Source organism: Marmota marmota, unplaced genomic scaffold (genome assembly GCF_001458135.2).
Source record: "Marmota marmota marmota unplaced genomic scaffold, marMar, whole genome shotgun sequence".
NCBI classification, from domain to species: domain Eukaryota; kingdom Metazoa; phylum Chordata; class Mammalia; order Rodentia; family Sciuridae; genus Marmota; species Marmota marmota.
Genome location: NW_025999925.1, coordinates 13,787,097 through 13,859,185, shown reverse-complemented (window position 1 = coordinate 13,859,185; position 72,089 = coordinate 13,787,097). Strand labels below are relative to the sequence as shown.

The following is a 72,089-nucleotide window of genomic DNA, read 5'->3' as shown; positions in this document are numbered from 1 at the left end:
ATATCTTTTTAATTTTATTTTATTTTTGTAGTTGTAGATGGACAGCAAGCCTTTATTTTGTTTATTTTCATGTGGTGCTGAGGATCAAACCCAATGCCTTACAGATGATAGGCAAGTACTCTGCTACTGAGCTACAGCCCTAACCCCGTGAATGTTTTAAGAATAAATTAAATAAATCATACACATAATTTAACACACTATTTAACTCAGAGTAGTGACAGACACACAAAAAATTAATTTTTGGCTTTACTTTCTCACTAGGTCTTTTTGTTTTTATTGTTTGTTGCTGTTACAGTCTGATAACTAGGTAATTGCTGATTTTCATGACTTTAATAATATTTTACAGCCAGATATGTTTCTAAGAATCTCAGAATTCTTAGCTGATGCTCACCCACCCACACACATGCTTGGAAAATGTGAAATGAATCCTACTCTTATGAAATTTTCTTATGAAGGGAGAGGGAGAACTAAAAAGTAGTCAAATTTGAGGTTGCAGAGAGGAAATGAAGGAGGTGGGAGTAGTCCCTGAAATTCTTGCTTTCCTTAGTACCATGATAAACATTATTAGATCATGTTCTCTTCTCTGAATATCTTATCAGCTATTTTGTTAGTATTTATCAAGTGTCCAGAGGGATGGCTTAATAATTTGTTTGGTCAAGGAAAAAAAAAACCCAGAAAATCATATGCTGGTATAATATTTTAGAGCACAGTATATTGTGGTCCAACTAAGAAATGGAAAAAAAAACTCAGCAACAAAAATCAGTTAAATATATAGGCCTTCAAATCTACTAAAACATAAAGCTTGACACCAGCCCTCGCCTTTCTTTATCTTAAATTCCAAAGTGAAGTTTCATTTAATGTCTGTTACCAGTGGTTTTTGCACAATGTCGGACACATTTTCTAATGATCATTTTTTGTCTTTATTAATTTTACTTTTTAATGAAATTCTCAGTTTCTTTAAAGTCTTAGTATAAACCTACCCAAACTACATTAAAAACAACAAAAGTGGCTTCTCACTGCTGAACAGATAAATTTAATCCAATTTCTCTGACAAGTAAATGTGAAGTATGCAAAGAACCTAACCAGTATTTTGATAAACACTGTTGAAATACAACAAACTATCTTCACAATTTCTTTCTTTATTTTTTGCTATCACAAGGTTTTCTTATAAACAAATAAAAACCACATTAGTCAATACTGAGAAGTCATTCTCTTGTTCATTAACTGGGAATGTTAGACTGAATTTAGGTGCCTTAATTTTAGAAAACTGTTTTGCTAAAGCATGCCTCTAATCCCAGAAGCTCCAGAGGCTGAGGCAGGAGGATCCCGAGTTCAAAGCCAGCCTCAGCAAAAGTGAGGTACTAAGCAACTCAGTGAGACCCTGTCTCTAAATAACATACAAAATAGGGCTGGGGATGTGGCTCAATAGTCGAGTTCCCCTCAGTTCAATCTGCAGTACATCCCCCCTGGAAAAAAAAAAAAAACCTGCCTTGCTAAAATTTCCTTAACCTTTTTTTACCTTCTTCATATGACATTTATTCATACTTTTTACTTCAATTATATAGAAATGAAAATATCTTTTGAGTCATTAGCCCACTTGTATTTCTTAAGGGCTGTATGTACCTCCCCTCCAAAGTTCATATGTTGAAATCCTAAACCCCAGAATCTCAGCATGCAACTATATTTGAAAAAAAAAGGCCTTTAAAAAGCTTTAAAGACCAATAAAATTATGGCATTTGCTGGTAAATGGATGGAGTTAGAGAATATTATGCTAAATGAAATAAGCCAGTCCCCCCAAATCAAAGGTGGAATGTTTTCTCTGATATGAGATTGTTAATTCACAATGTGGGGGGGCACTAAGGAAGAATAGAGTTACTTTATATTAGGTAGAGGGGAGTGAAGGGAGGGAAGGGGATATGAGGATAGGAAGGACAGTATAATGAAACAGACATTATTACCTTATGCACATATATGACTGCATGACCAATGTGATTCTACAACATGTACAATCAGAAAAATGAAAAATTATACCCTGTTTATGTATGATATATCAAAGTGCATAAATGCATTCTGCTGTCATAATATAACTAATTAAAACAAATAAAAAATTATTTAAGGGTTGGGGTTGTGGCTCAGTGGCAGAGTGCTTGCCTCACACATTGGAAGCACTGGGTTCAATCTTCAGCACCACATAAAAATAAATAAACAAAATAAAGATCTTAAAAAATTATTTAAAAAAGTAATTAAGTAATAAATGAAGTCATTAGGTTGGATCCTAAAATAATATGACTGGTGTCCTTATAAGAAGAGGAGATAAGGACACATACCCACAGAGAAAAAAGACCAGATGGAGATAGCTATCTGCAGGCAAAGGAGAGAGGACTCAGAAGAAATAAATCTTGCAGATACTTTACCTTAGACTTCTGGCCTTGAAAATTATAAGAAAATAAACTTCTGTTGTTTAAGCCACCCAAACTATGGTACTTTGTTATGGTAGCCCTAGTAAACTACTACAGTATCTTAAATTTAGTAATACTATTATCTAACAGAGTTAAGGATTTCCAATATAAGTTTTTTCTTTTGTTGACATTCCATTTAATTTTTTAAAAAATATTTTCAAGGTGATTGGCAAACTTTCTGTGGATGCATATGTTAAATACCAACAAGTGTTCTATAATTCAGGTTGAAACATATCAAATTGACTCTTCCCTTTAATTATAGTGAGTTAATTAGATCTCACTGAATAGTTCAATACTAGGATAATTTTTCAATATTGGTTCTAGAATAACATCTTCCATATGCAATCCATCCCTAAGTCTTATTTCTTGTACCACATTTCTCATGAAACATGGTATCTTACTTCCTCATTTTCCTTTCCAACTTTGACTACCACAATTCAGACACTAATGTTTCTACTGGGATTATATAATAACTTCCCTTATGTCTCCCCCACCCCAACTAACTCTCTTTTCCTCCAAAATATTCATTACAGATTCAGAGTCAGAATTATGACATGAAAACCTTTTCATAGCAGATTTCTTCAACAATTCCCATTATTTATAGCATAAGATTTAAACTTTCCTCACAATACATTTCTATATTATTCATGATGATGTGGACCCAGTAGGCTTGTTTTTCTTTGTGTCTCTCCCCAACTTCCAAAGTTCCAACTTTGTGTTACTCATACTGAATTACGTGGAGGTTCTAACATGTTTTTTTCCCCTTTCCCAAATATATTATTCCTATGTCTTTGCATGTGTTTTTCTTACTTCCTGTAAAACTTTCTCCAGTATTCTCTGACAAACTTCTCATCTTTGACTCTTAGCTCAAATAATACTTCATTTCTTGATGAGTTCAAATAGGCCTTCTGTGCTCCTGAAACATACTGTTCACAGCTCCATGACTATTTTTATGCTAGTTCAATGTCTTTCCATATTGATCTCTTTAGTCTTTGTTTCATGCCTTCATATTATGGTGATTCAGTAACTATTTATTGAGTGAATACAAGAATACAAGAACATAAAATTGCTCAAAAGTGTACATGAAAACCCTATATTCGGCACAAAGTCACTACAAAAGTTTCCACACAATACAATTATGTTCATAGGCTTAGTTTCTTCACAGGAATAGTGTTGCAATTGGAAGTTATATATTCTAGAAAAAAGACACAATACTAAGTAAATCATAGTTTTGACCACATGGGAAAAGCAAAAACATGATCATTCTAAACTAATATGGTTAATGAATTATAACATTATGCTACAAGTTCTCTAAGGTAGAGTATATATGTTCTAGATATATTTATCATTTAATATAACTACTGAATCACAAATTTGACATTAATTTTATTAAATCATCTAAAATAGATTTAAGATTCCCAGAACACACACACAATAGCAATGTATTTAAAATCAAAATTTTATAATTTGGGATGGGGTTTTAGCTCAGTGGAAGAGCACTTGCCTAGCATGTGTGAGGCACTGGGTTTGATTCTCAGCACCAAATATAAATAAACAAAATAAAGTCCATCAACAATTAAAAATACTTATAAAAAATCTTATAATTCTATACTTGAAGTAATATCAAGCATTAACAAAACATTTATTGCTAAATGTCATTTTAATTTTTTAACAATAATTTATTTTGGAATTGGTATGGAGTTGACTTGAACCTCTTAGAGAAGTGCCTGAATTTGCATACACAATTGGTAGGGATGTAAATTAGAATACATATTTGAACACAATTTATCTCTATGTTTTAAGATTCTTCAAATTGTTTTTAGGAGGTGGCCTACTATTTTCAATTGTGGGAAATGATCTTAAAAAATAAATCAGACTTTTAAAATAAAGCTTCCTGTACAAACATCACAGCACTATTTAAAATTAAAAAAATAAAAAATCATCAATAAACGTTTGGTTAAGAAGACATGGTTTTGATTCTATACTTAGAAGAACCAAAAATACTTCCAGAAAACTTACAGAATTAATAAATGAATACAGCAAAGCAGCAGGATATAAAATCAACACCCATAAATGAATGCATTCCTATATCAGTGATGAATCCACTGAAAGAGAAGTGAGGAAAACAAACTCATTCACAATAGCCTCAAAAGAAAAAAAGAAAGGCCCCAAACCCAAAACAACAAACAAACAAAACACTTGGGAATCAATCTAATAAAAGAGGTGAAAGACCTCTGCAAGGAAAACTATAAAACATTAAAAAAGAAATTGAAGAAGACCTTAGAGGATGGAAAGATCTCCGGTATTCTTGAATAGGCAGAATTAACATTGCCAAAAGTGCAATATAGATTTAATGCAATTCCTATTAAATCCCCTATGATAGTCTTCATTAGAACTAGAGAAAAAGCAATCGTAAAGTTCATTTGGAAAAATAAGAGACCCTGTGTAGTCAAAGCAATCCTTAGCAAGAAGAGGGAAGAAGGAGCATCACAATACCAGACCTTAAACTATACTACAGAGTCATAGTAACAAAAATTGTATGGTATTGGCACCAAAACACACATAGACTGATGGTACAGAAAAGTACCTCTAGAGCTCAAGAAGTAAAAACAAAAAAAAAAAAAAAGAAATCAATACATGAGATGGACTCACACTAAAAAGCTTCTTTTCAGTAAAGGAAACAATCAATAATGTGAAGAGAATGGGAGAAAATCTTTATCACATGTACTTCAGATAAAGCACTAATCTCCAGGATATATAAAGAACTTGAAAAAATTTAATGCCAAAACAAACAAACAAAAAAGAAAAAGCAAAAACCAAATAACATAATCAATAAATGGGCTAAGGAACTGTACAGACACTTCATAGAAGAAATACAATCAATTAACAAATATCTTAAAAATGTCCAACATCTCTATGAACTAGAGACATGCAAATTAAAACAACACTGAGATTTCATCTGACCCTAGTCAGAATGGCAATCATCAAGAATACAAGCAACAATAAATGTTGGTGAGATTGCAAACTGGTGCAACCATTACGGAAAACAGTATGGAGATTCCCCAGAAACCACTATTTGACCCAGCTATCCCATTCCTCGGTTTATGCCCAAAGGACTTAAAATCAGTATACTATAGTGATGTAGACACATCAGTATTTATAGCAGCGCAATGCATAATAGCTAAACTATGGAACCAACCTAGATGCCCTTCAACTGATGAATGGATTAAAAAATGTTGTATATATGCATAATGTAATATTACTAAGCCTAAGAACAAAATTATGGCATTTGCAGGTAAATGGATGGAGCTGGAGAATGTCATGCTAAGCAAAATAAGCCAATCCCTCAAAAATAAAGGCTAAATGTTTTCTCTGATGTTCAGATACTAATTCACAATAGTAGGGTAGCTAGGGAAGAATAGAGGTGCTTTGGATTAGACAGAGGGGAGTAAAAGAGGGGAGAGGGTACAGAGGTAGGAAGAATAGTAGAATGAATTGGACATTGTTACCCTATGTGCATATATGATTACATGACTTATGTCATTCTACATCTTGTACAACCAGAAGAATGAGAAGTTATACTCCATTTATATATGGTATGTCAAAATCCATTCTACTGTCATGTATAACTAATTAGAACAAATAAAAAAAGACATAGTTTATCTGTTCAAAAGAATATTTAACTGCCTTTAAAAATTTATAATAACATGGTAAAACATTAATGTTATAATATTGAAAAAGCAAGATATAAAAGTTATCAGTTAGAACGCAGTTATATCAAAATAATCTGAAGATAATATCTGGGAGAAAATTAAATTATTAATGGAGATAGTTGCTGAATTGTGAATAGTTTATATGTCCTACTTTTATTTTTATTTTTTATTTTTAGTTGTAGTTGAACACAATACTTTTATTTTACTTATTTATTTTTATGTGGTACTGAGTGCTAGGCAAGTGCTAGGCAAGTGTTCTACCACTGAGTCACAACCCCAGCCTATGTCCTATTTTTATAAGTGGAAATTTATCAATTTTGAAAATTATTATATTGATGTTAGCATTTACTCAGAATTCTATAGGCATAATAAGTAGTTACTTATTGTTGATGGACTTTCTCTTACTGGTTTTTAAAAGTAAGTTCTTTCTATCTTTCCTTGTACTCAGTTTAGTCCAATTTATAATAGCATTTTCTTGTATTGATAACTCTTGGTTTGGGGGTTCATTTTTTTTGGGGGGGAGGGTACTGGGAATTGAACTCAGGGGCAATCAACCACTGAGCCACATCCCCAGCCTCTTTTTTGTATTTTATTTAGAGCACAGGGTCTCACTGAGTTGCTTAGTGCCTCGCTTTTGCTGAGCTGGAAAAATTGAGATTTGAATTTGAGAGTCTCCTGTATCAGCTTCCTGAGCTGCTGGGATTACAGGCATGTACCAAGGCAACCAGCAGCTCTTGGCTTTATTGAGTGTACTTCACCTCACGAAAAGAACTCAGGCCATTTATTATCATTCTAAATAATACTGAATCTGTAAGGGGAATTTTCAATATGCAACTAAAAATATTTTAGAAACTTTCTAAAATAGTACTCGGAGAAGAAAAGATTGAAAATGACCTGCAATATACTGTCCTACACTCGGTTCTCTTCTGATTTTGGAAATGAACATTGAAAGGTCAAGTTTTTACCTTTTAGAGCAGTACTAGCATTCTCATTGAGGTCAGGGACAGTCTATGCCAGCTGTCAGTCCTTTCTTATTTCTTATGTTTAGTATTTCATTCTGGCTTCCCTTGGGATGCTTTTTATTGGTAGGACACAAACTTGTTCACGGTTGAACTCCTTGATCTTGTTTTCATATTTAGTCTTAACTAGGATAGTTCTTATTTTATCACTAAGTATTTAACTATACCATCTCAAAATACATTGATATTTGTCCTTCCAGCATTTCTACTAAAGAATTTTGAGTAAAATGACTTACTAAAAATATCCCATTCTTCTCTGAATCATTTTGAATGATCCTTTCTAAAGGATTCCTCTAATCTGGAACTACTGATTCACAGAGGTTCCCTCTTCCTGTCATTTTGAGTGCCAACCTTAAAGTGCAAAGAAGTTAAACTATTTATTTATAATTTGAAGTTGTTTTAATTCATGAAAAACATGAAAACGAAGATAAATACTTAAATACTGAAATGAGTGATTCCTTTTATTTGTCCCCTAAGTGTTAACTTCAACTATTTGCTTTTAATATCTTCATGGTGCTGAAACAAAACATGTACTTTAGAGGCAGAAAGCCACAGTTTTCTAATCCATGAAACAAAAGATAATCCCTATCCTGGGATCGTTTGTGGATCCAATGTAATTTTATGGTCTGCTGGAACTAGGATGAAACATTGAAAAGTGGCTGAATTCTGGGAGATTGCTTTTCACTTCATTGGTGAAAACACCTAGATGAATGAAGGAGTTCTGGGAAATGAAAAAAATAGAGACAGAATCAGATGGGCAACTGTGACATGATATATTGCTTAGCTACAAAAAAACAGCCAAAAGAATGATGCAAAGACAGAAGAGAAAAATCAAAATTTAGATGGGCAAATTGAATGTGAGGGATGAAGATAAATGAGAAATGGCGAAAGAGGTATAAAAAGTGCTGAGAGAGAAGAGAAAACTGAGCAGGAGTTGATAAAAGAAGAAAAATTTCTACAACACTCAGTAATCACGAGTATGACTCATTTTGTCTGAAGAAAAGGATGAGCAATGGTGAATAGAGATGGTTAGAGAAGTTGATGGAGGATGTGGTCTTTCCTATGATGAGTTTGAGGGAATGCGTAAGACGGCTCTGTTCTTGAAAACGTTCACTTACTTGTCCTCAAGATTCATATTTGATCCCCATCGCCTTTCATACTTCTTACTCACTAGAATAAGTCAAACATTCTTAAATGAATGAGTGTCTTGGATCCTCTAAAAGTAGACTCTAAGGGGAAGATTAAAGTGTAAGAATTTTGGAAGGTTAGGAAGACTCATTAGAAAGAGTAGGGAAATGAGCAAAAAAAGGAGAAAAAATCCAGGAAAAAGGATACCTTAATGAGTAGTTTTCAGGGTCTACCACTGGGGCTCATTTTCTGCTGGGGACCTCAGAGAGGCAATGTTGAATTCCCACTTTTTATTGGGTGAGAGCTGTTGCTGAGGAGAGGAAAAGTCACAGATGAAGTGTTTGTAGAAAGTGTAGTAAAGAGATCTTGAAGATAAATTAGTGCCTTAGTGGTGTTGCCCAGGACTCTGAAGATTTGTATGGCTACCTTTTGTGCTAGAATAAATGTATTTGTATCCTGGAGAACCTGTGAACTTTGTTGCCTTACGGGATATCCCCTCTTCTTCCTTTCCTCTCCTCTTGTTTCCTACTCCTTTTATTTTTTCTTTCAAAAACATTTAATATAATCTTTTTTTTAATATTTATTTTTCAGTTTTTGATGGACACAACATCTTTATTTCATTTTTATGTGGTGCTTAGGATCGAACCCAGCACCCCGCGCATGCCAGACGAGCGCGTTACTGCTTGAGCCACATCCCCAGCCCCATTTAATATAATTTATCACTCCCCCATCATTCTCTTGTAGGATTTCTTTTAAAAATTCAGGTGACAGTGATGTTAAAAAAAAAGAATCTTCCAATTTAGAGGAAATTTGAGTTTTTTCCCCTCTAATTATGATATTTAAAAAAGTTTCTAGGATTTGTGAGCATTCAACCTAATTCCATGGTTTTCTGGCATTAATAGGAGCCTAAGGCAAGTGCAGAAGTCAGAATTTGGCCCAAAATACTCACTCAGAGAAATTAATTGCAGAGCATGTTACATTTACTGGATTGTGAATTTTAGTGTTCTTACTCTTTTCACAAAAATTTAAAAGTAATTACTTTTAAACAGAATTGTATCCTCACAAGAAGTGCCAATTTGTGTTATTTGTCAGTTCAAACTTTGAAGTATTAACAGATTGGAACAGAGCGTTTTATTGCTGCCTGCTCTTTGTCTCCATTTGGCCATGGGAAATGTGGAATACATTCTGTTACCAGGCTCCAGAATTTCAAATTTTATTCACTGGCTATTAAAAACAATTGGAATTTTAAAAAATACCTGTATCATGTGAATAACTTTTTAAAGTATTTTGACTGGATGTTGCCTCAGGAAAAGTTATTAAAAACATTGTTCTGGAAGTCAGTTGCCTAGGCTGGTTCAAGTTAAATGTATTTTTTCTATTTAGTTTTTCTTTTTACCTTTTTCTTTTCTTTTAATACTTGCAAATAAAATAGCATTTGCTAATTGTCAGCATACCACTAAAATAGGACATTTCTCAATAAATTTTCCTTTTTTAGAAATATTTTTTCTTTCTTTTTTTAGTTGTAGATGGGCACAATACATTTATTTTTATTTTTATGTGTTGCTGAGGATCAAACCCAGTGCCTTCCATATACAAGGTGAGCACTCTACCACTGAGCGACAACCCCAGCCCTAATAAATTTTCTTTTTAACAACAGAAAATTTGTTCAATAATTTGATTCAATATGTAATCAGTACATATTTTCTTTATTTTCCTATTTAAATGTTTAAATTTAAGTATTTTTACATAAATATTTCCATTTAAATATTTAAAATTTCCATATTTTGTAAAATTAAATGGTCGTAAGTTTCTCAACTTGAATCCTAAATTAGAGAACCTTATTGTTCTCCATCTTTTTTATAAGTATATTATAATACTTTCTAATTAGCACATAAATCTATAAACCTGTATGATATCAACTTTAGAAGGAGTTAATATACAACTAGTAGTAGAGGTCATTTATACAGTGAGTTTACACAGAGTGTCTGAAAAAGCTTCTGTGGCCATATTAGAGATCAGAACTCCCTATAGCAACATGAAGAAATGTTATTCAATGCATGGTAACTGCTAACACTTTTCTAGGTTTTATATTACACTTATTTAACATATAACTGCTTGCTAATTATAAATAATAGTTGAGTGTTAAAAAATTATTGTTGCAAAGAAGTTATAAGATAGAGAAACTACGGAAAATATTTTGGTGGAGGGTGCGTTTAGAAATAAGAAAAAAAAATTAATGCTAAGACTTCATTAGCCATGACCTTATCTGGGTGTTTCTTTCTAAGTGAAATAAACCCTATGACATCAACCCAAACTGTACATGTACAAAATTAATTAATTAATATTCAGAAAAGACATTGTTTAGAAAGATGTTTTAAATAATTACTTTTTTTCCAAGTTCTATCAATTTTATTGAGTCATTAAATACCTTTTTTTTCCTGAAAACAGTTGTCACATTTACCCAGTTAGAATCATAGAATCATTGAAATTGGAGTCCTTAATTGAGCAGGAAAATATAGATGGCATTTCAAAAATTTCCTCCTTTATAGTTTAGAAGTATATTTTGAATAAACAGATGCCTGCATCCTATAAAAATTTAAATTATTCCCAAAAAGTGATACAATAAAAATTATTTTTCCTATTCTGACTGCTTGTTCCTTAGTTTCCTCCAAGAGACATCTGATATTAATTTCTCGTCTTCCAGAAATATCATGATTTCACAATAATATAAGCAAAACTACATGATCTATTATGTTTAAACAACCATTTATCTTTTCATACCCGTGGATTAACATATTGTACTCACAATGTTACCACTTACTTTTAAATTTCTTTTAGTTGCAGATGGACACAATACCTTTATTTTGTTTATTTATTTTTATGTGGTACTGAGGATTGAACCCAGTGCCTCACATGTGTGAGGCAAGTGCTCTTCCACTGAGCCACAACCCCAGCCCCTTATCACTTACTTCTAAAACAAAATATTTATTAGATACTATTTGATAATAATAAATTATAATTCTAACTCACTTTTATGAAATTTCATCACTTTTAAAAACAACTGTATAGCATTACACTATATGGATATATTTGGCACATTCAGTATCTTGTTAGGCATTTGTTTTCCGGCTTTGCAGCAATGAACATTTTCATCAATCAACATTTTTTTAAACATATATTTTTGTACTAAGGTAGGTGCACAGTTACAGAAAAATTCCTAAATATTTGGTTTCTTATTTTTATTTTTTAAAAACAATTTGATTTGATTTGTAATAAGCAAGTTGCCCTTCATATAGAATTTTATCAAATATTTTAATTTGGAAAAGCAATTTAAATTTTGTTTCTAAACCACTGAGTTGTCAGTTAGCCTAGGTAATTTTAAATTCTTTTTATTTAAATTTATTTATTTTTCCAAAATAAATGTAAAACTCCCTGATGACTATTATAATGTCTTCTTCATTTGGGTGTACCTCACTAACAAAAAGGCCTTCAAAACTCCTCCAACTGGTAAGAGAAGTGTTTGGCACTGCTATTTCTTTATCAAGTATAAATGGATAATTTCAGTGCTACTTTAGTGTTGACTTGCACCTCATATGATTAAGTTACTGTAAAAGACCTTGCCTTTGGGAAGAACTGGAAAATGAATAAATAATGCAAATGATCATATTTCAAATAATCATATTTCACTGGTGGTGTTGCTTTTATATTATTTTATAATTCTATTTTTGAAGACTTCTTTGAATGTCTATGGTAATTTTTATTTTAATAAAATTTTTTGGTTATCTTTTTCTCCTAATTTTTCTTCTCTAGTATTTGTATACTTGTCTTTTCAGATTTTCTTATTTCCTTCCTCTTCAAAAGACATTGTGGAATAAAAAATAAAACACCAACATCTTGTCAGCTATAATTCAAGTCCAAGCAGAGGGGTGGGTGGGCAAATGAGAGGTACTGTAGAAGAAATCTAAAACTATAAATAAAGCTTTGTTTGTTATGGTAGATAGCTCTTTAATGCAGCTAATTGAAACATGAAGACTAGGTTATTACAATAAGCTAAAAATCATTTAAAATCACTAAAAGAGCTGGGCACGGTGGTGCATGCCTTTAATCCCAGCGACTTGGAGGAAGAGACAGGAGGACTGTGAATTCAAAGCCAGTCTCAGCAAAAGTGAGGCACTAAGCAACTCAGTGAGACCCTTTCTCAAAATAAAATACAAAAAAGTTTGGGGATGTGGTTCAATGGTCAAGTGCCCCAAGTGTTCAATACCCAGTACCAAAACAAACAAACAAACAAACAAATAAAAAACAAAAACAAAAATACCCCCCAAAACCCAAATAAACAAAACAAACAAACAAACAAACAAAAACCACTAAAAGGAAATCGAATCTTTCCTTGTATAGATGCAGGCTGAATTATTAGACTTTGAAGATCAAGCTTAGGGATTAATACTAGTGGTGATTAGGACAGTGTGTCATTTTGTGACAATCCTGAACTAGTAGTAGCCTCAGGGTGTCATGAGATGACACACTGGTTCAGTGAAGTGAAATAATCTTTAATGACAACTCTGAATTACTCTGAAAAGTTAGTTTTCTAATGAGAACTAACTATTGAAAAAGCACTTGGCAAAGTAACAACAGATTTCCTTTCCTTTGCAAAGAGTATTTTTTTTTTCTTTCTGCCAGCATTTAACACTCAAGCATTTATATTTAGGATATTATTAGTAGGCATAAAAATAAGAGAGAAAGAGAAACAGTGGGAAAGGTATGACTGAGAATATCATTTAGGCTCTAATGGCTATGCAGGATATGGGTATATTTTTTAAAAATTTGAATGCCATATGTATGGAATTGGGAAAATTTATTTTTGACATAGATATATCAGAATTGGCTCTCTGATCCACAAGCAATTTGAAAATGTTTCCTAAAGAAAAGGCTGTCACATTGTGCTCTGAAACCAATATAAAATGTCTCAGTCTCAATCATAGTTTCCATTCTGCTTTCAGAGACCTGATGAACAATTAACACTCAACAAAACAACCACAACTACTGTTCAAGGACTTTCAGAAAACTTGTATTCATTCAAGAAAAATTTATTGGAGGCTAAGGAAATTTAAATTTAAAGAACAAGACTAGTAAGATCCTCACTGTTTTTCCAATTGCATTCATGTTGGGAGATATAGGTTAATCAAGCATATATATTTATAATGTAATTTCAGATTATGCTTAGTTCTATAGGGAAAATAAAAGTGATGGAACAGAACATGCTTAGTGCGTGGGCATTGAGGAGAGGGTCAACATTAGTCAGTGAAAGCACCCTCAATAAGGACACTTGTGCTAAACCTGAATGATGAGGATTCAGCCACATGATTTGGAGAAAGGGCACTTTACAGAGAAATAGCAAGTACAAAATCCTAAAGATGGGAAAGAATGTGTTATGTTCAAAGAAGAAAACAAACCACATGGTGAGGGCAGAAGAAACAATGGGACCAGAGAAATAAAGAGACCTGATTACCTATAACTTCAAAGTCATGGCTGATTGGATTTTTGTTCTAAGTACAACAAGAAGACATTGGAGCACTAGAAGCAGAGGAATGAAACAATTTTCATGATTCAGAATGATTCTATTTTCAACAGGATGAAGATGAAATTGCAGATGGGCAAACTAAAAGCAGAGAGACCCACCAAAGGTTTTTATTCTAGGGCAGATGTTTAACAGCAGTGTTGGGACTGAGGTGGTGGTACTATAGATGGTAAGGGTGATTGGACTCAGGATTCATTCTGGAGGCAGGGTCTCCTTGATGAGAGGTAGATAGGGGAAGTGAGAGGAAGGAAGGAATCAAGTATTACTCCTAGGATTTGCCCTGGGCAGCTGGTGAGACGGAAGCACACTTACAGAGAAAAGACTGTGGGAGACTAGTTTATGGGAGAGAAACTTAGAAGCTCTATTTTGAGTGTGGGAAGTTTATGGTGCCTATTTGAGGTCTAGGTTGATCTTGACTAAAAGGCTATCCGTAGTCTCAGCAAACTCAAGAGAGCTCTGTGGGTTATCAGCATAATTCTCTCATTCTTGCTTTCCTGAGTATTCTTAATTAGGGGAAACAGAAAAGAATTCACTTATTCATCTGGGAAATAATTAAACATCTATGCTTAAACATTTATACTAGACACTGTTCTAACAGATGTGGAGATGTGGAGAGAGAAATAAACATGATGGAGTTCTATTTGGTATTAACTTTTTTTTTTTTTTTCTTTCAGGTTTAGTTTCAAGAGTGTGGGCGAAAAATGGATGACTCATTTCCGTGCTTTACTAGCTAGTCCAAGGCTGGCAGTCAGTTTGGTCTCTGTTGTCTTTCTCCTCTCTGGTGCTCAGGAGAAACATTCAGAAATAGACTTAGTAGCCTGAATATACAATGTCACCTGCCAAAGCCCTTGAATACAAAAGTAATGAATACAAAATGAATGGTACTATTTATTTTTCCCTCTTGTTCATTATATCCTTTTATTCTTCTATCACCTATTATTTTATAAAGAATCAGAATAAAATAAAGGTCTTTGAGTTTGTGATGATTAATAAAAAGAATTAGATTCAGAAATAACTTAGTTGAAGTCTGTCAAAGAAACACCCAAACATTTCTGAGTAATTGGTTATTGAAGCTTTCCTGGAATTCCATAAAGGGCAAATTGGAAGTTTCTGAATCTGAGGAATTACCTGGTGCTTTTCAATACTGAAATGACAGATTTTTGATGCCACTGACTTAATGTAGGAACATTTCCTGGTTTTCTACTATGGAACATTGAGCCAAAGAGAGAAGCAGAGAAACTATTTATGCTTTGAACTAATTGTGGTCCTAATTAAAATTCAGGCAAACCAAATTTGAGACCATAAAGTCGAGTCAGCCTGACTGCTCAGCCAGCTTCCCTTAATATCCTGCACCCCCTCACCCATCCCTGAAACTGGTTCCTCCAGTTTGCATCTGAATGATGCTATCATCACAGTGAGCTGTGCCAAACTGAGATTACTCTATGCTGTAGTCATAGTCTGGTTTCCTGTCTGGTGAAAAATTATTTCATGGTGGTTAATAGCTCTGGCTTTAGTCAATTAAACTAGGATTTGAATTCTGGCACTGCCATTCATCTGCTGAATGACCTAGGGCAACACACTTATTCTTTCTGTGCCTCAATTTCCTCCTCTATGTTTACATGACAGACTTAAATGAGCGATTGTAGGTAAAGGACTCAGCACAGGGCCTATCATATGGCAGGCATTGTTCATACACCTAAAAGCTACTTAAGGGCAGGTACTATTCTAAGCTCTGGGATAAAGCGAGGACAAGTTAAACTACATCCCTGCCTTCATGGATCTTATAATGAAATCCTTCATAACCTCAATCCCTTTGCTCATTTTGTCTATTTTCAGGATGACATTGGGCAAGTTATGCAGGCAAAAAATGGGTGTTTTATTATGTTCTTCTGTTTGTGTATGTTACAGCCAGAGCAAATATTGCCCACTTCAAGCCCAATCCAGCTTCACGAAGGACGTCTTCATGAGCAGAGGCCCCATGGTAGGGCTCTGCCCAGATCCCAGCCATGCCCGCCCACACTCTCCACTTACTCTGATTCTCACCCCTCCCTTCTCAGTCAGAAAGGCAACTGATAGAGTCTGTGCTACCAGGCTTAGAGCCGTAGCAGAGCTCTCACTGAGAGCTTGGTTGATTTTCCCAAAAATGAATCTTCAGAAGCAATATGCTATGATTTGTGGAATATTTGAGTAGAGGGCTGGGGAGAAGCTGCTGTGTCTGTGTTTATGATGTTGTGTTTGCTTATTAAACATAGATTATAAAATGATTTTCTTCTCCCCTGCCTTTCCATGGTTTCCTACTTTTCTCCATTTCTCTCCCTTTTACCTCCTATCTTTCTCTCTCTTTCTCATGTTTGTGTCATTCACGTTACACAAGATATCATATATTGTGAAGCCAAATTACATACCACATCTTTTGCAAGGTCACTCTCACCATTCCCAGTTGTAAGAAATCTCCCTCCTCTGCACCTTTGTGGACTTTCTCTATAGTGCTATCCATTTAAAGTTACTTAAACCTTATTTGTCTGTATTCATAAACCTTATAATGCACATAGGAATGAACATGAAATAACCCAAGTGGGCAGCTAAGAGCTGAAGCCAGGCCAGGGCCTTTCAGTGGCTAAGACCTGAGGCTTTCCATTGTTTCTCCTTCCCTCCTTGTCTCCACCTTCCTTCCTTTCTTCAAGGTCAAATCAGGTTTAAATACTACACATAGAAATAATCATTGCAATACATAAATTATAATGGAATATAATTGTGTTATTCATATGATTATACAGGTTTTTATTTTTAAAAGTAATTTGTGATACACTATAGGTTTCTGGTAATGGGCTATTAAAGTTTTATGATGAGCAAGATCGTAAGTGTAAACCAGAGACTACACGTGTAAACTAATACATGCAAATGTAACTATTAGAAGTTTATTTGAGGACTTACTGACAAAAGCCAGGGTGAATGGTTCTTTGGCCCCCATGGTACATACTTTGTGGCCCATAGTATCAGGTAAAGATACAACCAGCAATCAAAATATTAGATAAAAATGAGAGAAATCACAGGAGGATGAAAAGATACAGTGATAGAATTCTGAAAAAGGGCTGAGAATATTTTGGGGAATGGAGCTCATATTAGCTCAGATCCTGAACATAGAACTTGGCTGTTTTGGACTTTCATAGAATATATATATATATATATTCTATGAAATATATATATATATATATATATATTTCATAGAATATATATATATATAGAGAGAGAGAGAGAGAGAGAGAGAGAGAAGAGAAACACATGAAGAGACCTAGAAAGATGCTCTCTTACAGGAAAATTGGATTTTTATCAAGATGCAGGAAAAGACTCAAGAGAGAGTACTGATAAGAACAAAGACAAGAGATTTAGCACTTTAACATCTTTGGAGCATCTCTACCCATAATGTCTGTCTCTGAGACCATGTTCCCTACATATCACTAATAAGAGGCTGCCCCAAATAACTGGTAACCCCCTGACCAGAAAGCTTATCTGTTAAGATAAGGAAGATAACAGAAATTTTGCAGAGAAAAGCAGAAACTAGGATCCTGTGGATCTTGAGAGATGAAAGGAGATGTATCAATTCCTTAACTACTTTAGTTCTCATGAATTATTGGTACTTTGCTATGGTTTCAGTAGACATGTATTATTATTTAAAGTTTCCTTGATTTATATTCTACAAGACAGTTCACTTTATTTTATTTTATTATTTTTTTTTGCAATGAAAAGGGTCTTGATGAGTACAAGAACCAATGTGTGTTAAAGCTGGGTTTGTGGCTCAGTGGTAGAGCGCTTGCCTGGCACGTGTGGGGCACTGGGTTCAATCCTCAGCACCGAATAAAATAAATAAATAAAATAAAGGTATAAAAAGAAAGTTGACAGTCTCTTATTGTCCCAGGAACTTAAGCTCTTAGTCATGGATACAGAGAGAATTACATCTATTTCCTCACCCTAATTAATGTTGTTGAAGCTAGTTTTCCATTGACAGTAGGGAGGAGTGCTTGGATACTTATCCATCATTTGGGTTCACTTTGGGTTCAATCTAAGACAGTTCTTGATGAGGCCTGGATATAGATTGGTGGATCTATTCTTTAGAGTAAAGGCCAACCTGCTGAAGTAATGGGATCTTTCAAATACAATGACTTAAATAAGATTAAAGTTTGTCTCTTTTGTGATGATCCTAGTAACAGGTGAGTTCTTCTTAATGTCAGCTGCATTAGCTGTCCTTGTTCATATAGTTACTAGGACTATGATCATGTTCTAACCCACAGGAATGGAGAAAAGTCATGGTGCAGTGTCACCAAAGACTGAAGATAAAACCTGCATCTGTCCTACTACCTACAATCACATCCCGTTGAGCAAGACTCTGTTACTTGACCATATCCGTCTGCAACAAATGCTGGAATATGTACTGTCTAGCTGTGGGGCCACACATATTACAAAACAACATTTGGTATACTGCTATGAAAAGAAAGAAGAGGAAGCAATGACCTTTGGGTTTCAGACACCAGTTAGGAGAATATGTGGAGAGCAGGAGTCTGGATGGAGCACTAGCTCCAGAAAGATTAACACGGTTTGTTTTTTTCTCTTCCTTGAGTATTGACTGGGCTTGAACTTTATATTAATTTGTTCATACACAATTTTAATTTGCTCATTTATTTTTATGTGTATTATTTGTTGTTGAACACTGTATTTCTAATTCATTAAAAGGTGACTACAGGGGCTGGGTCTGGGGCTCACAGGTAGAGTGCGGCCTAGCATGTGTGAAGCACTGGGTTCGATCCTCAGCACCACATAAAAATAAAATAAAGATGTTATGTCCACCTATAACTAAAAAATAAATATTTTCTAAATATCTTCAAAATATGATTACAAATTTAAATTAAATGACATTTTACTTTGATAAAACTAATAGTTTTATTGGTTTTACAGGGGTGTCATGAACTCTCTCTAAAAAAGAAATAGGCTGGTTGCTGATGATCCAGTCCTCTGGATGCACCAGCAAAGAAAGTGTGTTTCACTCTGATAAGCCTCTGTAGATCAGAAATTGCTATTTCAAAGCAGAAAGAAATTCCAGCTAGTGGCTGCAGGTGGGGGATAAGTGTGGAATATGTGAAACAAACTTTTATAAAAAATATTTATGTGATAACTCTGCATGGGGGTCACGGTAGGGCAGGCATCAATCAAGCACAATAAAGACAATCAGACAAACCAAAGCATGTGAAGGACACAAGAACCCTGAGTTGAAAAAAATCAGACCTATTCATTTGTATAAACAGTATATCATATACTACCTTAAAAATCTAACTTTAAGATAGCAAAAATCCTCTTTCTCACATTCGTTTATTTTTTCTAGCTTGGATTTTTGAATAAGGAGAAGAATCACAATGCTCTGTTATGATCCCTTCCTTCAGGGGCTTAAGGTCCCACCGTGTATTTGACAAGTTCACAGGATTGCCAAGCTCCTCTAATCAGACATGGTTTGCTTGAAATAGGACCTGAGAAGAAAGGTTCCTTGTGAGATCGTGGTGCAAAGATTCTCAAGAGGAGGCGGCCACTGGGGAAAAGCAAGTGAGAAACTACTTTAGAAACAATGTCATTTACCCTTCACAACAAATTTGAAAATGGTCTTCTTGGAATCTTTCTGTATTCTAAGATCTGTTGTTGCTCTAACATTTAGAACTTTCTTGCCCTCTTGACCTTGTCTAAGTACACAGTGGTTCTAAACTATTCTCTGACCTTAGCATTTGGCAAAGATATTTAAAAACTATTTCCTTTGTAGAATGTTTCATTAGTCCCAGGCTCAACCTGATGATTACCTGCATTTGAATTTTCACTGGGCTTCTCCTACTCATTAGGCAGAACTTAATTTTATGACCAACTCTGTCCCAGGTTTTCCAAGCCAGGCTTTTACCCTGTTTTTATGAACTTTTGTGGTCCAAATTTATCCAACAGCACTGTGTAGGACAGACCTGAAAAATGGTACAGGAAATAGAAGAGAAAGATCATTAGGAATTTAAGGTAATTTAATGGCAGAGGCAAGAGGTGTGTGTGTGTGTGTGTGTGTGTGTGTGTGTGTGTGTGAGTGTAATGGAGATTGATCCCAGGACCTTGCATATACCAGATAAAGTGCTTCACCACTAAGACACATTCCCAGCCTAGGTGGAGGAGAGTTCTGAGCAAAGTCTTAAAGGATGAGGTTTGTCCACAGCTAATACCTTTGTGATGCTGTGGGGCAAAAACAGCTGACCATTCATGTGACCCACAGAAAACAGAGCTGGAAGTGTTTTGCAGAAAGTGTTGAGCTGACCTATGTCTGAACCTTGGTTCTTGCGCCTTAATAACTGTGTGTATTTTCTGCTTCCAATTTTGGATACCTCCCAGGATAACCACTTTTGAACTTCCTTGTTGACAGGCTTTGAGGGTCTTCAGAATGGTTAGAAGTTTTTAATATGTACCCCTAAGTCTGCTCTTTGGATCATAGCCAGCCCCTGGCTCTTGTTTGTATAACAATTAGTATTAACCCTGTATGCCTTTGAGTTTCATTTTTGCTCAGTCCTAAGTAGGAGTTAGATGAGATGAAGTGTAGGGAAGATGACCTTCTTTCATAGAGGAGACAGAGACATTCCAATACTAATCTTTAAATAGTCTGAAATCTTGTTGGATGAAGTAAAACAAGCACCAAGAGGAGACAAGTACGCAAACAAAAAATGCAAAGTATGAGCCATGAATTGCATTACAGCATTTGGTTTTACCATGTAATGCCTTTTTAAATATATATTGTTAACTAAATTAATTATTAACTAATTTCTGTCCTTTAGAAAGATGCCACACTTTTTAGAGCAAAATATCCATGGTTTAGCCAGCATATGGCGCCCTCTAGGTTAATTTTTCCAACTGTTCAACACATGGACCCTAAAATTCAGTTGAATATTTAGTTTTCAAGTTACTTTTGTTGATGAAAGTTATATCTGGAATTAAAAAATATTTGGCAAATTCATAAGGATCATTTTTATTATTTATTTATTTTGTGGTACTGGGGACTAAAGCCAGGACCTTGCACATGCTAGGCAAGCACTCTATCACTGAACTATATCCCCTGACTATAGAGATTCTCTTAAAACTAAAATTTGACAACTTTTTTTAGCATATGATGTCATGCTCCCTGTGTGTGGAGATGTGGAAATGGAAAACGTCTTTCTGGGAAAAACACTGACACCTGGAAGGCTTCTGTCAACTTCCAACAAAAGCACTGCACAAAACTGCAGATCAGATGCTATGCAAATATATTTCCATTTAGTACACTCTATCAAGTACACTCTACCCTGCTATTTTGATACACCTTGGAAAATAATATTATCCATTTTTAGATATTTTCCTTCTACATGAATCCTTCTCATAAAAAGTTTTTCTCTGATAAACTTGCATAATGATCATTTATTAAAATAGCCATTTTATCTGTGAGATTTCCTCCTTCCAATCTTTACTGTGGTGTGTATCGCTGATGCTGTTTGTTATTTTCATCTTTATTTACCTTCTTGCTTCTTCTCTTGTATTTGACTCTGGACTCCTAGAAGATAGGTTTCATGTTAATTTCTCCCATTTCTTTGTAAGATCTCACTTAAAATTGATGCTCAAAGGAATAAATTGTGTTGCAACATGTTGTTTTAAAAATTTGTACTGTAAGCTCTTTGAGGTCAGAAAACAATAGTTTGTTCAAAATCCCCATCACCTATTATATTCCCAAGTCTGCAGAAGAACTCAATAAATGTCATATAAATCAATGGAAATTGTATCCAAATGGTACATTTCATCTTACATACCTGTTTTTTTAGTGCTTTCAAGAAAAGAAGAGATGTGTTCAGACAAACCAAAGCAACCACCTGGAATAGTCTCATTGTTTTCCTAATCCCAATGGAGATAGCTATATGATGTCGATAATAGATCATAAAGCTACAAAGAAAGATCTGGAACAGGTGTAAAATTTATATTTTACAGGGATAGAGTCTAAAAAGTGATTACATTTTTTTTATACTACTTCAATATTCATGTTTTAGAGACAAGTATAATATAAACAAGCTTGTTAACATTCTCAACTGGAAATATCACATTTAACTTGAAGCTTTTCAACCATTGTTATCTAAGGCAGATGGAAGAGAGTTATTTAAAGGTAACTATTTTTTGTATGTGATATTATGGGAACTATTTTAAGTGGGTTGATGCTGCCAACTGCCACATAGTTGAATCCACAGATGAATGTGAGAATTATACTGCACTATAGCTGATGACCTTCTATAAATTATAGTTCAAGAAGTCAATATGGTGAAATAGCAGAAAAAGGTTATGAAAGGAAAAAAAGTAAAAACAAACTAAGAAAAACTTTGATAATATAGGAGTGAGAGATAAATAAAGCCTTTTATTTTTTAGTTTTGTGATTTAATCAAAACTCCTGCAAGGGGCTGGGATTGTCACTCAGTGGTAGAGTGCTTGCCTAGCACACATGAGACATTAAGTTCCATCTCAGCACCACATTAAAAAACATAAATAGGGGCTGGGGATGTGGCTCAAGCGGTAGCGTGCTCGCCTGGCATGCGTGCGGCCCGGGTTCGATCCTCAGCACCACATACAAACAACGATGCTGTGTCCACCAAAAACTGAAAAATAAATATTAAAAAATTCTCTCTCTTCTCTCTAAAAAAAAATAAATAAATACATAAATAAAATAAAGGCATTGTGTCCACCTACAACTAAAAAAAGAAAAAAAAAATGCTATCCCCTTATGAAAAAACAAAACAACAAAACCCAAAAATCTCCTGGAAGGATTGTTTCACTTATTATATACATCAAATTTGTGTTTGATGTATATAATAAGTGAAACAATCCAACAGTGGGCAACTGATTTTGGGGGTCTGTGTTAGAGACAAAATTAAGAGCCATGTAACAGAGCTCTTAGTCATCTTTGATGATGTCAAAAAGATAAAACACATGATCCCATTTTGTACATATCTAGTGGCTAATTTTTTAAAAACAAACAGGAGTCCTTTAGAAAAATGAATTAGAGAAGCAAGTCCATTATGTAAAAGTTAACTAAATTTGGTATAAAAGGAAAGGGAATTTTTAGAACCACAGATGCATGACAAGAAGATGGCCTAACAAAATGTCCTAAAATTTCAAAAGGAAATGATTTTACTTAATTTTGTCTTGAAATTAGCCAAAAATTTGTTTCAGAATTTTGAGTAGTAGGGAAATAATTTTTAGAATCACTTCTAAAGATCATAGGTGACTGTTCATATTATTATCCCATGAAGAAGCAGATTTTTAAAGTTCAATCTGAATTTTAACAAAATTGATATCTTTGTTCTTGAGCAATTATGCTTATATTAAATGGCAAAAGAGAGTGGTTTTCCATAAAGTAGGTGTGGGGTCATACTAGAGTAGAAATAATGGAATCCTAATGTATTACTGAGTGCTGCACAGCTGAGGAGTGAATAAGAACACACACTTCACATGGAGAAGAAAGAGGAGAAATCTTTTCATTCTGTTCTTTTATCAGTGCTATGACTTCATAACATAAATTCTAATCTGGACTTATTTTGTGATAAGCTTCTCTTTCCTAGTTCTCTTAATTTCTATCATTTTTTTCAGTTCTTATCAAAGATGAAATCCAAAAATGTTAGTACTATTTTTACACCTCTTATAACTTAGTAATGATGAGCTACTAATTCAGTTAATTCTGTACTTTATGACAACTTTGTGCTCACTCACAACACAAGGAGGCTTGAGCCCAACTCTTTTGGAGAGTATGATTCAGTCAGACTGTGATAGCTGTGAAATCCGTTTTTACAAGCTCCTCAGGAAATTGTGGTGAAGATTTAGTCCGCTTCTCAAGGCCAGATGGGAACAGAGTTTCTGATCCATTCACTACCACATGTGCTTCCAGCTAGCAGTGGTGGCTGGTGGATGCTGGGAGTCCTGTTCTTTGTGGCCACTCCTTGCCTAGGGATAAGTTCCACACTATGACTTTCTGGTTAGAGCCCCTGTATTTCTCATGTTTACCCAAAAGAGCAATGGCCTGAGGGTATCTAGACTTATCTTGGTGTGTCAGCATCAGTCTTCTCTCAAAGTATACAGATCTTCACAGTAAGTCTATCTAAGGTGAGTTGATGTCCTCAGTAGGTACCAAAGCTCTCAAACTTTAACTTGCTATTAAAATCACCTGGAGGACTTACCGTTAATAGTTCTCTGGGCCCCAACTGCTGAGTTTTTAGATAATAAGTGTGGCCGACCAAACTGTGTAGCCTCCAGATTCATATGTTGCAGTCCTACCCTCCAGTACCTTAGAATGTAACTGTTTTAGAGACAGAGCATTTAAAGAGGTAATTAAGGTGAGATGAGGTTATTTGGGTGGGCCCCAATCCAATATAACTGATGTTCAAATAAGAAGAGGAAGGGACACCAGGCACATCTGTGCACAGAGGAAAGGCCATGGACGTACACAACAGATGGTGGCCCTCTGCAAGACACCTAGTGAGCTCCTCAAGAGAAGATAAAGCTGCTGAAACCTTGACTTTGGACTTGTAATCTCTGTAACTGTATAAAAATAAATTTCTAAGTCACTCAATCTGTAGTATTTTGTTATGGTAGCCTTAGCAGACGAATACAGTATGTTTGGGGTGGTGGACTCAAGACTTCTAACAAGGTCCCAGATGCTGCTGCTGCTGGCCTGGGGACTACACATGGTGAACTATGAGGCAGGGAAATCTTTGTAGGATCTCTTTGTTTCGCATAAAAACCCTCAAGAAACAGGTACGCTGAACACCCAAAGTCATATAGTCATAAAGCTTCAGTTATGCCCAAGTAAGTGGCCTCTCACTACTCACCATACATGTTTGATTGACAACTTGCTGTTTCAACTGGCACAGAGAAGTTCTGAAAGTGGATTTTCTTGAAATTATTTTTCTTTAAAGTTGTAGCTTACAAGAATCTACTTTATGCTAAAATGTAGGATGACAGAATCAGGATGAAAAATGAAGAAATCTCTATAATTGACAGTACAATTCAATGTAACACAACAAACTGAACTGAGTTGCTACCAGATAATAATTGAATCAGCCCACTACCTCTTCCACTTTACACTTGTGTTTTAAAGTAGACTCTAATGTCTGAAAATAGAGCAAGTTTATGAATCATGAGAATCATATGATGTCTATGCTAAAAAGAACAACAATCAAGAAGACTTCTGAGCTATAATCCTAAAGATTTCAATTTAGTAGACTGAAAACCTTGAATTTTTTTAAATAAAGATATTTGGAAATTATAATGCTGACAGTGTGAATAACATTCTGTAAGAAATAGTGATCTTGAGAAACAAGTGATATGGAAATATAAAAGATTGGTGTCTGGAAAAATGGGGAGAGATTTGAGAAGTATAATATGGGGGGTGACTGATGACTTTAACTGGTCTTGGAAAACTATAATAAACTAATATAAATATAGCACTTCCCACCTTGAGTCAAACTAAATTCCTTCTTAAGAATTTAAATAGTCTCTCCATTCCCCTTATTTTTGAGAAGTTCAGTTTCTCTCTAAGACCCCAACTTTGAATTGAGAATAAAAGAGAACATATTACTTAAAAGAGAATGCAAAAACATAACAACAAGCAAAGGAGGTTATGGTAGAGTGGTAGGGAGAACACTAGTGTGGGTGTCTGGGGAATTGGGAATCTAGTTGGGGTTGTATTGTGTTTGTATATGTGTGTGTGTATGTGTGCACGTGCGCGTGCAAGCATACGGGTATTGATCTCCCCCAGGGCCTTCATATGCTAAGCATATACTCTACTATCCCAGCTCCCGGGCTGTATCTTGATTCTGTTCCTGCTTATCTTTAGGGCTAGGGTAAGCTTAAGAACCAAGGTTCCTAGTTGTATAAAGATGGAATTATATTAGATGGGATGTAAGGATTCATAAAATTTCAATATTTTATAATTTATCCAAAAGATGTTAATGAAATTATAAGGAGTGAAGACGGAGGATACCTGATATTGAATCCTTCTTAAATCATTAAATAACTGATGATAAGAGGTAATAATAACTGTAGATATTGGGATCACTAAAAGGGTACATAGTTTGATGTACTCCTTTCCATGAGGTCTTTAAACCTGTTGAAAAGCAAGATAAAGGAGATAAACACAGGGATATGTTTCACCTGATTTTTAATAGAGGCCTTGTTAGAAGATGTAGTATTTATTATCAGTAACCATGCTGAACTGAGACAGGCTTCCCAGGCAAGATTTAGGGTGTGGAAGAGCAGCACAAGCCTCTGTTCTTCATGATTTTTATGGACAAGCTTGCTCCTTGGATCTGAATGTGGAGTTATTCACTCTAAATTTACTAATCAGAGAAATCTTTCCCCAAGGGTGGAGTAGAGTGAGTAGAACATGGAAAGAGGCCAACACAGGGGTTTCTGAACCTGGAAAAATCTCTCTGTCATGGGGAGATAAGCTTCATCTCCAACTTTCCTCACTATCTCATGACTTTGATGAATTTGACAAAAGAGAATCACTTACTCAAGGTCATGCATTTAGAAAGGGGCAGAGCCAGGACTGGAGCTTGATTGCAAGTGCTTCCAGAATCAGCTTGCATGATGGCTCTGTCAAAGCCTGGACTGCAGAGATGCCAGTTTGTGCAATGTGCATGTAAATCCACATGCTCATGCAGAGGAAAATTAAGTTCTGGTTCAAAGCCTGTGTTTCAACTTGTGATAAACAGCCCTCCCAGCAGCCATTTTCTTTGAATATATATTCATTTAGGTTTTTTTAAATTAATTTTTTTAAATAAATGACATCGGAAAGCATTACAATTCTTATTACATGTATACAAAGCACAATTTTTCATATCTCTGGTTGTATACAAAGTATATTCACACCAATTCGTGTCTTCATACATGTACTTTGGATAATGATGTCTATCACATTCCACCATCCTTGATAATCCCCTGCCCCTTCCCTTTTCCTCCCATACCTCTGCCCTATCTAGAATTCATCTATTCATTTAGTTTTGAGGGAAGAAATACACCTCTAGCTTCTGATACCTGATCTCAGACCATCCTGCTAGGCCAGCAGATACTTCAGAATTACCTGGTATATTCCTGCTCTTGAAGAGTTGTATTGTTCTTTGGTTTCTCACAAATACCAGATTATTAAATTACTTTATTAAAACTCAAAAGTCTCTGGGCTGAATGTGCAGAGGCATGTGGTCTGTTAGCATCAGGCTGCTTCTTTCTAGTTAAGATAAATCCAATATTCTTTAGAGTTTGGGAGGACTGTTTACCTTTAAATCTTACTAGAACTTTTGAATTTGAAAATTAGATGGAAAAAGAAGCTCATGAAAGTAAAATTTATATTCAATTCATATTCACACACATGTACAAAATGCTAGTAACAACAGATGCCTCTGCTTGCAGTAACAGATTTATCCTAAATCTGGATACAATGAACTCCTTTTATTTCCTTAAATAAGCAGATCTTTGGCCAGATTTGCTGGAATATTTTTCTCTTATGAGTTAACAAAATAAATTCAGTTTATATTTTAATTATGCAAAATAATGAAAATTGAATTCTTCATCATTTTACCCTTAGATATTATTTCTATATAATATTTTAACATTTAGATCACCAAACATTTAGAGAATTTCAGGTTTCAAACATTCAGAGATTACCAGAGATCATATTACTGTTAGGCTAATTAGTTTACTGATTATAGAATATGTATGAGGGGATTCTCACTGTTTTCTCTGGCTATATACTCATCAACATGTGATGACATTTTTTTTAATGTATGAAAGGCCGTAAGAGTTGGAAAAACAAGGAAAAATTGTATTATGTTGAAAACACTTGCTCACTGGTATATTCACACATTTTACATGGTCTCATTAAGTGAATTTTAGGTATAATTTTCCAAGAAATGTTGGAAATAATTTGACATTATCCTTTCTATCTTATAGGTAACACTAATTTGCTTCCAACTAAATCATATAGTTTAAAAGGGCAGCATTTCATATAAGGGTCTTAGCAAGTACCTGATTATTGATTACCAGTTATACTCTTTACTAGCTTTTCCCAGAAATTGCTATTCTTTTCCTTTTACTAGGGAAGTCAATTAGTTTTTTTTTCCTTTTCCAAAACTTTGCTTAAATGTTTAATTTTGAAAAGATTCTATGTCTTTTCAGTGATGTGCCATTTTTTCAGTTCTTACATTTAACAATTACACTTTTAAAAATGTATTAATTCTTTTTAGTTATTATAGCATTAGAATTCATTTTCACAAAATTATAAAGCATGGAATATAATTTGCTCTAATTCAGTACCAGTACCTCCCCTTTCCCTTCTCCCTGTTCCTGTTCCCTTCCCTCTACTCTATTGATCTTTCTGCTCTTTATATTTTTTTTCAATTAGTGCCTTGAGAATATATATAATGGTGAGATTCACTGTGGTGTTCACGTAAGTATATTGGAAAGTTAAGTCAGATTCATTCCACTGACTGTTCTTCCCTTATATTGTCCCACCTCCTTCCCCCTCCCATCCCCTTTCTCTACTTCACTGATATTTCTTCTATTTTGATGAAATTTCCTCTGCTTTTATGACCCAGTTAACAATTATACTTTAAGTGAATAAAGCCAGTTGTGTGTTTAAACCTGTTGTCTTGATATTTTAACATCCCTTTTCTGACTATTGGAAGTTAACTGTTAAAGAAATTGATTTGTTTTGATAAACTTAATACATCAAATGGAGTCACTTGTTCATTCATTTTTAGAGTTATTTAGCACCTACTGTGTGGAAGGTATTGTAACTACCATAGAAATGATAGTAATAGGGTCATTAATCATTTATCTCAACAATGTTAAGGGAGAGGATCTGGGACCATACACATATGGCAGGCCTTTATAAATTACTTCCTGAATCAGATGATTATCTGATATGCCCTAATTTAAATGATAGCTTGGTGCTCCTGAACATTGTTTATTAAAATTTTCTATTGTCATTTGTATTGTTTTCCCCATACAACTTAAAGAGTAATTGTTATCTATGCTTATGGAATTCAGTAAATTTTGTTCACAAGTGGAGATGGTGAAGATAATGAGTATACACTGTGTAAAATGGGTAGTTCCTAAAGTAATTAGCAATCTAATGGCAATATTATATGTCACAACAGATCATTTCTAGAGGCAACTAAAAATTCTATTAATAAATTACATTTTTATCATATCATTTTCGAATAAACATCAGTGGAGTAATGGAACCAAGGCATAGAGATTTTTTATATGTGATGCTCAGGAAGAACAAGAGGAAATGACAATGCTGGATCAGCTCACTAAGTTCACAGCATGAAGTCAGTGAGTCTTTCTCCACATTTATAAGGGAGAAAAGGTGTGATTATGCAGCATGAATTGTTTACATTCTTCTCTGAGTTAATTGGAGTCATGTGTACCAGGTTGGGGTTGGTACACAGAAAGGGACATAACTGGAGAACTTTGCTCTAGTTCTACATTACTGCTCCCATAAGACTAGGTTAAGCCACTTTTCCCTAAGATTGGCACCAGATTTTAAGTAGTATCATGCTCAATTTCCATAGCACCTGTTTTGCAAATAGAGGAAAGAAGTCAAAATTAATGCTGCAATAAAAAAATCAAAATTCTTTACCATGATCCGCAAAACTACAATGAACTCTTTCCAGCCAACTGTGTTACTACATCTCCTGTAACTCTTTTTTATTTAGTCTTCATGCCATTTCTCAGACTTTACAAGGTCTTTCTGGCCTCAGGGACTTTGTACTTACTGTTTTTTTTTAAATACTTTTTTTAGTTGTTGATAGACCTTTTTATTTTAATTATTTATATGTGGTGCTGAGAATCAAACCCTGTGCCTCACACATGCCAGGAAAGTATGCTACCACTGAGCCACAGCCACAGACCCATTTTTTTTTTTAAATCTGAAACTCCCTCTTCATATCTCCCTGTGATTCTCTTGTGTTGAGGTTCCTGTTCAAGCATCACTCCCTAGTATATCCTTAGTATAACCATCCCTTATTACTATTAAAAATAATAATTCTTTGGCTTCCTAGTCACTTTGTTCTAGTGCAAACCCAGGCTTATTTGACATCAGATCTAGTCCTTGCCTATCTATCAATGGCTGTTTGACTGTGGAGCTGACTCCTGCAGCCTCCATGTCCCAGGCAGGCAAGTCATCTGACTTTTTGCTGCACTTGGCCAATGGGTGGCATCGATGCAGCCATTGAAGAACTCAACTTCCCCCTCTTTGTCTGGAGTGACATCTCTAATAATGTCTGTGTTTTCTCTGTGGCTGTTTTCTCTGTGGCAGTGTATCTCTATCAGATGCACCTCCATCAGGTACACTGCAGTTCTAACTTCCTCCAGATGACCCTAGAACCTAGAATCTGGTAACATGGCCTCTTTCCCTTTTCCCTTCAACCTAGCGCTGATAATGACATTCTGCTTTTGCTAATCTCTGGGAAGTGTCACTATCCTATTTGACTCTTCAACTCTTCTACACTGTCTAATATACTCTTATTTCTGTTTACTTTCTTTAGAATACTTACCACTATATGTAGTTACTTTTGTTATTATCTGTATTGTTTGTACTGCGCTGTACTATCACCATTTTACCTTAGTAGAATGTAAGATTCAAGAAGACATACTCTTTGTCTTATTTATCACTATATCACCAGTATCTAGCATATGGTAGTTTCTCAGTTAACATTTTTAGAGTATATATGAATGGATGCATTTCTGAAGGTTTTTCAATATGATACCAGTAATGGTGTTCTTTTTTTTTCAAGAGAGAGAGAGAGAGAGAGAGAGAGAATTTTTTTTTTGTAGATGGACACAACACAATGCCTTTATTTTTATGTGGTGCTGAGAATTGAACCCGGGTCCCGCCCGTGCTAGGCGAGCGCTCTACCACTGAGCCACAATCCCAGCCCCAAATAATGGTGTTCTTATATCAATTAATTCTTTAAACACTGAACATAGTGCAAACGTCATTACTTTTGTTTTTCTAATACAAATGGAAATTAGGGCATTTTAATTTGCTCTAGAAGAGGGTGAGAAAAAGAACGTAAGAAGTTTGATATTGAGATTCAGAGTTCTAAAGCTGGATCAAGACTTTTACAAATCCAAATGGATTATTCCTATAAGGCTGTGGTGCCCTCATTACTAACAAAGTGGTCTTTTATATATTGCTGTGTATATACTTTCATATCATAATCTTAATAAGGCATGGATGATGGATTAATTTACCAATGCTGTTACTTGGATGGTTTCAATAAACACTTTGCCCAAAAACTTCTTTGTGGGCAAAATGCTCATATCACTTTGTGTCCAAATGATATCCTAATGGATATCAGACAAGTTTTTTTCTTTTGATGGCATTATTTTTAATGATGTTACTATTGAAGAAATTTTTAGTTTTTCTTAAGACAATGCTCCCTTAGATGCTTGTATGGTTTTGTGGATTATTTAAGACCCCAAAATATTAAAATTAAAAGGTAATCTTTGTAAGTAGCAGTAGAAAATCAAATCCTGGTCTACTATATTAATCTGTGAATAAATTTATACATCTTCCTCTCTATTCATTGTTACATACTTATTAGTAAAGATTTCTGCCCAGTATCCAATTCAAAAATATTTTATGTACTTTTAATAACATAATTCTTCACAAAATAAAGTTAATGAGTAATTGTTACAATTAGAACAAGAGTAAATAATGAATGGTAAAAGAAGTTGGATATAAATTTAGTAGGCAAAAGCATGTTATAAGATTCTTAATAGTGTAGAGGTAGGCCAATAATTGGTTCTGAGTTTTCTAGCTACCAACACAGAAAGAGTCTGATGAATTACAAGTTCATAATATCTATATGGCTAACATGAAAATTAATCAGGATAAGCTAAAGTTTTTTAGGTCCCAAGATCTGAAAGAACTTTTTAGTGCATTCTCAGAGTGGGCATACCACTTGTCTCTATAAAGAAGAGTCTCTAATATTGCTTGGTTAGGAAAACACACATGAAACGTGAGATAGAATTCCAGACACAGTGAAACAAAAGAAGTGGAAAGTAGAGCCTGTCATTGTGCCAAGACAGATGGGCGGAAGGCATGCCTCAGAGGAGAAGACTGGCAGAGACCATCTAGGGAAGACTTCTGACTGGATAGGTAAGGCATCTGGGCTCAGAATGGGTTAAATAGCTTTCCCAAAGGCTTGAAGTGTGTACAAAATGCCAAGGTTTCGACTCTAATCAAAATTTCTGACTTCATAGTCAGTGTTCTTCCAACAAACATAACTCCACCAGAAGATTTCTAGAACTCATAAATGAATTCAGCAAAGTAGCAGGGTAAATTAACATTTATAAATCAAGCGTGTTTCTATACATCAGTGATGAATCAGCTGAAAGAGAAATTAAGAAAACCATCCCATTCACAATAGTCTCAAAAAACAAAAACAAAAGAAACAACAACAAGCTGGGAATCAATCTAACAAAAGAGGTAAAAGACCTCTACAATGAAAACTACAGAATGCTAAAGAAAGAAATTGAGGAAAATTGGAGAAGATGAAAAGACCTCCAATGTTCTCCAATAGGCAGAATTAAAATTGTAAAAATGGCCATACTACCAAAAGTTCTATACAGATTCAATGAACTTTTCATCAAAATTCAAATTAATTTCTTCACAGAAATAGAAAAAGCAGTCATGAAATTCATTTGGAAAAATAAGAAACCCAGAATAGTCAAAGCAACCCTTAGAGAGAAAAGTGAAACAGGAGGTGTCATAATACCAGACCTAAAATTATACTATAGAGCTATAATAACAAAAACAGTATGATATTGGCTCCCAAACAGGTAAGAAGACCAACGGAACACATTAGAAGACACAGAGACAAACACACAAAAATACAGTTACCTTATTCTAGATAAAGTTACCAAAAATATACTTTGGAAAAAAGATAGCCTCTTTAACAAATGGTGCTGGGAGAACTGGAAATCCTTATGTAGTAGAATGAAATTTAACTCCTATCTCTCACCCTGTATAAAATTCAACTCAAAGTGGATCAAGGACCTAGGTAGTAGGACAGAAACCCTGCACATACTAGAAGAAAATGTAGGCCCAGCACTGCAACATTTGGCTCAGGAACTGATTTCCTTAACAAGACTCCTAAAGCACAAGAAGTAAAATCAAAAATCAATAAATGGGATAGATTCAAACTAAAAAGTTCTTTCACAGCAAAGGAAACATCAAAGAGTGTGAAGAGAGAGCCTAAGGAATGGGAGAACATTTTTACCACCTGCACCTCAGATACAGCATTAATTTCCAGGGTATATAAAGAACTTTAAAAAAAGAAAAAGAACCCAATCAATATATGGGCAAAGGAACTGAACAGATACTTCACAGAAGAAGAAATATGAATGGTCAACAAATATATGAAAAAATGTTCAACATCTTTAGCAATCAGAAAAATGCAAATCAAAACCACTCTAAGATTTCATCTCACTCCAATCAGAATGGCAATTATCAAAAATCAAAGTTATAATAAATGTTGGTGATAATGTGGGAAAAAAGGTACACTTATACATTATGGGTGGGAGGACTGCAAATTGGTGCAACCAGCTCTGGAAAGCAGTATAGAGATTCCTCAAAAAACTTTGAATGGAACCACCACTTGACCCTGTTATCCCAATTCTTAGTATATATCCCATGGATTTAAAATCAGGATACTAAAGTGATGCAGCGATATTAATGTTTATACCAGCATAAGTCACAATGGCTTAGCTATGATCCAACCTAGGAGCCCTTCAACAGATGAATGGATAAATAAAATGTGGTATCAGAATATTTAAATAAAATTGCAAGAATGGTAGTTTTTGGTTATAGGACTATGAGAACTATGAGGTTATTTTTTGGATTATAGGATTATCAGCTTTTTTCTACTATTTTTCATTTTTTTCTAATGTCCTGGGTACTTTTATTGTTCCATTAGAAAGAAAAGGTAAATCATTTAAAAAATTTTAAGAACCAATAAAACAAAGGATTGAGCAGAATAGCACTTATAGTTCCAGGAACTAAAAACAGACATTAACAGTTGGCAAACACTTTCCCTTCAACAGTTCAAGTTTTTTTTTTTTCCATAGAATTTTCTATTTTGCATGGACATAGTCATTAGTTATTCAGTTTTTTAAAATTGCAAAAATAGTCATTCCCTTTAAAAATAAACTGTACAGAAACATAGAGCAAAGAGTGAATATGTATGTGTATGTATATATTTCTATTAGGAGAAAATGAGTATATATTTTATGAAGCCATATGATATATTTCTCCATACTTAAGCATGAGTGATCATATCTGTTCCAAAATATTATTCCACAAAGTTAATAATGGTAAAGCACTTACCTCCTTCTCCAACATCAAGTCTTCTGCTCTGAGATTCTTTTCAAATGTGTTTCTTTTGCCATATTGCATATTTGTCTTTCTATAGACTGGAATGTAGTCAATTCACTTTTTGTCATCTTTGAATAGAAGTCCACTAGAGGCTATGTAATTAATGTCATTCTGTAAGTAAAGCAATGATGATTTTTAAAAAGAAAAAAACGTTACACACACACACACACAGTGGAATTTTACTTAGACATAAAAAAAGAATGATTTTTATGACATTTGCCAGAAAATGGATGAATTTGCAGACTACCATGCTAAATGAAATAAGCCATTCCCCCAAAGCAAAAGGTTGAATGATTTCTCTGATATGTGAAAGCTAACCCACAATAAGGGTTTGGGGACTGAGGGAATGAATGTTCAATGAATTAGACAAAGGTGAATGGAAGAAAGGGGGAATGGGAAAAGGAAAGAGAGCAGAATGAATCTAACAATTTTCCCACATACATGTATGTAAACATCACAGTGAATCCCACCATCATGTAAATCCACAAGAATGGGATCCTAAATAGAATAAGATATATTTCATGCTTGTATATTTATATCAAAATGGAGTCTACTGTGATGTATAACTAAAAAGAATCAATAAAAAATAAAGCCTAACTTTATCCAGTTTAATGAATCAATGAATATGGCAGGATATGGACAGAACCTAGGCTTTGAGTCAGTAAGCTGGCAGGAAATAAAGATCTCATATGCCAGTGAGTTCAGGGGTTAGTGTGGTAATATAAGAAAGGAAGTGGATGTTAAATTAAATCAAATAGGTATTCTAAGCTGTCTACCAATTGTGTGACCTAGACAAGGTACTCATTATTTCAGAGATTCCATTTCTTCTTCTGTAAAGTAGGAATGATGACACACATCTTGAAGAATTATTTCAAGGATGCAGAAATGTGTGGATAGTAGTTGGCAGATAGTAGGTACTCAGTAAAATTAGCCTTTAATGTAATTATGATTATTATCAAATCAAAGAAGTAATTAAGAAAGAAGATCATTTGATGCATATAGAACTTAAAGATCAGGATAAATATGAAATAAAATAGAAAATAATAATTCACAAATCATAAAGGGCAAGTTTCTTATTTTTCAGATCACAAAGCCAAAGGCAAAGAAAACAGTAGAGACAAGTGAGCAGGGTAAGACATTCTATTTCCCAGAAATGGGAAAGGCTTAATTTGTGCACCATTATGTTGAATCCAGAGCTTTCAATTTGCTTCCTTCTAGCCCAGAAGCATGTCCCAGTCCTAGGCCTATTGGGCAGAATGATACTCATTAAAGTGGAAATAAGAGCAGATCTTGCAAGAGCAGAATACTATTGCAAATTTCATTAAAGAAACAACTATGCATTCTACCGATGTTGGGTACAAATAACATTTACAATTAACCATGGAGGCTGGTGGCAGAACTGTTCAACTGTTGTGTGCTATATGCATCGTTAGAGTCCAGCTGTTCATAAAATGCCAGATGAAGAAAGCAATGACAGAGAAGGAACAGTACAAACGAAGCACTGTGTTCTTTCATCATTTTAAATCTAAACGGATTGATTTTGTAGTACTTACCATGTATAATGTCAAGAAATTTGATTGCACTTTAAATAGAAAAACATCTTCATGTATATTATTTCTCAAATCAACTTGTTAAATTTTTTTTTAGCCTTGCTATTTCTATTTTTGAGATGAGGAAACAGAACTTCACATAGAATCAAAAAATGTTATGACTAAGCATTATAAAATCAGTTCCTGAAATTCTTAGTTTGTCAACCAGAACCTCTACAAGTAGTCCCTCACCTCTCTTCAGATTTATTTTTACTTCTTTCCTCAGAAACTATGTATTTGAATCTAACCTACTACTGCCAAAATCATTTCAAATACTGAATCCTAGTTATATAAATTTCCCTTCTTTTTATAGACTCTTCCCATATTTTCTTAGATCAATAAATTATGTTATTTATATTCACTTTGGTAATTGAATTGTTTTTGCATTAATGACTTTTACCATTTTCTTTTCACAGTGCCAAATGTGTTAAGTTCTGAGTAATTTTGAGAAAAGGGAAAACAGAATTCCTGCCTTCTTTGAACTTTTGGTAATGTGAGAGATATCTAAAAGATACATTTATATAAAGTAAATATATAATTTCATACTATGATAGTCGTCATGAAGCAAAATAAAAGCACATTAATGAAAGGGTAACAGGGAGACCTAATTAGATTCAGGAAGAGGAACCTTTCTGAAGAAGTAATTTGTAAGCTGAGAGAAGTTTGACTTTTTTTGCACTTATTTGCCTACTTGTATTCCCCTATATTTAGAAGGCATTCCCCTGCTGAATCTAAGTTCCTATATGCTTGTTCATTTTTATCATATTTAAAGGATCTGGCATAGACCTAGCCTGTTGGACTGGCTCAGGATGTGTTCAGCTGATCTGGATGGGGAGGTAAGGGTAACCATCCTCTTCACTCTTCTTTGTTTAAACAAAATTTGACTTTTAGGACAAGCATCTAGTACTTCTCTTCTGGGACTGATGAAAAATCCTAACAAACAACATGGAGGAATGAGTCTAAATCTAGATCCTAACAGTAGGAGACCAGCTGTCTGTCAAACAGGACATGTAGCTGGGTGAGCCCGGCTGGAGGGAAGCCTGTTCCTCTCTGCCCAAAGGAAACTGAACTCGTTCTCTCTCCCAGCAGTGTAAGCCCTGAGGCATTTTTGGAAGAATGATAATTATTGTCTTTAAGTAATTCCACATAAGAATGAGGTACTGAGACAAAACTGAAGTAAAAGAAACTTATAGAAAAGAAGAATGCTACTAAAATGGAGAAAAATTTAAAGTGGCAGCATTTCTGCTATGGCCAGACAGAAAAATACTTTTTTTTTTTTTTAGCATGCTAAAAAAAATTCTTAATGATTTGTTTGGACTGAATAGAAAATTAACATTATTTCCTTTTATTCCTCCTGTCCAGAAAAATCTTAAGTGGGTACTCTGGAGTTGCAACACATTGTGATCTTTCTTAAGACATTTTTTCTAATTAATGACATTGCTTCCTTAGGTGTGAGCTCTACAATTTAAATAGCAGCCTATGTTCAGATGTACCTCATACCATGTCACTTTATTAGAAGAGCAATCTGACATTTTTTTGACAGCTAATGTCTTGTGGCTGAATTAGTGACACCTTTAAAAAGAACTCATTATCAGCTTAGTGAACAAAATATGCACTACACAATAGTACAGAATTATAATTTTCAATGTCATCGGCTAAAGCCATTTTAAATACATGATATTCCAGGAGATTAACAAATTTACACTGAGATTCCCTCCATTCTTTTCGACATGAACTAACTCTTCATTTCTCATGACTAGTACCACTCTGAGAAAAATTAAGAAAAAAAAATTGAGCCAGTCTCATGAGTGAGAATTCATCTTTTGAGGAACAAAGTATCATGAATAAACATGCAGACATCTTTTACAAACATCATCAACAGAATTCCTGTGAGCATTAAGGGTGAATGAAATATGGATTGTGCTGTGTGGTCTTAATTCTCAAAAGTTCTTTATGTTTCTGTGACATTGCAGTCAAATTCACATCCTGTGAGAAGTCAGCAAATGGCAAAAAAACAAAAACCAGAATGGAAAGAGGTTAGAAGAACAGCATCCTGCAAGCTGACCTAAGGACATTTTTAGACAAACAATCCTAATCACCAACAGCCGGTGGCAGATTATTTACACATCTCTAGTGCTGGTTATTATATGGATGCCTGAAATTATTTCAGCTATGGAAAGGTGAAATTGTGACGGTGTCAGGTTGAAACCTCATTTGAGAGAATCCCACATTCCACCGAGACTAATGACTGGAAATTCAGACTTGATGAGAGAAGGGACAAGAAGTGAGAACATGACAAAGCTGCACTGGCACCGGCGGAGCTGTTATTTTTCAGAAGAACCTTTGGAAACCAGTCACTTATATTTAACTCCACTCCAGCATATCCAAGTTATGGGATTTCATACCATTGATGTGGAGACGTACTATTTTTAAACTTCTAATATCTCCATCAGAATTGTTTTCACTCAGTGAGTTGAAAAGATTTTGGAAATAACACTGAGATATATTATGTGAAGATTCTATTTTTTATATAATATGCAAAAATTTAAAAAAGGTGAATATTTTCTTTGTTATTCTCTACCAAGACTTTTTTCCCTAATTTCCATGTGTGGTAGTGTTGGTGGCCTGGCATTGGGAAGCAGTGCTCGTTTATCTGTCAGGCTAGGGAGACAACATTTTTCAACTTTTCTACTTGTTTGGTATCCATGAAAACTTTAGTATGGATAATTATAAATATTACTATTGTTCTAGGGAGTAACCTAGTATTGTGGTATGGATATGAGATATCCCCTAAAAGCTCACATGTGAGGCAATGTAAGAAGGTTCAGAGGAAAGTCTAAACCCAATGAGTGAATTAATCCCTGATGGCATTAATTGAAGTGATAGAATGTGATTGGAGGAAGTCAGAATTGGGGCGTGACTATGGGGTATATTTTGGACCTGGCGAATGGAGTCTCTCTCTGCTTCCTGATCATCATATGAGCTGCTTCCCTCTCCCACACTCTCTCCCATGATATTCTGCCTCACCTTGAGCCTCGGGAATGGAGCTGCCTTTCTATAGACTGAGACCTTTGAAACTGTGAGCCCTCAAATAAACTCTTCCTCCTCTACAGTTGTTCTGGTCAGATCCTTTAGTTACAGCAGTGAGAAAGCTGACTAAAACACCCTGGGAACACTACAAATCCTTCTGAATGTAGATTTTCCAAATCTGGTTGGTTACCAAACCTTATCCCTCTGATCTCATACACAGATTACCCAATACTCACCTCCTTACCAACCTTACTGTCAAGACTTCAGCTACTGTCATAAGTCTGGCTCACTTTTTACTTGAATTTCTTGGATAAACCTCCCCTGGAATCTTTGTCTCCTGCTGCATTCTCCTGTTTCTTTCTACACATTAATGAAAATTATATAACTGCATTTCAAAAATGCAGATCTAATCATGTCATAACATAGAATACTTCAATGGCTTTCTTTAACTTCCAGTATAAAATTTAAAGTCCTTCAATTGTATCTAAGACTCTTCCTGTGGATCAGCAAGGTTGAAATAGTTGTTATTTCCACATACCATGGTGCCTAGAATTTTATACTTGTTGCCTTCGCTCTAACCTTCCTTCTCTAAAACACAAACAAATTCCACTAACTTTTACTGGTCCTGATCACTCAACTGAAATAGAGGTTCCTCTGGGAACCCTTTTATGCACCATAATAAATTTAGTTTATCTTACTTTCGCCTCAATAACACAAACTTCATTTCTTTCCAAACATCTAGATTCTATTTTTTCTTTTTTTCTAAAAAATATACATTCTTTTAGTTGTCCCATGACCTTTGTTATTTATTTATTTATATGTAGTGGAGAATGAAACCCAGTGCCTCACACATGCTAGGCAAGCGCTCTACCACTAAGCCACAACCCCAGCCCTAGATTCTGTTTTGGTGTTAGTTTGGGAATAATTTCAACATTGATGTGTAAGTTTCTTGAGATAGTGATTGTGTTTTATTTACTTTTAGACCTTTAACAACATGTCAAGCAACATAATAAACATGCCATAAAAGTTTGTTGAAAAGATAAGTGTCTGAAGCTTACGTGCAACTAATTCTAAGTACATTTATAGTTTGAAAGAGATCAAAGATTTATATTAAGAAAATGGATCTTGAAAAGTTGGATGAGTTATCAGTTTCCTTCTTAAGAACTTCTTGGATTTCATTCCCTGCCCCCAACAGACTGCAGTGGTGTAGGTGCTACCTGTCCAAAGCCCCTTAGGTCTACTGTGCTCATAGAAATTACCTCCTACTATAAGAATTACTTGTTGGTTTTCCTGTTTCACCCACTATTTAATGAGCTACTGGAGGACAAGAAGCTTGTTCTGGCATCTTCTATTCTCTCATATTCTGTTCTCAGAGATAACCATAATGCTTAGCACAAAGTACTTAATCAATGAATTTGGATAAATAATACTGACACTTTGAAGCAGATTTATATTAAGAAAATGGATATGCAGTGGTGCATACCTGTAATCCCAGCAATTTGGGAACCCGAGGCAGGAGGATTGCAAATTCAAAACCAGCCTCAGCAACTTACAGAGAATTTCAGAAACTTAGTGAGACCCTGTCTCCAAAAAAAAAGTTTTTATAAAGTGGGAGAGGGGGAGTTTCTGGGGATGAGGCTCAAGGGTTAAGCTCCTCTGGGTTCAATCCCTGGTATAAAATAAAAAATAAGAAAAAAGAAAAAGGAACTTCAAATTGTGGAATTTCTTGTTTTGACCAGTTGATGAATAGAATGTGCTGTATCAGAGTGTTCATTGAGTGGATGTAATAGGTATGTTGGAAAGTAGTAATATAGGCAGTAGGGATGTCTCAAACATTTGAATAATGTAATGCAGTTGGATTTTGTCACTTAATGACTAGTTTAATTAGTATTGTCTATTTGTCATACCTACTTAAACACATAAGGACTTATTTTTCTCTTGTAATGAGATGTATAGAGGTAGATTGCTGGTTAAAAAAGATCAAGAAAAAGGTCTCTGTGGTTCTCTTGACCTTTTTCTTTAGGCTCCAAAATGACTGCCTGAATTCTAGTCATTAGGACCACAGTGTGAGTGGAAATCAGGAGAAAAATGGAAAGGTAGAAAAAATCAGAGTGTCAATGGAAACTGTCAGTAGAGATCTATTGTGTCACTTTAGGGAACTATATAAAACACTGGCTCAATTTCAGGTGATTGTGACATTTGATTAAGTAGCTTTACTTTATTATGCTTTCCTTTATTAAGTATGATGAAATTAATAATCCTCCTGGAAGATCAGTATATGTAAGCAAATAAACTCTTTTCCAAATGAAAACTTAGGGTTTAACTCATTGATTTATTTAATTGTGATGAATTGCATTCTTTTTACTCCATCTCATCAACAGAAACTTCAAAGTGTCAGTATTATTTATCCAAATTCATTGATTAAGTACTTTGTGCTAAGTATTATGGTTATCTCTGAGAACAGAATATGAGAGAATAGAAGATGCCAGAATAACCTTCTTGTCCTCCAGTAGCTCATTAAATAGTGGGTGAAACAGGAAAACCAACAAGTAATTCTTATAGTAAGAGATAAATTCTATAAGCACAGTAGACCTAAGGGGCTTTGGACAGGTAGCACCTACACCACTGCAGTCTGTTGGGGGCAGGGAATGAAATCCAAGAAGTTCTTAAGAAGGAAACTGATAGCTCATCCAACTTCTCAAAAGAAGTGGAGGAACTGGGGCAATAAGTCGATTGAAAAGCAGATGTTCAGATATAGGAAGACATGAGTTTATGATAAATACAAACTCTGAATTCATTTTCAAGAACTACATTTGTACACTTGTATGAATTACTAGATTCTGAATTACCATTCTTACCATATAATTCCCTTTAAACAGTTAACTCTCAGGGCAGAGACCAGAAATCTATATCAAGGTGTGGGTACTGGGTGCTCACCTTGACTCACCAGTGGGATGGCTGTTGTCTGAACATGGTAGGGAACATAGAGAAGTGAGATAAGTGTGTGTGTGTGTGTGTGTGGGGGAAATGTGTGCTTGAGACATCTGAGCAACATCTGAAGGACATGGAGAGTAGGCAAAATGATGAACCATCCTGAAGCTTTTAAGCAAGGTCTAGGATAAAAATGTACATGTGAATTTCTTTCATTCCATACATACTACTTATTACATAATATGTGTCAGATGCCAGAAAAACAATGAGGAAGAAGAAAAAAGTTCCCTCCCCTCAGCATGTTTGCATCCGAGTAATGAACACAGAGAGGTTTTTAAGTGCTCATAGTGGCATTTTAAACTAGGAGATGAGAAGAGAACTGCAGAGAAAGTATGTGAAGTGAGAAGAGATGATTCATAATGAAATCTGGAGTGAGTGGTGACAGACAAAGAGGGGCTCACAACATCCTTTGAAACAGAAGGGAAATCAGAAAAGAAAGGTATCACAGCAATTAAGAAGGGTGGGAATTTGATAATGTGAGTCAAGAGTTGTGAAGGCTGAAGTAAGGTTCTGGAGGCTTAAGGCTGAAAGATTTCCAGTGGCCTTAGGAATGAGGAGGTTATTAGCAATTATGACAGGAACAGATTCAAGGAATTGAAGAGAGGCAGAAACATTTCCATATGAGGAGTAATGGGGAGGTGATGAAGGGATAATAAATGTGTCTGCTCCTTTCATAAAGCTTGGCTATTGTAGAATGAAGAGAATAATAGGAATGTGGACGTTTAATAAATACCAAATTAAGAGGCAATATGGTTGTAAATATAGGAAAGTAAATGGATAACTTATGTGATAATGTCCTCAAGTAATTCAGAGAATCTAGAGAATGGACAGGATGAATGAGCCTGCAGGTGGATATGTCTTCTACTGAAATTGAGAGAAGATGCAGTTCCTAATGTCAAATACATGTGCATCTGAGAGAGAGCATGGAGTTGGGGAGTTACTTACATGATGGCTTCTGTTTCTTTGTGAAGGGGACCTAAAAGACTTTGAGGACTTAGGATTGAGGTCTTCATGAGAATGATGAATGTTAAAAATGTAGAGTTGTAGAGGGAGCTGCTTAGGAGCCCACAAAACAATTACCACATGATCTTGAGATACTGTCCAAAGGTAGAGACCAAAAAGCTGTGTTGGTTCCCATCTCTTACCACATGGGTCTACTTCACAGTACTTAAGATTTAGACTCATGGGTGGAGAAAATCCATAACTGAATGTAGTATTCTGGGGTTGAGGGCAGGTTGGTTGTGAGAATAAGAGGGCAAAGGATTTAAGGATATTAGCAAGAAATGTTTTAAGTTAGACCCTACCAGATTTTTGCCTCTTCAAAAATTTGCAATGATTTCTGTATTAGAGAATACTGATGTGCTGAGATGAAGTGCTTCTTAGCTCTCTGAGGGCTGAGCATGGCCAGAAGAGACAGAGCGCTCATGCTCACTTTGTCCAGTGGAGTAAGTAACCTTGAGCATTTAAAATGTTAAAATGAAAATATTCTTCTTTTTAATTTTGTTATGCAAATTGTTGGTAAACATTAGTTTAAGTGATTTATGAGACCTAGATAGATTAGGGATAGCAGTAATGCCTCAAGGAAGCACAGGAAATATAAGTTTATATAAGACAGAAATGAGGATGTGAGTGGAATGACAGAGCCACTCAGGAGATGGGGCTGGGGCCAGAAAGGAGGGCATTAGAAATAACAATTTCTATGTCCCTGTAGTATGCTGTTTTTAAGTCCTTTGGATTTAGACTAAGGAGAGGGATAGCTGGGTCAAATGGTGGTTCCATTCCCAATTTTCTAAGAAATCTCCACACTGCTCTCCATATTGGCCGCACCAATTTGCAGTCCCACCAGCAATATATGAGTGTGCCTTTTCCCCCACATCCTCGCCAACACTTATTATTGTTTGTATTCATAATAGCTGCCATTCTGACTGTAGTGAGATGAAATCTTAGGGTAGTTTTGATTTGCATTTCTCTAATTGCTAGTGATGATGAAGATGATGAACATTTTTTCATATATTTGTTGGTTGATTGTATATCATCTTCTGAGAAGTGTCTGTTCAGGTCTTTAGCCCATTTGTTGATTGGGTTATTTGTTATTTTGGTGCTTAGCTTTTTGAGTTCTTTATATACCCTAGATATTAGTGCTCTATCTGATGTGTGAGGGGTAAAGATTTGCTCCCAAGATGTAGGCTCTCTATTCACCTCACAGATTGTTTCTTTTGCTGAGAAGAAACTTTTTAGTTTGAGTCCATCCCATTTATTGATTCTTGATTTTAATTCTTGCACTATAGGAGTCTCACATCAATGTTTGTAGCAGCACAATTCACAATAGCTAAACTGAGGAACAAACCTAGATGCCCTTCAATAGATGAATGGATAAAAAAATGTGGCATATATACACAATGGAATATTACTCAGCAATAAAAGAGAATAAAATAATGGCATTTGCAGGTAAATGGTTGAAGTTAGAGAAGATAATGCTAAGTGAAGTTAGCCAATCCCCCAAAACCAAATTCTGAATGTTTTCTCTGATATAATGAGGCTGATTCATAGTGGGGTAGGGAGGGGGAGTGTGGGAGGAATAGACAACTCTATGGATAGATAGGGCAGAGGGGTTGGAGGGGAAGGGAGGGGGCATGGAGTTAGAAATGATGGTGGAATGTGATGAACATTATTATACAAAGTACATGTATGAAGACATGAAATGGTGTGAATATACTTTGTTTACAACCAGAGATGTGAAAAATTGTGCTCTAAATGTGTAATAAGAATTGTAATGTGTTTTGCTATCATATATAAATTTAAAAAAGTAAAAATTAAAAAAAGAGAAAAAAGATATAACTGAGATTATATCAGTTATAATTTGATGTATATTTTCTCAACACTTTTTAATACAGATGAGACAGTCTGTGATTCTGTGATTGGCTGGAGTTATAATATTATAAAATATTATAATTATAAATATTATAAAAGATATTTCTGAGATTTCTGCCATTCCAGGAACTAACAAAGACATGGGTGTAGCCTCAAAGTTGATCAGTTGGAGGGAAGCAGAGGAGTGGGGCAGGGAGGAAAGGAACTGAGAGCAGTGTTTGGGTTAGACTGTGCCTAGAGATGTTTAAGATCAGATAATGACTGTCAAGATTGCCAGCACTTTTCTTCCTTTCCCCCCTGTTCTTCCTTTTCTGATGTTGTTCTGGAGACAATTTAATTAGGAATTTTATTTTAAGGAGACACTTGGTCTGAAGCCAGATGATTCTCTAATACTAAGGCAGTTCTAGGGATCAAAAGTAATATTTTTTCTTTTTCCTTTAAACAAGTGGTTCCATGGTTTGAAACAAGCGTAAAGGCCATGCATCAAAAAGACTGGATGGAGTAGCTGGGCATGGTGGTGCACACCTGTAATCCCAGCAGCAGAGGCAGACATAGGAGGATCCTAAATTGTAGGCCAGCCTGGGCAACTTAGTGAGACCCTGTTTCAAAAAAATAAATAAATAAATAAATAGGGCTAAGAATGTGGCTCAGTGGCAGATAATCCCCAGTACCACAAAAAATAAAATAAAATAAAAAAGAATGAACCAAATATCTCCTGGAGATAATTTAGAACATAAATTCTAGTTCTTTCTGTTGACTTTTAAGTACTTATAAGTGCAGTTATCCAAACAATTTTTTAAATTTAAATCTTTTTTCCCATCTCACAAATTGTGAAGTCATAAATCTTAAAATCTGACTTTTCAGAACATCTTTGTTATAACTTTAAATGCTTCAGGTTTTCTGTATGATTTTCCTGTGCAAAATAATTTGCATCAACTAACTAATGATCCTCATAAACCTTCCTGAAAGTATACCTTTTCACAGATAGCTTCGAAGACACTTCCAAGTGTATATTTTCTCAACACTTTTTAATACAGATGAGACAGTCTGTGGTTCTGTGATTGGCTGGAGTTATAGTGTCTGCTTACCTGGCCTCTACTTTTTACTCCATAGCATCAATATACAGGATGTTTGAATATAAAATATTTTTGTTTCCTTGTTCTCTGTTAACTCCAAGGAAAGCTCTGAAATTTAGTTCTGTTTTTACATCACTAAGCCAAGAGATAATTCGTTCTTTCTTTTACTCTTTTTTCCCCTTCTTTTCTTTCTCCTGTTTTTCTCACCTTTGTTGCAACTTCATAAAAGGCACCTTATGAGAAATAGTGATCTTTACTTACATTGCAAAAGGGCCCGTGATATCAAAATTTAAAGACTATTATCTAAAAATATTATTTCAGAAAAATTCAATATTATAGGAAAGGCTATATTTTGTAGTTCTCGTTTTAGCAATGTGGTATAATGTGCTACTATGTTGCAAGTAAAATAGAATTTTCAAATTATGTATTTTTTCAGTGTATATGTAAATACATGTAGTTTTACTGCTTGCTGTTCCAACAAATTGCAGTCATTCAAAATGAAATGTAATAGACTTCTTTAAAGGATTTGTGGATATAATTTTCAAATATATATTTGTGACAGATAAACTATTCAAATCTAAATATGGCATAGATAACTTATAAATCTGTTTATAGAAATTTGGACTAAACTTTCACAACAGGAGAGAAATAAAATTAACTTGTTCAGATTGTGCTCATGTTTAAGATAAAGGGGGTGGGGGAGTGGTGTTTTCTATTAGATCTAATGTTAAAGTGCAACCACAGAGGAGAAATAGTTTCAGAATGCTCTGTGAAAGTAGCAAATATGAAATAAAAATATGAATGTGTGATGAAAAGCAAACCATCTCTCAAGGGCAGAATTTTCAAAGGGAACTTGCTCTAAAATCTCTTTAGATGTTCAATCTGTAGTAGGAGCATTTAATCTTTTTTGCTCAGCTTTGAAATTGTACCCGTTTAAATCTGCTTTGTGCCATTTTAGAAAGGTATATATGTTTGAGAAGATGTCTGAATCATCTCTCAAATTAATGCCAAAGGCAAAAAACTAGTTCTTTGAATTTATCTTACCGGGACAAAATCAGAAGTTTTGCTGGTTATAATTTTAGAGAAACAGGGAAATGCACCAACTGATTTCTGTATGTTGCTTATGGACTGTTTAAAAGAAAATTTAGCTTTTGTTACTGCTGTGGAAATGTTGAAATGACGGCTATAGGTGTTAAAATGTCTTCATTTGTATTTAGAATTAAGATTGTAATTGATGTTAAGACTCTGAAGGATTCTCTCTCCCTCTATCCAGAGATTCGAAATTTCAGAACTCTTCCTAATAATCTTGTGATGTGCTTAGATTCTTCTCAAGCAGGAAAGATAGAGCAAGAATGTCCATGGAAGAGGAAATGTGAGAATTAAAGTATCACATTTCAATCAACTGAATTAAACTAATGTCTGTGTGGAAACTGTCCCTTTAAAATAGACTAGAATTGTCTCTTTTGTAACATATCCCTCCTGGTTCTGCTTTGTCTTGAAAATATTATATTTAGTGTAGACAACTAAATATACACAAATGTCTTTAAATTAACATCATAGATTTCAAAATTATTGTTTAAAGGTAAACTTTTTTCTTCAGCAAAGTGCATGAAATTCACAAGCCTGTAAGTTATTAAGCCATATGTCTGTGAGATTCCTTTCTGAACTAATGCCCCCTTAACTAAGTGCTTGAGACTTGTTTTAACAAGTCACCTCTTAGCACATTTTTTTAGGTTTTACTCATTATATCCAGGACCTCTCAATAGCTTTTTTTACTCTTGAAGTAAGATCATTTTACTCATTAATTTGATGTATCTCCTTAGGCAAATTTGTTGATTATGTAAAACATTCAGGAATTTATTCACTCATCTCTTGATTAAAATAAATCAAAAGAATACTGAACAACTACTTTTTACCATTTTAAATTAATGTGTATATCTAGTCTTGGGATATTCATTATGGACAAGCATATATTTCTTTTCTGTGACTGGCCTGCAGTCTACCAGAGGTATACTATGTATTCAGAAATAACTATAAATTAGAAGAAAATAGTGCTTCAGGAAAAGAGAAAACCATTTTAAAGGAAGTTCAAAAAAAAAAAAGAGAGATGAAAGTAGCTACATGCTGGTTTAGTGTTTTGTTTTCATTCAGTCCATCTTGCAACCAGGGATCATTTCAAAGTGGTTATTTCAGGAGAAACGAGAAGACAACTGGAACCTACTTAAGAGAGATTTTGTTTATGAAACATCTTCTGATAATTCCTGACCCCAGGCACCTTTGTCTGTTTCTAGGTATTGAAACCCAATACTGAGCATCCGGCCACCTTCTTTCAGAAGGCAGCTTCCTCTTCTGTATGGTGGAGGAGGGGTGGAGAGGGAAGTTCAGCACAGCTATCTCCCCTCAATCTTCTTCAGGGTTGTGCATTATTTTCCAGAGTCTTCTAGCAATCTATCCAAGGTCATCACAATGGACTTGGAAAATCTGCAAAATTAATTTTGCTGTATATTTGTAATAATTTCAAAAAGAACTAATAATAAGGTAGAAAAGGAAATACTTAGAAACTAGATAAATAGGACATTTGTCAGAGTACCAGAGAAAAGGCACCAAAATAATTTAGATCACCTTCACAGGGTGGTCTCATGAGAATTTCTCAAGTTGTAACTGATTCTATTTTCCTGGGATTTTTAATCTCTTTCTAGCTGCTTCTTCAGTTCTCATGGTGATATTTACCAGTCACCTCTCCCTTGATTTATCCTACTAGCCAAAATGTTCCTGCTCTCTGTGTCAAAATCTTTCTTTCTACATAGATCAGTATGAGATATTTTTTTTTTTAGAAGAGCTTCTGGGGTCCTTCGGTTGGTCAGAGATACAGTTAAAGCATCATCTTGAATTGTTGCCTCTGGTTTTCTTCTTCTTTGGTCCAAGGAAGATGAATTTTCCATATTGAGTTTTCTTTTGGACAATTGTACTAATGTGAACTGCAGACCCATTTATTAAATTATAATATGCTAAGGGCAAATGTATGCACCTCTACCAAAGGAAAGTATTAATTTCCAGAAATAGCAAAATCCAAACTCATATTGAAGAATGAAACGTTTCTTGAACAAATCCCAATTTTCTTCTCATGGAGTCAGTTCATCAAATTTTAAAAAATTAATTAATTATTATTATCATTTTTTTAGTTGTAGTTGGACACAATACCTTTACTTTTTTAATCTATTTTTATAGATAGGTGCTGAGGATTGAACCCAGAGCCTCACATCTGCTAGGTGAGCATTCTACTGCTGAGCCACAACTCCAGCCCCAGTGCATCAACTTTTATTGTTACGAACCATATCAAAATTTAGTGGCTCAAAGCAATGTTATTTAGTTTATTGACTGTGTGTTGGTGATTTGATCTGTGATTATCTCATTATGTTGTTTCTGATTATAAGTTATTGGGTGTAAACTCTGTATCTGATGTCAGCTGTTAGTTTACCTGGGGCACTGGTCATTATGGTCTTGCTCACATGATAGGTGGATTATTCACTGTAAAGTGTGATAGGACTATCTGAGCTCCATGTCTCTCCTTGTCCAGTACACCTGTTTGTACCTTCCATCAGGCCCCATCACACCATCCAGCAAATCCACTCTCATCATTCAACAGATGTATTCAGCCGGGTTTATTCATGTGGTAGTTGAAGGGTTCCCAGAGAAACAAAAAGGCAAGTCCCAAAGTGTACAGCATTCCAATCCTCTCCTGTTACACTTGTTAAAGTACTGTTGAGTAATGCAAGTCATGTGACCAATCCAGATTTAAGGGGTAGAGAAATATGTTCCACCTATGGATAGAGGTATCTACAAAGCTGAACGACAACACTGTGGATGTGGACAGGGGAAGAGTTTGTGATCATTTACAATATCAGAAAGCTCTAGTTTTGTACAAAGCAGAAATTTCTGCTTAGAGCTTACAAGAAGAAAGGGGCCACATTATGCTTTAATGGTTGATACTTTAGTTCTGGAAGGAGCCCCAGTTGATAGTTTTTTATTTCCCCAGAATTTTGCCACTAGCAGAGGATGAGATTGGGTAAAGAGATGAGTTACCCAATTTTTCTCATTTTAACTTATTATTATACTGATGGACTCAAGAGAATAATACTAAATAGAATTGTCTGAGTGTGTCATTTTTTAAATTGTGAGGGTCACAATTTATGACCACCTTTTTTAGTATGGGGCAATCAAAATCACTATTTAGCAGTGTAAAAGGAACAATTGGTTGTATTTTTTTCCTATACTTTTTGATTTGTTTAAAAATATTTAAATAAGCCATGTACTCACATCTAGAGCCAAGTGGGTTTATTATTTACAGAAAATTCACACAATATGAAAGATTCTAAAACCCCTTGGGTTAAGGAGTTATCTTCAAAAACACCTCCTAAAAAGGCAAATGTATTTCAGAAAGTGAGGATGGGAGAAATGAAATGTCTAGATAAAAAAACAAAGTTTTGATACAAAGAAATCTAGAGCAGAAAAAAATTCTGAAGGAAGTAGAAGAGAAATACAGATATATGATGATATGGTATATTAAGAGGTCACAGTTGCTGGATATTTATAAAGAGAGTTTGAGAAAGGTGAGAATTCTGAAAGTGTACATCATTTGCTTCATATTTCTATCTAGTGCCTGTGTAGTCTCACATGGTCTAGTCCTGCATGCATGTTCTCTCCCAATTTGGTATTTGAATTTCATTTTCAAAAATAATTTCTGAAAATAATAAGGGAGTAAAAGTATGCTGCCAAATTGCACTAGATCATATAAGCTGCGCTAATAGAATGATACATGTTTTTAGCATGATTTTCATTTATTTAAAGAATAATAGGATTTATTACTTTTGAGTTTCTTATTTATTTTGAAAAAAGAAAAAAAGCAGTAGAAAAATTGATGAGATGTGCTTAGTTGACATACAGTCTCTTAAAACTTCTCTGTAAGAGTTAAGAAAAGATGGGTGAAATCTGCCCTTTATGTATTTGCCTATCTCCACCCTGTTCATTTTATTGAAGATATAGAACATTTAGTACAAGGGGACACCGTTAGAAAATATGTGGATGCTAATTCTCAATGGGGGGTGTTTAGGAAAGAAGAAAAGTACTTTGGATTAGACAAAGGGGAATGAAGGGAAGGGAGGGGGAATGGGAATAGGAAAGATAGTAGGATGAATTGGACATACTGTCCTATGTGAATAAATGATTACACGAACAATATGATTCTACATCATGTACAACCAGAAGAATGAGAAGTTATACTCCATATTTGTATAATACGTCAAAATACAGTCTTCTATCATGTATAACTAATTAGAACAAAAAGAAAATAAAATACATGTGTTGAATTAATGAGGCTTCCATACAGAACTCCTATAGTTTAAAATTTGCCAGAGTCCACATAATGTAGCTCACAGATTTACAATCAAGTAGATGCCCAACAACTTAACAAACTCAAAAATTAAGTTGGGAAGTTATAAATGAGACATGAACTAAGTAAACTTAGTGTTTTCTGTGTGAAAGCTACATCCTATGCGTGTGCTGAGACCACCTGGGCTGGGATCAAATGACCATATTTCAGCAAGAGGGAAGGGTTTATAGAAGAGATGATATTTTACAAGTTCTTTCTGAGAAAGAAAGAGGAGGGTTTGGTCATCAGTCAGAAGCTCTAGAGTTTTGCTCTTCTGATGTTGGTAGTTTGACAGTAGCCATGTCTGATGTTGGTAGTTTGACAGTAGCTTTGAATTTATCTCAGCCTTGAATTTTTGAGTATCTTCTTCACACTGGCAATATACTGAAAATGGATGTGGAGATACATAGTCGGAAAATACATAGATAGTTAAAGTTGAAATTAATTTGGGTGCCTTTTCTTCCTTCTTTGGTCTACTGGTCTCAGACTCTTGCTTTCCATTTATGACATTCTAAGTCAAGAGAAGGCTCTCTTTACAGAAAACTTCCCAGACCACCCTGCCACCAAGGCATTTTATGTTCTAGGATCTAGTTTCTTTATACATCTGTAGGCAGCTCTTGCTTTTATCTTCTCAGCTAAATTAGTTCCTGCATGTTAAAAAAAGGGGGAAGTGGTGAACCGCCCCCACGGAAGGCTTTATTTGGTTTTTAAATGCGGGTTTGTTACGATCCTGTTGTGGTTATTATAGGAGACAAATTTAGCACTTTGAGCTATGTGTTTTCCAGAGGAAGTGTTTAAAGAATTTTGCAAAATGTTGAAGGTTAACATTTCAGTGCTACAACTTGTTAAAGGTCAGGTTCTGTTTTGTGATTAAGTTTGAGAGAATTCTTGGGGAATGTGAGTGACAATTAAAAAGGAAATATAATCCAGTGCCTGCATTTCTGCACTTTCTTATTCCTACAACTAACTATCCATTATTAACTGAACATTCTTTGCATTTCACTTCTTCTTCAACTTAACTCTTTGTTGGAAACAATTCAAAGGGCTTTTCCAACTGTTAGTGGGTGGTGATTTTACATGCAACAATAGCACAGTGTTACAATGCTGAAAGAACTGTTGTCTTAATTTTTCTTACACTTTGGGTCTGTATTTGTATATATGCAAAAAATCCCTCAGCACAACACAACATGACTGCTTGTTTAGGACACACATGACAAGAATTAACTCATTTGTTGGTGCCATAATGATGTAACTTGAAATTCCACATTACTAAAAATCTAAATAGGTAGACTGGGTTTTGACAATGAAAGAGATATCAGTTAATCTGATACAATTTCAAAGTTTTTAGTTGCATTGTTTGAATCATTACTTTTAACTCTAAATTGATTTTGATTTTTTTTTAACCCAATGATCAGTTATTTTCACACCATGTAGAAAAGTCATATCACGTGTGAAACAATTTTACTCCTTCAGGCTCCTGGAACAATGCTGGTATTCTCTTTAATTGTGTAACATATTATAGGCAAACAACTGATCATTTGAAGGAAATATTAAATCACTATTATGCTTAAAAATGTCATTCCAAGAGAAGGAAAGAGGAAGAACCTGAAAATACCAGTGACTGACAATCCTTTTCCAAAGGTCATTAAAGGGCTTGTTATCACACATATCATCTACATTCCAGAAATATTATTATTTGGGAGGAAGGGGATTAGTACTTATTTAAGCAGATAGAAAGGAAGAAATTCTCCTAACAATGAGAATATTGTTCTTAATAGGAATGCTCTTGCTATGGTCAATCTGCTAAGTGATTTACAAATGACATCTTAACCAATACTAACAAATAGGTAAGGTAGATTACTGTACAGACTCCATTTCACAGATGAGGCAATTAGAACATAGGGCAATTAAGTTTCTTGTCATTGAAGTAATGATTGGAGAGTCTAGGACTGAACCCAAGCACATTTAATCTAAACATTTTGATGCAATTTGCAATACTTATAGTTATGCTCTGGTAGAGAGTACGTGGTCACTAGAGCTACTGTCAAGCTTAAGATGCAATAGCATCTGAAGTGCTATTCAAGCTCTGAAAAACTCATCATCCTCGTTGACAAAACATATATTTGTTCCTTTTACTTTCTAATGAAATTCCTATGCTGGTTTATATAGTAACTTAAATTTGTTGGTTTATTTTTTAACCTTTATTTTATTTATTTGTTTTCATGTGGTGCTGAGGATCGAACCCAGGGCCTCACACATGCTCTACCAACTAAGGGACAAACCCAGACCCTTAAATTTGTTTTATTGCTTTGTTCCTTACCACCTTTCCCTTCCTGTCCACTGCCTTACAGAACCAAGCAGATTAGGAAGCAGAATTTTAGTTCATTTAAATTTTTTTTCCAGTGTAAAACTTTGTATGGCAAGTCAAACAAGTGGCATGTTAAAGTATTTATTACAATTGTTATGGTGATGATGATGATGATGATGATGATGATGATAGAAACAGAACAGAAAGTGCTGACAAGGTCTCTATTCCTATAGAGAACAGCACTTGAGCAAGTGTGTTAAGTACAGAATAATGTTGACATTAGAAAGCTGTCAGGCTGCTTCTGTTTTACTCACTGGGTCATGATTCTAGGTGTGTGTTGTACACCTCCGGTTAAAACAGGCTTTTGGCAGCTGCTTGTTCTTGCTACTTAATATCATTTTTTACTTGTGCAGATTCCTCAGTCTTCATTCTGACAGCTCAGCAGATTCCTGCCATGACTGGCTCCGCCTCAGTTCCTCCTTCTCTATTTCTAATCTCTCCATGCATAACTCAAGATTCAGCATCCTGCTTTCCATTTGTGACATTTTAATCCACTGCCCCCACTTCCTGTGTTATTCCTTTATTTTCAACTCTATGGATAAAATTTAGTTCAATATTTAATTCATAATTAAATGATATTTAGTTATCATCACTGTTTTCATGTTTTATTTTGTTTTATATAATTGTCTGCAATGCATTTTTGCTAAACTATATTAAAAGCTCCTCAGAACTGAAATGTTTCTTTCTTTGATGGCAGTTAAGAACAGTGTTGAGTGCCAATAGTCATTGCTTTGAATTATAATAAATTTGAAAAACAGCAGAGTGCCCCACCCTGCCCCTGCCCAATACCTCATTTCTCTCAGCAGTTTTCTAGAGTAGTATTTAATATGCTATTTTATTTATAAAGAATTGTTGGAGGCACGTTTGATATGTTGACTTACTACTCCATATCCAGTCTGTCAGGGACTTAGGTATTCCTCCTTTTTTATCAATGTTTCTTGAATTCTCTTCTTTTCTAATGTCCCACTGTTGGTTAGGTTCTTATGCTGACATGTTTGAATTATAAACTTAAGTCTTACATCTTACATGCATCAATTATGTCATCCTCCCCCAAAATTGACCTGCATAATTTCCTAAAGCTCCCCTCCCATTGTGTTCTCTTATTACAGAAACTGTAATGACTTCTTGACCTATCAGTTTCAAGTTCTTCAGCTATGTGTACAAGACCAGACCACCTGAACTACATACATTTATTTTTCACAGCTTCCTAAGAATACATGCAGTCTTTTTTGCTCAGATTGATTTCATTTGTTTCCTCTCCATGCATACTATATTCATTCTCATCTCTCTTACTTTGGTTGAATTAATTTTGTGATTGAGAATGTCTTAGCTACTGTCCTTTTCTTATACACCAATCCGATCTTCCTGTGACCTTCTTGAAACATTATATAGACACTCAAACATTTGTATATGATGATAACCAGCTATCTTTCCTATATGCATATGGCAAAAATATTTATTTCATAATTTCACTTTTAATTGCTTTAAATTATTGTTTTATTTTTCTTAGCAGTTAAACTGTAACATTAGCTTTAGATTAGTTGTGATTTATTTACTGTTCAGACATAATTTGGTATTCTAGAAGTATTCTGGTTCTTATTGTGGTCTTCATTATCAACAAAGGCCTGCCTGCATTTTGAGAGTAGGAAAAATATTCAAGATCTGAAGGCTTGGGTTTATCCTTAATAAGCAACAACAAGAATCAGGGAAGAATGCTAAATCTTTAAGTTGTTTTTGTTTTCTTTCTTCTTTTTCAATTTCTAAAATAAATGACACTGTTAGCAGTGACCAATAGATTTCTTTGTATTTAAGAAAATACTTTGTAAGATCAGATTCAAGTTATTTTTAAAAAGAGCTTCAGTAAGTCATAAGCTATCTTCACTATAAGATTAAAAACTCAGAAGGTCCTTCCCTTATTTTCTTAGAACACAAATTTAGGCAATTAAAAAACATCAAAGTGGGTTAAAAAGACAGAATCTAACTTAAGCTTCCTCCTGACCACCTGTGTAGTATATTGTCACCACGGGGGCCATTGGTCTCCTGGCTTTGTTTCCTGCTTAGTGGACTGCCAGGAGGATGGGCTTAGGGTGTGACTTTGCTCATTTCCTTTTTGTCACCTCCCAAAGCCTTGATTTGTTTGCTTTATCTAAGACCTCTGCGCTACCTCCTAAGCCTGGCTTCCTGTCCGCAGCTGTCCACTTGTTTCCATGGATCCAGCTCAAATGGAAGAAAATCAGCCAAGGGCCTGGAAGTCTACTCTGTTTTTAATGACCTCCTCAAACTTCTCAAATATCCTTCAATGCTGGCATCAGCCAGATCATAGGAGAAGATACTAGGGGTGACTCAAACATTGAGCATTTTGCACACACACAAAAAAATGTCCAGCTTTTTGCTGACTAAAACTGTATGAAGTAGGGGAGGAAAATTCTGGGGCACAGCACTATTTTATATTGTGCTTATGGTCTGGATTTCACAGTATTTCCTAGTTCCTTATGTTAGTGAGGAATGAGTGTGACATCCTTTCATAGTGGTGCTCTAGGGAATCATTCTCACTTATTCTAAGAAGGATTAGGAGGAGTCAGAAGTCTGAGTTGGGGGGGGGGCGGCAATGGCAGTAAACCCACCCTCAATACCAGGACTAGATGGGGTTAACAGTAAAGAAATAGACGTCCTAGATAAAGTATGGAGTGCCACACTTCTGTGTGCATTGAATATAGGCATTTCTTTCCCATCCAAGCCTGAATTTTTTACAAAAGAGATTTCTGTAGAAGGAGTTAGACCTGATAGAGCTGCATTCTAACAGAGGTATTTTTAGGTTTCTTCCATACATTTACATCTCTGAAGGTATAGATACAAGTTCAAGAGACAGAGGTGACACCTGTAGATTTGATAGGACAGGCTTGTGCATTGGAGGGTGGTCCTTTGAAAACAGTGCACACCTCCCCAAGGGCAAGAGAGAAAATGCATGCAAGTGACCTGGGTGCTTTGATTAAGGTCACTATCAAAGTGTGTTACTGGGTGAAGGACAATGTTATTTATTTGGATTCTTCCCAGGTTTTCTAGTGGAGATTTTGGCTAATAGAATTTTGATTTTTTAATCCAAGATTAACCCGTTTTTAAAAAAATTTTTTTTTTAGTTGTTCATGGAACTTTATTTTATTTATTTATAAGTGGAGCTAAGAATTTAACCCAGGGCTTTACACATGCTAGGTAAGCGCTCCACTGAGCTATAACCCCAGCCTCTTAACCTGTTATTTCTTAACCAAGATTTTTAATGACACAGGGTTAAATTCAGGGTGGGCAGAGTCAGTTAAGCACATTGTATTTGTCTTTTAATCATGTTTAATGTTTTTCATTAGCATAAAATATTCAACTACAGTTACCCACTTTTATCTTGGAACTGCAAAGTACATAGAGACTGTTGTGACAAGGACATTCAGGGCCAAATCATCTTACATTATATAAATGCTCCAGTATGAATTGATAATTGCATATAAAGTCTATAGCATGTAGCTAAGGCTCAGTAAATTTACACTACTATTACTGTGCTGCAGCTGCTACCTTCTAGAATATTGGAAACCTAATGTGAAGTTAGGTTTAGTCTTTTGGGAGGGTACTTACTCAAATTTTATAATTCACTACTAACACAAATGGAAATCAAAGCTCCAGAAATGTAGCTTTCTAAAATATATTTATTATGTAGAAGACAACTTATACTGTATATATACTGTGTGTGTGTGTATATATATATGTATATACACACATATATATACATATATATATACTTATGTACACACACACATATATATATGTATACATATGTATATTTTTGGCAAAATAGAGACCATATTCCCATGTTCCATAATGCTAATGGTATATTTAAGTATAAGAAATGTTACTGTTTTAGTGCAATAATTAGTCTATTTTACATAATCCACTTTTATGGTTATAGGCATCTAACCTACTAAGGAATAATAAGATTGCAACACTAATATTTCATCTTCTGGTAATTTTGAAGCATTTAGGCCAGACAAGAAGTGATAGGAAAAATGTTCAGCACAAGCTTACTTTGACAATACAATAATATAATGTGTGGACACTTTTATATAAGACGTATGTGTGTGTGTGTGTGTGTGTGTGCATACAGAGAGAGAATGCAAAATCTGTTACATATACTTCATTATCGCATATAAATTTCTTGCAAATAAATTTCTGATTTCAAAATATAGGAACTAGCCTGTATAATATAAAGATCAACAGAATTTTCTCAGAGCCCTCAATAAATACGTTTGAATAATCATATGTATCAGTCTCATTATATAAGCCTTTGTCACTAAACACAAAGAATAATATAGTCAGTTTGGCCCCCAATTAAATAAGTCTCTGATTAAATCAATGTATTATTATTATTATTATTATTATTATTATATGGTACATTGAATTTTACTCTTTTATTTAACTTCATGATGAATACTTTATAGATAATCTCTATATTTTAACAATTTGGAAATGAGAGGAAATTGTCTAGAAATGGAGATATTGATAGTATATTCTTAGAATCATTGAATGCTTTACTTGGTACTTTTGCATGCCAATTTGAATATAAGTTTTAGGACAGTTTGAGGTTATATATTCCCTGAAGGATGATCTGGAAATTCTATTTCTCAAAGCTCACCAATCTTCCCAGGTGAAACTGGAATAAGCTGAAAGTCCTCCACACATCCTGAGATGCTAGTAGGTCCAACTGTGCATAGGGAAAGTTGGACATTTCCCATAGAAGAAATAAGCTGACTTTCAGCCCTTTGCCTTTTCATATATAAATTAGCTGATAGTCATAAATTTTGATATGAATATACAGTAAAATAACAAAATGCTAAATTTTGAAGAGTTCAGGTATAAGGTGAACTCCTAATTTCAGGAAAAAGAATGGTGTTTAAAAATATTAATCTAAGGGGCTGGGGTTGTGACTCAGCGGTAGAGCACTTGCCTAGCATGTGTGAGGCCCTGGGTTCGATCCTCAGCACCACATAAAAATAAATAAGTAAAACAAAGGTATTGTGTCCAACTACAACTAAAAAATAAATATTTTAAAAAATATTAATCGAATAAAATGTAGGAATTATCATTTAGGCTTATTTCTAGTTTCAGTTCAGTATTTCTCAATGAAAAAGTTATTAAAAGGCAAAATGGGAGATGGTAGATGAAACACAAAAGTAAATTTTTTTTTTTTCAAAATGACGTTTTATATTTATTATATATGTGACAAATAATAAATCTGTTTTCCAGAGCAATTTCTTTTTCAAATTGCATCCTTAAGAAATGGTAGTAGCTTGTGAATTTCTAAAAATAAAAAAAGAACATTAGAAAAATATTTACATGAAATATATCAGAAGTTATAGTGTCAGGAATAGTTAATTTAGTTCTGCAATTGATGGAATATTTATAATCAGCTCCTTCAAGGGGAAATTTTCTTATAGGAAGCTATGTGAGGATGTGAACTCTGGAGCCAATTTCCTGGGTTCAAGTTCTGCCTCTGCCAGTTACCAGGTGTTTGGTGGTTGGGCAAGCTACAGCCTACCTGCCTCAGTTTACTCATCTTAAAAGCAGTGATAAAAAGGTCTTAGCAACTCTCAGCACTACTTCTAACATTTAATATAAATATCTCTATCTATATATACTTCTAGAGTCTAAATATATAATATAATTATGTATGTATATAAAACTATCTATATGGAACAGATTTTTATCTTTGACAAGTTAAAAAAAATGGCCATATAGTAACAGGGTTAGTGGCCATAACCCTTCCCCATTCCTGGGCCTGTTTCTCTGGTTGACCTCCATCCTCACAGCCCTGAGTGGAGCCACAACACTCTGTGGAGCAGGATCAGTGCTGGGAGGAGGGGCAGGAACACCAGAAATGGCATTTCTGCTCTCTTCTTAACTGAAGTTAAGCACTTAAAAAAAAAATTTAAAATATGACAAATTTAAAGTCAATCAAGACTCATTTATTTCCGTATCAAGATATTTTCTTAGTATCTATAAAAACATGTCTTGATAATATCCTTTTCCTTTATGCTCTTGAAGCTAATTGAGCTTCAGCTGGTCTCCCCACCCCCAACCCCATGGTCATTCATTCACATGTGCCATCTATGCTTTGCTTTGAGAACAATTGAGATTTCACTGTTAAAATTCCAAGTGAATTAACTAACACAAGAGTGACATTCATCTTCTATCTGTCTTTAATGCTTCCTTTGTTTCTTTACCTTTTCTGTGTTTAATTAAAATGACACTTATTTTTCAGCTTCTTTTTCTGTAGATAAGACCCATAGCCAGCTGGTTCAACAGAAAAGAGTAACTGTAAAAATAAATCCTTCCAGAGAAATAAACCCTTTCAATGTTGAAGTATTTCATTTTCACACTATTACAAATGTTGTTTTAGGCCATGATACTCTGAACATCTAGATTCCATAATGGTAAGCACATCACTCATTGATTTGACATCATTTAATTTATCTGAACAAATGAGACAATTTCCAGGCACCTTTCTTGTTATCTGATATAATGAAAGGAATAGTTCAAATATTTGTGGTTACATATGCATTAACACCCTGATGCTAAGGTGATAACAAAATTCTCAAATTTGTCCAACCTTATTCCGTGTGTTTCTTTATTATATATAGTATAAGATCTTAACAGAGACAGCATTTTTCTTTAAATCAGTGACAAAATGTCACTCAGCCTTGTAAGACTGACTCATTTCAAAACTTACTTTGGAAATGTGTTATAGTGTTATGCCTTAAGTTACAGATTTAGAAGATATTCTTTATGAGTTTTTTGAATTTCAAGAAATATATGTGATAATACAGTGTTATGCATTTCAGCATATTCTGCTTTAAATTGTCAGTTGATCATTTAATGGTAAACTTTTTTTTCTCTTTCATACATTATCTTCAGATTAACTTTGAATTTGACATTTCATACCAAATGGAATATTTTTACTGCTTAGCTTACCATAATCGTTTCACTCCTTTGTAGTCTCCTTTAGGCAAAACATCTTGAATTTATAATTCCTGCCTTGAAATATCTTAGGAAACTGAATTCATTTTGGTACATAAAAATACCAGCATACTAGAACTTTATAGGGAGACCCTTGCCTACCACATCTAAAAGAGGTAGAAAACAGGTAGAAAAAGAGGTAAAGGTATTACCTTCATTGTTTTCAATTTTTTTTTAAACTAAATTAATATTATTGATTTGTTAATTTAAAATAAGTTGACCTTTGCCAGGTGCAGTGTCACATAACTCAAAAGCCTGAAGCAGGAGGGTTGCAAGTTTGAGGCCAGCCCAGGCAACTTAGTGAGATCCTCAGCAATGTAACAAGACCCTGTCTCAAAATTAAATAAACAAAGAACTGGAGACATAGCCCAGTGGTGAAACACACCTGGGTTCAGTTCCCAATATACTCCCCCCCTGAAAAAAAGACTAGTTAATCCACTGAATACATTACAAGATCATATTTCAAAAAAAATTTAAAAAAACATGTTACAAATCAAATGTATAGTTTCCAAAGCTTCCTTCCCATTGTTCTCCTTTTCCTCATTTATTCCCTTCACTATTCACATACTGCTAACCATTGTCGTTTGTTTTGTACTACCCCAGTGTTTCTTTAGGCAAATAAATGAAATTATATATCCTTATCTTTCTGTGCTATACACAAAAGATTTATCTCCGACCCAATAATTTTACAACTGGCTTCATTAAATTAACAATGTATCTCATATACATGCCATAGCCATGTTAGCTGTGATCACATGCCATACAATAGCTCACCAATACTTTTCCAGCCTGTGTAACTGAAGCCCTGTTCCCTGCTACCAGTGTCTCCCTATTTCTCCCTTCCCCATCCCTGCTAACCACATTGTACTCTCTGATTCTATGAATTTGACTTTTTTGGATTCCACATATAAGTGAGACCATGTAATATCTTTTCTGTTTGTGTTTGGTTTATTTCAATTAGCATAAAGACCAGAACAATTCGTGTTGTCACCAATGACAGGCTGCTTTTGTTTTTCAAGGTTTATTAATATTTGATTGTGTGGGTGTGCCTTAATTTACTTTCCTATTCATCTGTTTCCATCTCTAGGCTATTGTTTAATAGTGTAATGTAAAGCATAGTCATGATATTTAATAATACTGTATTATGTCCTTGAAATTTGCTGAGAATCTTAAGTGTTCTCACTACACATACATACATATGCATATACTCACAAAACTATGTGAAGAGATAGCTATATCAATCAGCTTGATTATAGTAATCAGTTCACTATGTATTTGTATATCAAAACATCATGTTGTACTTGTTAAATATGTGTGATTTTCATTTAAAAATTCCTTAAGCAAAAAACTAATGATTATGCCTCACAGATATTTTTGCATAAGAAACCTTCCACATTTTTTTTTTATAGCTGCATAGTATACCATTCGGTAGATGCATTATACTTTCCTAACCAAATTTCTGTTGGTAGTTGAGAACATTCTAGTCCTTTGCTCTTATGGATGTTGTTGCAATGAAAAATATTGCTTATTTTTCCTTGTTTAGCGTAACATACATTCTCAGAAGTGAAACTGCTAAGCAAAGTTTTATATATTTTTAATTAAAAATATTTTCCAAATTGCTTTCCATCATCAGCAATGATTGCAACTCTTTTCGTATTGGCTTGTCAGTAGACTACCTTCAGAATTTCAGGGTTTTTGATAATTTTCTAGGTGAAAAATGGACTCAGCTTATTTTAAATGACTATGTATTTTTTTATATTATGGAGATTGGGCTGTCATTCACAGTACAAAGATTACCCTTTGTCAGTCATTTGTCTTTGCTTACTACTTCTTGTAAAATTATAAGAATCAAGTATATACTATAAGAATTAAATATTTTCTTTTCCTTTCTCCCCTTTTCCCTTTTCTCTTTTCTTTCTTCATAACAAAATGTAAAAAAACTATCCTTATATTTTTGAAGTCAGAAAGATTTTCAATAAGACACAAAAAACAAAAATCTCAAAGGCAAAAAAAATGACAATTTGACTACATCAAACCTAAAAACAAGTGAATGTCAGAAATTATTATATGTAAAATTAAAAGATAAGCAATTATATGGAAGAAAATAATTGCCTCACATAAACAATAGGTTGTTTTCTAGAAAGTAAATAAATCCTAAAATAATTGATAGGAGAAAATCAAATAGACAAAGTTTCAAACATGTAAATTCACAAAAGAGGAAATCTAAATGAGCAATAAATACATAACAATATGTTGAAACCACAGGAATCAGGAAAATGCGATCTTAAAACAAGAGGTCACGTTGCTACTCATTTTGTTTGCAGAAATGAAAAAGTTTGAAAGTATCATGTGTGGGGAAAACAAGTGTTCTCATAGGTGGATAATGATGGGAGTGTGGATCACTCAAGTCTCTTCAGTAGTGTTTGACAACATTTAACTTTTGCACTGTTTGAGATCTATCTTGGTTTGGTGTATGGGTTCGACTTACAATTTTTCCAGAAGTTTACTGAGCTGCTGTAACATTTAATAAACAATGCTTTCTCACAATGCTGTGCGAGGCCACTTTTGCCACATATTAAAGTCCCATGTGTATTTGGGCCAGTTTTTAAGTTTACTAATCTGGTCATTGATCTATCTATTCCTGTGTCACTACTGTATTCTTTTAATGATAAAAATCTCATAATATGATTTAATGTATTATAGGGGTTACTTTTTATTCTGTTTGATTTTCATTCTCCTTGGTCACAGTTTTCTAGTAAGTTATCTATCATCTCTCTACCTACCTACACGTATGTGCACACACACATACATACACACACTACATATTTCTCCCTGATACTGTCTTTGCACTGACTTTGAACTTGTTTCTTTTTTGTTAGTTTAGTAACTATTAAATAAGTTGGGTTGTCCTAGATCAGGTATTTTCTTAGGTCGCTTTCCAGATAAGTAGAGGGAATGATCACCACATAAAATATTCTTCCTGACTGCTGTGTGAAGCAGCAGACAGCTTCAGGTAGATATGCCTTACGGAAATGATTTTTCTTTCAGAGCCTCTCATCTTCTGCTACTCTAAATCAAATTGCTTCCTGCCTTGTTCAGCACAGTTACTATATCCTTGTTGTAAAAAATGACTGCAGTTCTTAGATTTCAGAATGGATCTCTCATTTTTAGAAAGTTGTATTTTTGCTGGTGCCTTTTAGGACCTGTTGCAGCTCTGGTCTTGCCCTCTTGCCCTCTTGCCCTCTTTATGTGATGGCATTCCTTGTTAACTCTTGCCTGATTTTAATTGCTTTGGCAATTCACAATTATAACAAGGAAACTGCAGATTGTATTTCCTAGCTTCTTGGTAAATTTCTAAAATTAAATGGACATTTTTGTTCTGTTTGGTTTTATATACTTTTTGGAAGAATAGGGTTGGGGTGAGGAAAATTTCTGCCTGTAGCAGTCAAGCTCTCACTGTAAGTATTGGTGCTATCCTTCACAAAGGGTTGCTTCAGCTAATGCAGATGGTATTGCAGTTTTGACCAGGGATGCTTCTGTGCACAGCAAGACACCTTGGGCTTTTTTGGTGCCTGAAAAAATCTTTCTGAGGACCTCACCACTGATTTGCCCCCCTTTTTAGACTTGTTTCTGGCGATTCATTTCAGTTTCACTTCTTTTTAGAGACTTTTCCTCACTCCCTCACTCCTTGAAACCTTCTTCTGTACTTTCATCTCTCCCTCGGGTGCTATCAAAGCTCTTTTTTCTTAGATTATAATTATCTGTTTACTTGTCTATAAAAAATAGAAAGTATTGCACAAAATATTTGCTGTAGTGTGGTTCTTGAATGTCTCCCAAAGGCCTGGCCTGTGGCACTAGGGGAGGTGGTGGCACCTTTAAGTAGTGGAGCCCTATGGTAAGGAGTTAAGTCATTGGGGGGTGTCCCTTAGAAGGGGCTTTTGGGACCCAGACTCCTTCTTTCTCTTGCTCTTTTTACTTCCAGCCTGACATGAAAATTGTCCTCCTCTACTATGTGCTCCTGCCATGACATGCTCGATAGCCACAGAACAAAAGCAAGAGATCCAAACAACCATGACTGAAACTGTGAGATGAAATAAACCTTTCCTCCTTTTAAATTGATTCTCTCAAATATTTTTTCACAATGACAGAAAGTTAACATAGTGTTCTCATGGGATGCTTCTTCAAGATGCTTTGTGAAAACAGTGTGTGTGACCAAATAAGTGTGGGAGATGCTATCTTTGAGAGTCATGATATATAGTCACATATCAGAAGGTGCAGAAAACCTTAATGAAAATAGATCCCTTAGTACTGATGGAACCCTGAGGGTGACACATGGTTGCAAACTGTAGGCTACAGGAGAAAGGCATCCTTGAGGTGCAGATTCTCCAGCTCTTAGCACAGTGCCTAGACTGTGAGACTGCTGAACAACTGACTTTATCTTACACACTATCTAGATGCTTGGTTGCGTGGAGAAACATTTTATAAGATAATTTTACATAAAAGGGATCACAATGGCACAAACCCTGGAGAGCACTATAGGTCAGCTTCACTTAAATAGATTGGACTCTACTTGATGGGGTATGGGGACGTTTACCAAGCGAAGGACTTCTGGGGAAGGATAACCAAGTTGTTTAATGGGCCTGGAAATCTTTTATATGGGAATGCTGAGAAGTGTTTAGTTGGGAGAAGAGAACGTTAAGAAGATAATTCTAGCCTGGTGTTTGCCTGTAATCCCAGAGGCTAGGGAGGCTGAGACAGGAGGATCCTGAGTTCAAAGCCAGCCTCAGGTACTTAGCAGGGCACTAAGCAAATTGGTGAGACCCTGTCTCTGAATAAAATATAAAAACTGGCTGGAGATGTGGCTCAGTGGTTGAGTGCCCCTGGGTTCAATCCCTGGTAACAAAACAAAACAACAACAACAATAAAGAGAGAGTGAGAAAAGAAATTTCTATCTACAAATATTAACAATGAGTAAGATATTCTTTCACCTGACAAAAATTTCAAGTACAATTATTATAACAATAAAATAAACAACCTGGTCGAGTCCTCTGGGTTGGAGAAGGGGGAGTGTCCATTCTAAAGGAATGGGTGCATGATGGGTAGTTGGGGGAATTCCCCAGGAGGCAGCAGTTGAGAAAACAAGCGGAAGCATGTGCAGAGTGCTTCAAATCACAACACAACCCACCTTTGAAGAAGGACCTGGCTGGAAATCAAGAGTGGTTCTCTTTAATATCAAGCTGTCATATATAGATAGAGCTGTTTCTCTTACTTGTTCTACACTGACCGGCTCTGGGTTGTGGCATAATACATAGCATATAATGGTGAAAATTTACAAAGGACTTTTCAAATTACTGACTTAAAAGTAAATCCCTAAAGTATATATATTTTTAAAATTTTTAGGTTTAGTAGTGATTCAACTGATTCCATTTATGTATTGTTGATGATGGATTTTTTTTAAATCAGTTAAAAACTTTTGTGGGAGTCAAAAAAAGTGTTGATATTAGGTATGTTGGTATATGACTAAAACACTTGTGGTTTACATTGCAAAATATTGCTTAAGTGGATCATTCTATGAGATAAATTAATTCATTTTTTTTCTTTCTATTCAATGTAGATTACCAGAGTTCTATATCATTAGAAGGGCTGAAAGATATTCAGAAAAGTCAGTTTTATATTCTTATGGGTAGAGATAATTGCATTAATCAAAATAAAAATTCAAATTGTTTAAATTAGGTTTTATAAGAAGAAGGTATTAAATGCTAAATTTCATATTTGAGCAAATGTTTTTACCTACCCAATTTTTTGGCGTGTGTTTTAAGATTCCAAATAAATGGTTTCACTGGTTCTTTTGTATTGAACTGACAGGGTTCACTTATTTTGAAGTTTACTATATAAAGCACTAGTTATTAATTTAAGACCCTAAAAATAACTATTGTTAAAAAAAACATGAGAAATCTTGATTACCAAATAAGACTATGGATTCTGTTCCTCTAGGATATTCAAAAAACATGTTTATTTAAAATAAAGATATAAAACAAAATATTTTAAAATATATTTATGTGAATTTTAAAGATATACATATTTATTTATACTAAATATTTTCACAAATATTTTATTGTTTATACATGGGCCGCATGCATGCCAGGCGAGTGCACTACCGCTTGAGCCACATCCCCAGCCCCAGGAAATATGTTTTGACTGACTATTAGTTATAAGCTCTGGAAATTTTCATTACCTATAAGATGCTGCAAACAGGTATACAAAACCAGAACTAGTTATCTCGGTGTTTATTAAATAGGTTGCCTCAGAAGCCAAAACACAGTTTAGTAGAAAAGATATGGGTTTTGGAGGCTGTCTGATTTGGGTTAGAATATGGGCTGTGCTGTAATTGTTAACCTGTAACAAGTTATTAAATGTCCATGTTTCATTACATGAAATAACACTGATACGTACTTGTGACAATGTCTGATGCAAGTAGACAGTCAACACCCAGCCTGCTTGCGTCATAGCCTTGTAAGTAGACACTGTTAAGTATTAGCTTATTTCTCTCCTGCTCTGGTCCCACTGGCTATTTACAGAATTATTTTAACAGCATTATGGCATGTTGGACAATAAATAATACAATAGAATGATGATGGCTTATGGGTACGCATGTGTAGTTTGAGAAAATGTTCATTATTTCCACACCTAAAAAAGGCAATACTTGGGCTGGGGATGTGGCTCAAGCAGTAGCACGCTCGCCTGGCATGCGTGCGGCCCGGGTTCGATCCTCAGCACCACATACAAACAAAGATGTTGTGTCTGCCGATAACTAAAAAATAAATATTAAAATTCTCTCTCTCTCTCTCTCTCTCTCTCTCTCTCTCTCCCCCTCTCTCTCTCCCTCTATCTTAAAAAAAAAAAAAGGCAATACTTCTGGGTGTGAGCCTAAAGAGGATTGCTTTTGGACACTAGGAAAGAAAACTGTGAATAGTATTAAATCCAACTTAAACGTGTATGCTTTTAAACTGTTACAAAAGTAAAACTGCTCTAATAATTCATTATTTTGTATTTACTTATGTAAGAAAAATATAAATGTTTAGCATGTTCTTCTTTTTTTGTACTTTCCATAAATTACAAAATGTCATCATTAAACCTGAAGATAATTTCTCATATGCTAGTTATTTACTTCTTCCTACTTCTCAGATGCTCAGTTTCTGACATCTTGAACATCATTTGCTTTTGCCTTGATAACCAATCTGTATGGAGGAATGTCTATAAAGTATATTGCACTATTGTCACGTGTGCCATTTCCCCTCTATGTTGATAAATGAGCTGTAGCAAGGAAACAGTTACTTAGATGTTAAGTAAGAGCAGAACAATACTAGAGTTTGAAGTGATCTGAAAAAATTTTGGATCACCTGGGTGCTGGTCACTTTGAGGATGTAGAATCTTAATGCCAATGGGAGAGATTTAAGTATTGATAATAAATCTGGTCTACTCTAATATTGACTTTGGCTCCTTCCAGTATCCTAACTCCATCTTTGGCCTTCCAGACAAACAAATCCCTAAGTGTATATTCTTAAACCTGAGATCATTCTTTCTACTGAAGGATTATCAACAAATGTTCTGATTTCTAGATACTTCTCCTGACAGAAGGATGTCCTGGTTCCGTGATTTTGGTGGATAAGTATGGGGTGTTTCAGCTTTCCATAGGTAACATCTGCTTTTCTCATATGTGTTAGTTATATGGAAAAGAACTCTAAAGGATGTCAAATGCCCTTATTCCTTTCCTGGATATTCTTTAAAGTATATTTTCAAACTTCCTCACTAATTAAATTCTTCCTTTTCCTTTTCCTGTTTAAAATTTCATTGTTTTATGCAAAATAGAGGCCTTGATTTCAGGGAAATGGGTCACATTATCGTTTACTTATTGAAATGTCAAAATAGGAAGCGATTCCACCAAATCAGAAAAAAAAATGTGCATGAAATTGTCATGTTTTGAAAATGTTGTCAGCAAATTTCAATACAAAGCAGGAATTGGAGATGGTACAGGGGTGGGAATGGAAACCCCAATAAAGCAGCCTATTACTCATATAAAGACACTTGATCTTTAACTTAAAAAATTATAATCTATGTAACCTAAACTGAAAATGAAAATCTAGACGTTTTGTTTTTAGTTTTATGGCTTAGTCAACTCATTTACAGCTGGAAAGTATTCAAAACCTCCTAAAAGCTGGGCTGATCACATTGGTTGCCTTGGGTGTGACCAATGCATCCCAACCTGAGGTCACTCAACTTCAAGCTCTTCACTCATGTGTTTCTCCAGATATTTTGAGTTCAGGTTCTCTGGTCATGATTGTCTTCTATAATCATTACCAGCCATTTTAAAGGAAGATATTAAAATATCTTGCCAAATTTTTTAAAATTTTAGAATCTGAATAATAAATTTTCTTACATTTGAATGAATATTTTATTTTTAGAAAGAAATCAACCACATGTCAATTAGAATGCACCTAAATGGAAATTTGCTTAAATTTAGTTTTGAGAAACAGAAATTACATGATGCCAATTTAATACCAGATTGCATTTTAGCCCTAATGATCAAATATGAGATAAGCAAAAATGCAAGTGGAGTTTATTCTGATACATCAGTTACATGTTATATTTAAATAAAATTTCTGGTTAGAAGATTAGCTGAGTTTCCAAACATACTATCACTTAAAGTTAATAAATAGCTTTTACAAATTTTCTTGCTCTAATGATATGCTTCTAAATTATTTTGCTTTAATTTTTATTAACCTCTAAATTTTAATTAAATATTTAATTAAAGATTTAATTAAAGATTTAATTCATTTTTATTTCTATTAATAATAACAGCCTATGTTACCTTAGAATTTTGCATGGGTCATCTTATTTAAATGTCACTAAAAGTCATATAAAGCAAGAAAAACATTACCTCCATTTTACATTTGAGAGAAACTGAAATTCAGAAAAATCAGTGTATCTATCTGAAATAATATGGTCAGTGATGAGTCTAGAATCCAGACTCAAAACAGGCTGATATTAAGTCAGCATTCTTATCAAGATCCCAGGAGTTGCCACATGAGTACTAGGATTTGTTTCTTGTAGTAAAATAGGTTTAAAATTTGAATGCACTATTCTCATATCTAAATGAATATCAAAGGAAAAAAATTATTGGTTTGTTCTCACTTTTTTCAACATAATTTTTTTTCAATATATACATATTACTTGATGGATATGTTAACTTGTCTCACTAAAGTAACCATTTTATTATACACATCACAGAACATCATGTTGTATACTTAAATATATACAATAAAGTTTATTTGAAGCAAAAAAAAAAATAAAACAGAAAAACAAAAAACTTAGCCAAATGACCATTATTTTTTACACCAGTATAAGATATACATATGTGGGGCAGAGAACACTGGTTGGAACTCTGTATTTTCCTCTCAATTTTTCTGTTAACCTAAAACTGCTACAAAAAATAAAACCAAATTAAAAATAGCTAAATATTTGAATTGTGACTAAAATCATGATATATAAAATCAAATATAATATGTTATATATGATATATAAAATCAAATATAATGTGTTATATAAAGGAGGAAAAATTTTTATTCCTGATTTTTTGAACTATGTCTGAGGACAGAGGGGAGTAAATTTTTATCTTAAGAGTTTAGTGTTATAAACTAGTCTCAGACCAATCAGGATAGAGAAACTACATACTAACTTAAACAAGGATAGTTTAATACAAAGAGTAATCAACTATAACAGACTAAAGTACTGAAAGATTAGTTAGTAAGAAGTAATAAACTCTTCAAAAAAATACAGGATCTTCAGGTGTAAGGAGTCAGCTTCCTACAGGACTAAGAGGCAGTACCAAGAAAGTGGCTCTCAGGCCTGAGCCCAGGCCCTGTGGAGAGGGCACTGCTGAGGCTCACTGAATGGCAGAAGAGACACTGTGGTGCCAACCAATGGCACTTGTTGGAAATTAGTCCTGGGACATTACCTGAAATCTGCCTCCCTTGTAGAGACAGCTGTTCATAGGGACATGCCTCTTCAGAAGCACTCTGCTATAAAATCAGCCAGGGGTTCCAGGGAAAGCTGCCAGTTGCCTGCATTGCAGACAGCAGGCACTAGAGAAGTTGGATTTGATTCAGGAGCTGGGTATTAGAGAAGCACTTGGTTCCTGGGGAAGTTGCATGCATTGCAGGAAATTGGCAAATAAGCTACCAGAATCAAGAAGAAAAACTCTTTCTCTTGCATCACCTCTCTAACACCCTCTACTGAAAAAGCTTAACATCATCTCAGATGGCAAAGGAAATGCATTTTAAATACCCATATCTGTATTCAAAGAGCAGGTAGTAAAGGAAGAATTTGGAGTTGAGAGGCATAAGTTGATGTCTGGCACAGGTGGCATAACGAGATATTGTTGCCTTATGACTACAATGTTTTTTGAAGTGTAGACATGAAGGAATTTGTGAGAAGAGACTGTTTGGATGAACTTTCCCTTCTCTTCTGCAGATTCCAAAATGACAGCTGACTGTTTCCTTGGCATGTAATTTCACCAGCTTTCCATCTTGCTGATTCCTATGAGCATATGAGCTGCATTATTTGTGCTGTTTTTCAGCAGCTAGACTGCTTTCTGCATCTAGCCCTCTGTATTTTCACTCCTTCCTTTTAATTTAATTTTTCAACTTGTTTCCTGCCCTTCCAACATCAGCCCTTGGAGCTTTTGGAGACGATGAAGTGTTTTTTCACTTATTCACAGCTGCTGACCTAAAACTAGTTTTTGTATACACTTGGCCATATGTTACCTTTTAACCAACCCCATAAAAAATGAAAGAACATATGAAGTGACATAATACCCATTCATGAACAGGTCTGATGGATACACTGCATTGGAGAAAGGTTGATAATGGTGTAGGAAGAGATGTGGTCTGAAGATTATACTTCTATTCTTCTGGAAAAATAATGCTATCAGTACAATCTAGCAGACACATGCTTAGTTCATTTTTTATTTTAACTCAGCCCTCTGTAGTTACTTGCTAGAAATTCTCCTCCTGATGTGGTTTGGTTTATTAGTTTTATAAATTATAAACATGATTTATGATTGTAGGTATGAGTTTTAAGAAAAAAACAAGCTGTGTGTGGTGGTGTATGTCTATAATCCCAGTGATTTCTGGAGATGAGTCAGGAAGATCATAGTTTAAGGCCAGACGTGGTAACTAAATGAGACCCTGTCTCAAAATAAAAAAT

The 72,089-nt window shown here is 34.7% G+C and overlaps 2 long non-coding RNA genes across 2 annotated transcripts; both read left to right on the top strand.

Annotated features, from left to right (window-relative positions):
- The first annotated feature begins 34,401 nt into the window (after window positions 1-34,401).
- Window positions 34,402-51,107, top strand: LOC125615821. The gene is made up of 4 exons (XR_007346420.1): window positions 34,402-34,528; window positions 35,150-35,154; window positions 46,496-46,500; window positions 51,096-51,107. It is a non-coding gene; the product is annotated as an uncharacterized LOC125615821 (long non-coding RNA).
- On the top strand, window positions 36,718-38,086 carry LOC125615822. The gene is made up of 2 exons (XR_007346421.1): window positions 36,718-36,840; window positions 37,978-38,086. It is a non-coding gene; the product is annotated as an uncharacterized LOC125615822 (long non-coding RNA).
- Window positions 51,108-72,089: the final 20,982 nt, after the last annotated feature.